This window comes from Amblyomma americanum, chromosome 1 (genome assembly GCF_052857255.1).
Source record: "Amblyomma americanum isolate KBUSLIRL-KWMA chromosome 1, ASM5285725v1, whole genome shotgun sequence".
NCBI classification, from domain to species: domain Eukaryota; kingdom Metazoa; phylum Arthropoda; class Arachnida; order Ixodida; family Ixodidae; genus Amblyomma; species Amblyomma americanum.
Window position 1 is genome coordinate 513,333,134 of NC_135497.1, and position 69,170 is coordinate 513,402,303.

Here is a 69,170-nt window from a genome sequence, read left to right on the forward strand (position 1 = left end):
ATTTCATCTTCGCAGATGAACCTGCAGTACAAGATCGAATGGTTTTCAGCAGCCAGCAGTTGCAATCTCCAGAAACACGTGAAGAAATTAAGGGAACACAACACTCATCACATAAACGAAAATTTCCTTGGAACTAGGACTGTCCCGAGTGCATGTCCTCGACATAAATAAACAAAGATGTGAAGGAACAAGTTCCAACGTGTTAAATAGGCCAGGAGGAAACTCTGCAACCACAACCAACACCAACTCAGCCACTGGAAAGAATTGGCATCAACCTAATGAAGTTTCAAGGAAAGCACTTTCTTGTTACAGTTACCAGCTACAGCAGATTTTGGCACTCAACATACACAACACCTGCATCAGCTAACAACAACAACATCAGCTGACAGTAGCTGACACCCACAACTGCAAATGTCACGAATAAATTAAAAACTCAATTTTCTAGGTACAGCATTTCTTTAGCTGCTATTAGTGACAATGGAGCACAGATGAGCTCAGGAAGCCCAATTGGCAGTGTCAGAGGTAAAAACTGCTAAAGGAGTACATTGTCAAGGAATAAGAGCTAGCCAATCACACCCCTAATATTAAAGAAAGCATCTCTCCCAACGACGTATTTATACTTGCGCTGCAGCTGAAAAGTCAACAGGTAAATTAAATGAAGCAATGTCTTCTGAACCTCAACCAACACACTAATGACCTTTCGCCTCTGAAAAACGAAGGGTGTTACGTAGTCCTGCCATTCAGACCGCAGGCGTCGTGGAATAAAAAACACTGCGACCAAGCAGGTTGGTCCGCGGTCTTATAAGATCGAAACAGGAGGCAGACTGCGACGAAAGGGCGCCTGAGATGAATTCTGCGAGGCTACATTGACGCAAACACAACACTGCGACCAGTCCAAGTATCCAAGTGCAAACAGCAACAAACAGCTGTAATCTCCAGGGTGAACGGCGCCACAAGTGAACGGCGGCGCGTTCGTTTCCGGCATAACAAGGCAGAACACGCGCTCCAGGTTGACCTTGTGCTGACGCGGCATATCGAATCCCCTGTAAACAAGTTGCTTAAGCTCGTCTACGGTTTCCACAGCCAACCAGTGCACGCGTCTCTCCAAATGTTATGAGGCCACCGGTCGCCAGCGAATCCTAAGTGGAACGTTCCACCGCGAACCATGCCGCGCACATTTTGCTCTCGGCACAGCGGCCTGCACTGTGACACAAGCGAGCCAGTTGCTCATCGACACCGACTGACAGAGAACTCACGGGAGCAGATCGCGAACGTTCAGCATGCCGCGCACAGTTTGTCTGAGCTCTCGGCACGGCGGCCTGCACTATGCCACAACGAGCCAGCTGCTCATCGACACCGATTGATACAGAGCGCACGGGAGCAAATTGCGAACGTTCAGAAACAAAACAATCGAGCCTTCATAAAAAAAACACACATAAGGTGCAAAGTATGAACATTCACCGCTTCTCATTTTCGTCCATTCTGTTTCTTGTCACCTTTAAATCAGCATTACTAAAAAAAACGCGAAACCACTGACCTAGATTCTGATCCATGTTTAAGCTCTGACGCCTTATTTTCACCGCCCTAATTTTTTCAGCCTACAGTTTCGGAATCAAAGCCGCCTCAATGGATTGGATTAGATAGCTGCGTGTCTATGATGATGCCGAGTGTCGTTACAATTGTTAAGCCAACTAGCACATGTGGGGGAAAAGGCAATTACAACTTTTTAAAATAATTTCGAAACAGTTGCAGTTGAGGGCGACGGCGGTCAAGAAGCAGATAGTGATCCTTCTTCGGAGTCGCAAGCGAAGAAAGCACCATAGAAGGGAGTGGGGAGAGAAAAGGCGCGGCTGGGCGCCTCGTCCGTCTGCTTCCCACGGCTGGGGGGTGTCTAGAAAAGAAGGTGTGAAGAACGCGGCGCGCGGCCCATAGAGAGGGGTGGCCTCCTGCGCGTTACGGCCGCCAGGGCCAAATCGAGCGCTGCGGTCTGGGGCGCTGTCAGAATTCCGGAGGAGACGGCAGTGTGGTGGTTGTTACGGCGTGGTTTGGGCAGTCGTCATTGCGTATTTCGGTGCGATATTCAGCGTGTGCTGTGTGAATACCGGTGCTGCGTGCTGGCAGAAACGTCGGTGACGTCAAAGAAAAAAACTCGGAGGTGGTGTTTTGTTCCCCGGTGCGATTCGGGTTACAAATCGTGTTCGGAAAAAGTGTCTCTTTTCCGAGCGCCTTCTTGCCCAGATCAGCTCTCTAAGTATGCAAAGAGTGGGACTTGGGTGGTCTTCTGTACCCAGCGGCCACGCTATATGATTTGATTAATGCTATTGAATGCCGGCTAACCAAGGAATTCTGCAGAACCCGTCTTCATTAATTCTAGATTTGCTTTCACCATATTTAACAAAGTGAGCACAAACGTGCCACAGATTGGTTGTGTGGAGCACTGTTCTGAGCTCACAAAATCTGTAGTAAGGTTTTTCTGCATCACCAGGATTCATTTTCTTTTGAAGGGCCTCAGCCAAGAAATTATCGACTGAAAAAATAAAAGTAAAAAGAACAAAGCCTTGTGTGATGTGACCCAAGCAGCAAAATTTATCTGCTGGCTGGCAATAAAGCTTGCTTGTCTAGGAACATATTGTATGCGTTTACTGGGCTCTTGTAACATATGAAAAGTGCACGAATCGTGGTCGCAGCAGCCGACCTTGTAGCTGTACGGGTGACGCTTAATTTCGTTTATGTAGGCAGCATATGACGCCCCCCACAGCAGAAGCAGCGAATTTTCGAGGAAGAAGTTGTTTAAATGACCCTGAAACCTCTCAACAGCGTGCTTGCGATGGTTTAGTGCTGCTTTGGCAGGGAGAAACAGTCAACTTCTTTCGAACGTGATAACACCACCGCAAAAGGTAACCAACGAAAAAATCCGGTGTTCCTGGCGATTACTGCGTTCACCCAGGAGAAACAAAAAAATTGCTTATACAGTTTTGCAGAATACATTCAACCCTAGATAAGCACCACAAAAATTAACTGCCTTTAGCAGAGATTTTTAAAATATGTGCCTTCGGCCAACGCCTTCGGCAGCAGAAAACTCGCGCAAAGTTCGCATAGATTCCCAAAGATACTGTTGTGTTTCTCCACGTTTATGTGTCAACAGCAGCGTCGTTTAAACTTTATAATGTCTAAAAAACTGCGGTGGCTGACAAAACCTCGAAAATTCAATAAAGCTCGTTTCCTCTACAGCCTTCTCCATGCTAGCGCAAGCAGACGCCCTGCGCGCGCTGACGGCGCCGCTTGCGGAAGGGGCCGTCTTGCGGAAGGGGCCAGCTTTTCCTGACCGGTTTTCCCACCATTTCTTGTAGACACCCTACCACGGTGCCATGCTCCATGAGGATGTTTTTTACGGGCGTTCGGGGCGCGTCTAAATGGAGCAGGAACCGATAGGGACACCAGCCCTCTAGCGCAGGAACCTAGCGCCTTATGGCCCCTAGGCATTTTAGACGTTTCAGAAATCCTTAGGCGCCTTAGGTTGCGATATTTACGTGTCAAAAAGTACCTGGTCATCTCGCTTTCCTTTCACGCGAGTTAACCCCGCGAGCTTCGACCGTGCGACCAAATTGGCGGTTCTTTTCCTCACGCTGTGCTAGCTGTCGCTTCCAGCGTTTCTTAGTGCCGATTTGCAGCGGCGTTGCGCGGGGCACGCGTCAGCGACATCCAACTGAAGCGATTGTGCAGGTGCTGTCTGCGGTGTTTCCCGTCGGTGGAGACGTGCAGATTCAGCTTTGGTGGCTACGATGTCGTGCGCATCAGCCTGCACCCTACAGATTTCGCGATTTTGTATATGGGGGGCAACGACCTGTCGAGGTCCAATGCGAGTGCGCAGTTTACCAGCGACAGCATCAAGGTACGTGGGTACAATGCGCTGAACCTCGGCAAATTTCTGTAATGAATTGTTATTTATAATTTTTCATCACAGGCCGCCGTCTTGCATCTGCTGCGTGGCCCCCCTGCGGTGCTTGTCTTCAGGATCTTGCCAACTTTCTCGGTGGTTTGCCACGGCAGACGTTGAGGCGAGCCGTCGCTGGCTCGGCCGCTGTCGCTTGTTCAACCTCAAGTTGACGGCTACGATCCGGACGTAAGTACCCGACCCATGCTTGTCTTTCTGTACGCCTTTCGAGTGAACAGAGCACAAAAAGGCAAGTCCCAACTAGCCCAACAGCAAGCACTTCTAAAAAGAAGGCCAGAAGAACACAGCACTGGCTTACAACAATTTGGGAATCGACATTTGTGCATGGCAATCAATTAACAGTCAAGGAAGAGTAGATTATAAGACCTGTTGGCGCGAACTGGCGTGCTCTCGGCCACCTCGGCGTCTTGCCCAGCGGAACCGAACGTCTTTTGTTTGAACGGCTGGTCGCCGCGCGATACTTTTCCGTTATGAATTTTGCTGACCAGACGGGTTTTCGTTGATAGTCTTCGCCTTCTTCTGCAGACACCTCAGCTTCCTTACTTCCCTGCGTCTGGTCATCTTTGTTTCGGAGGGCGGAACAACCCACGAATTCAAGTGTGCGTCCACAGGTAATACAATGCAGTTGCCCTTAGAGGCCAGTTTTCACCATGACGGCACTCACACTCAACACTTCATAACAGAGTGGCTACTCTTGCAAGCATGCTAACTGCTTAATTGCTGCACGAGGAAGGACTGTAGTATACCACATAGTCTACACACGAGAAACTTCAACTCATGATAGCACTCAGCAACATAGCTACTATGGGCCAGAAACATAGAGGCTAACAAGAAGGGTTCAACTTAAATTCAGCACAACTCAGTGAACTATGCAAATGAAAGTGATAAATGTTACATTAAGAGACAGGAAGAAAGTAGAGTGGGTCAGGGAGCAAACACAGGGTAACAGCATACTAGTTGAAAACAAGAAGAAATGGTCTTGGGCAGGGCATGTAATGTGAAGGCAAGATAACCACTGGTCCTTAAGGGTAAAAGATAGGATCCAAGGGAAGGGAAGCACAGCAAGGAGTGGCAGAAAGTTAGGTACGCTGATGAGATTCGGTAGTCTGCGGGGAAACGGTGGCCACAGCTGGCACAGGAGAGGGTTAATTGGAGAGGTGTGGGAGAAGCCCTTGTCTTGAAGTGGACATAGTCATGCTGATGACGTTGATAGCCATATCATTAGAAGAGTTAACTGCTGGGCTAGTTGGTGATCATACATACTAAAAAGATTTTTGCGCCAAAACAACACACACAGGAAAGACGACGACACCATAGGCCAAATCATATTTGGCATGTTCCCTGAATTTGGCCTATTTCTGAGCAAAATTCTATTTTCTTTTCAGCTTCGTTTCTTGGGTGCAGCAAAAGCGCAGAAGAGGCAATTTTTTGCTGGTGACGGGTACGACCTATCGGCAGGCAAAGGAATTGAGGAGCCAGCCAAGACCCTCATCAGAGGCCTGGCAAAGGTGTGCATAACAGGCATTCTTGCACCTTCGCCAGCCAGGCAGTCCTTTTAGCAGTGCCATCACTGTGTTGCCAAGGGCTCTTTAACATGCAGTGGCATCACACAGCACACAGGCATTTTTGCATTCGGCGTACCTGCCGGCATTTGTGGCCAAAATCAATCCAGAGCTCCCCACTCAGTATCGCATGTAGCCCATGTGAACCTTTGGGACGTAGCAGCCCATGTTACAAGGATTATTCACATTGACTGATAATGTGCTGTCCTCCGTCAGAATTTCTACCAATGGCAAGTTAGAAACATTGGGTGGGAAGAAAAATTGTGAAGGACATGCAGTGTGTGGACCTTTACTCCTCTGTAAGCTGCGTCCCTGCAAATAGCAGACATAGCCATGTACCTCTGCTGCACTTCTCTAGTCCACCAAATCACCTCAGCACAGTGAATGTACCTCGCGCTATGAAATAAGCTTGCTGCTTAGCCATTTCCCAGTGTATGGTGCACATGCATTTTGTCCAGGCCAGTCTTGATTGACTGAGACTGTTTGCATTAGGTGCCATGGAGAGGTTTGCCTAGCATCTTGGTGCCTAGTGAAACATTGCACAACGACAGACTGGTCCCGGAAAACATGTTCTACTGTGTTGGCCATGTGGATGCTCTGAACATACAAAGACATTCTGAAGTAGAGGCCTGCTGCTTGCATTGTGAACGCTGATGTACTCAGTCATTTACTGGTGACGTCGTCTCCAACTCTGGAGTCTGTCCTGCAAAAGGGTTCATGCTAGAGGAGTCCTACCCAAGGGTGTTGCCTGCCTGTGCTCTGGTTGAGAGAACTTTAAACATGCAAACCCTAGTGAAGCTTTGGGATGATTTGTGCCTATGCAGTGACTCATTTGAATCAGCTTTGAAACAGCATGCAAGGACAAGGTAGCTGTGTTCATGAGAACTGCATATTACTGTGTGCTAGAGTCAAAATTGCTCCGTTTGTACAGCATGCCATCCTGCAGTTGAGTCGCAAAAGACAATGTAGTGTCATTAAAATTAATCTTACAGCCAAAGGCATATTGAGTGCTCTTCTGTTGATGAACATACCACAGTCACAGTCTATCACTGGCTAATATCTCAGGACCATCGCCGGCCGACGTGCCCTTAGCCATTTCCGTAGTAGCTGCACTTGTGCCTTCTTGTAGAATTTGCAGCACTTCTTACAGGTTGATATCACATTGTCATAGTGCATGGTTTTGCGAAAAGGTTTAAATATTTTCAAGCACACATTTGCTCATCAGAAGCCATAATTTTGAGTCTATTTCATGTTCTCTAGTCATGGCTTGCCTGAATTCATTGCCTCTCACTGTGGTGCAGCATTTACTGCTGGTTTGAAGATATTTCTGCACCACAATGGACCACTGCACCATGTCTTCCTGCATAATGGTGTTGCTGCAGATTTGGTCCAAACACCTCAGTCCACACTCAGGAAAGTCACTGATAAAAATCAGCTAGCTCAGTCAGATACCGGTGAAATATGCGGCAAGTCTTCGACGCAACAAGGTCTTTATGTGCACAGCTGCTGGTGGACTAGAAATTGAAGGTAGCATTCATTGTGCTGCACCCGGATCTCGTTTCGTTTGTCCTGCAGAAACAAGTGATGACATGTGACATGTCTGGTTCCTCCTTCATGGCCACATGAGGCAGTTTTTGTCTGAAACCTCCACCCAGGACCTTCCAGGTACATCATCGTCATCAGCCTGACTATACCCACTGCATGGCAAAGGCCTCTCTCTAATTTCTCCTATTAACCCAGTCCTGCACTAGTCGCGGTCATGTTATCCCTGCAAACTTCCTAATCTCATCTGCCCACCTTACTCTCTGTCACCTCCTGCTATGCTTACCTTCTCTTAGAATCCATTCCGTTACCCTTAATGACCATCGGTTACCTTGCTTTGTTATTATATTCCCAGCCCATGCCCATTTCTTCTTCATTTCGACTAGGATGACATTAACTCGCATTGTTCCGTGACCCACTTTCTTCTTATCTCTCAGTGTCACACCTATCACTTTCCTTTGAATAGCTCTCTGCATCACCCTCAATTTAAGTTGAACCCCTTTCATCGGCCTCCAAGTTTCTGCCCCATACGTTAGTACCGCTGGAATACAACTGTTGTATATTTTTCTTTTGAGGTATACTGGCAAACTGCCCTTCATGATCTGAAAATGCTTGCCAAATGCACTCCATCCCATTCTTATTCCTCTAGTTACTTCAGTTTCGTAGTCCGGATTTGTGGTTACTACCTGCTCCGGGCACATAACTGACAGTAATTGGTGCACATAATATTTTAGGTGTCAAGCTGCCGGATAGTCAGTACTGTTACCTTGGTACCCAGCTGTGTTGGGAAACTAGGGGTCTGTGTCTGTAAAACCTGGGCCACCTTCGGATGGGGAGACGAGATAGGAGAATTTCTAGAGCTCAAAATGAATCAAGTTCAAAAGCATTGTCACGTGCACATTCTGCTGTAGTGACTCGCATGTCACTGCCTGGATGAAGCTGGAGCTGCTCTTATAGGAGGCTGGTTGTGCAGCTGTTGATTGCACTTTGTTGAAAGGAGAGGTGGATCACTTCACTCATTCTGACGTGCTGATGTGACATATTATGATATGTGTACTGAGTGCATTTGTGTGCTAATTGAATTTTCTCTTTGACAGCTCCTAGTGTTGTGCGTGCGTTGTAAATTTGGATAAGGCTTAAAGAGTACAAGTGCTGTGGTATGCAGCTGTTATCATTTGTACAAAACATTTCAGCTCTGCACATTTGTTTCCCTATCCTCCGCTCGTGTCTTTTTTTGTAGTGCAGAGATAGGAACAGTAAATTAGCTCGGTACAAGTGGTGCTTACGGAATGGCAATATGGGTAGTGTTGGTTTAATGGTCCTACCTGTTGTGGCTACATGCTCGTGTCTGTTCACCGAAAGAAGCGACTGTAATTGGTTACTGCTTATATTGGTTCTGTCTCTGTTCTGCTTCCGTTCCTTGCAGAGTGCAATCACAAGATAGTGCTGAGGAAGGTTGTTATCACATGCAACCATTCTTTGTCCAGTGGACAGCCTTGTCACATTCCTAGCTCTGCCTGTGCATTCTTAAAGGGAAACTGCATTGGAATGTCTACATACTTAACTGCTGTACATTAGCAGCAGATCTGTGCACAAAGAGGTAGTATGCACCCCCAAGTGGCATGATGGAGAGGGCACAAATTTTGTCCCCCCATATGGAGAGAGCTGAGCATGCTTATGGTTAGCATTTAGAGTAACTGCATGACTCACAGAGGTGTTTCTTGATGCCTTACCTCCTTGCATCTCTGGATTACAAAATTCTGCTTACAATGTAAACAGTCTAGTAAGCTTCTATGCTGTTAACTTTGGTGTGCCTCTTGTGCCATCCTCTATTCTGGTTGTGCTGACTTCTGGGAAATGTCATTGGTTACTGGGGGACAAGGGACTGAAGCATGGCATCATCTGCTAATCACTGTCACACTTTCATACACTTATTTATTTCTGCAGGCTTCTTTCAGCTTTGCAGTGAATCACCTTTTAAGTGGCTGGTATTGCATCGCAATTTCTTTTGCAATTATACTTATACTGCAATCATGACTAATTATGCCATGGAAATGACTGCTCTTGTTTTTACCTGCCCACATTCTGACATGCTCTCATTGCAGTCATTTTCAAATCACATGGTGCCTGTCAGTGCAACTGCAGCAGAACGGCCCTGGGCACTGCCCGTGCTTTCTGGAGGTACCGTATTTACACATAAATAAAGCGACTGTAATTATAATGAGAGTGTGAAGTTTGAGACCTAACGAAAATGAAAAAAAAAATTCTAATTATAACGCGATCCCAGCCTGCTCATGCCAACTACAACCGAGAGCTTGGACAAATGGAGACGGCACGCAAAAATACGAAAGCGATGTATTGTCTTCACATGAATATTACATAAACATTATTTCAGAGGCAACACTCCAGAAGAGCGTACAATGTTGTCGAGCGCAGCAATGTCTCCTATGAGTTAAATGCAGTCCCCCACACAGTAGCAGCCGCCATCAACACCGTGCCACCATTGCAGCATGTTTTATGCCGCCCAGTCCTGTGTCCTTTCGCCCTTCTTTCTTTTCACTACTCCACCCATCTATTTCAGTGCCCTCTCTTTCTTGGCGGCCTGCCCAGCTTTATTTCTACCTTAAATTTTCACCCTATGCGCTCAGCATGGCCCCAAGGTCGTTGCAAAGCTCGCTTTATCTAGGAGCTTGGTAGTCTTGCGGTGAAGCTTGCTGTAGCTAGCTTCAGGAGCAGTGAGGAAAAGAAAATCACGTTATATTTGTCCTTGCTTTCGAATATAACGCGATATGCATTCTGAAACCACTGAAGTGAGGAACAAACTCTGGCTGTATTTGTGCAATTGCGGTACTTTTTGCGAGACTGCTCTCTGAATCTGTTTTGCCAAGAGAGTTCTAAACAGGTCCAGAGGCCATTGTGGCACTAACAGTCAATGTTTAAATTCCATCTGTTGTCGCTCCACGGCATGAACATGAATTCTGTGTTACATGCTATATGTACTCTGAAATATTCATAAGTGAACATTTCTTTGGACTGCAGAATTGTATCGGTGTTGTGTGAATGAGGTATTGATGGCCTGGCATCATAGAAAGCAGATCTATCGAGCTCTGTTAGGTCCTTCCTTATGTAGCTAGGACAGCATAACCGGGAAGTGGAAAAGAGAAAGAGGGCATGCCTATGCAGAGTGGAAAAGATGCAGCTCACATTGCAGATTGTCGTATCACAGAACATGTCAGAATGAGTCAGCACTTTTATTGTGTAGTTGACGTATTCACAGTAGGTGCCGTAAGGAAGTCAGAAATTTATTACAGGAAAACTCCTCCTCTTTAACTGCAATTTCGCACTTCTCAGCTCTGAATTTTGCATTTATCAGGCTAGCTTCAGAGCGTTCAATGCACATTAGGGCATTGATTGCGTTGCTCTATTAACGCTTCCTGCACCAAATGTGGCATCCGCATACACATGAATGCCAGAAAGGCTGGGCCAGTCTTCTGTTCCCAGTAGATATGCTAGAGGGTATGGTAGGCATCGCAAAAGAGACATTTATTTGAATATTGGGTAATGCAGTACCAGCTGTGCATTCGGGTAAGGACGTGGTCATATGTGCTCGTTGGTAGCTGCCACCACATGATGGCCTCCTCTCATGAGAGGCACTTATGCAGTGGTAGTAACCTCTGGGTAGCAAGGTGGTAATGTTGCACTATGTCTGACTTCTAGGCGAGGGCCCAGCCTGGAGACGGGCATCGCGTTCTATCTTCTGTCCAGCTGCCTGTTTGCCCCAGGGCTCAGAAAATGCTTGCTCGAGTCCAGCATGGGCACGCTGGTTGCTCACATCTACATCACTTCAACAGGGAGTATATGACGTGGCTGAGTGGTGAGTAGCTGGTGGGCTATGGGGAAATATGTCTGCCGTGGCAGGAACGGCAGGCTGATCAGGGAGCAGTTATCTTGTCTTCGCTGTGACGAAGACAAGATCCAGGATGGAGCACTCTCTAGTGGTGCAATCAACAACCTGAATGAAATCAAATCAGACGGCCAAGTCATTCAGTGTATTACAGAGAGCCTTGTCGCGGCCAGTTGCTATTGAGGAATTCCAGTCGACTTGAGGTCTGTTCAGATCCCCACAGACAATCAGTTTACTGTCATGAAGTTTGTGCTTTACGGTATAATCAGTGAGAGCCAAAATGGAGTTGCCACCGTCATCTGGAAGTCGATATACAGCATCAATTCCTACAAATACATTCCATATCCTAATTCTGCGCCAGGCAGACTCTGTTTCAGAGAGATCAGGCAGCATCACGTATTCGGTATAATTTTTATAAAAAGTGCTACACCACCACCCCGACCAGAGAGGCTATCTTTCCTAATAACTGAGTAATCTGGTGGCAAGAATTCTTTATCGGAAATCGATCTATTCAACCAAGTTTCAGTGACACATATTACTGATGGCTTGTGGCATTCTACAAGGCAGTTGAAGTTAACATAGTCATTTACTAAACTGCAGGCATTCACGATCAAAAGTGTTAGGTTGTGTTTCAGGGGAGGCAAGGATCGTTTTGTGCAATTGTACTGGCGGGCGCTTTAACAAAGAACTTGTTGACATCGTCCCACGATTACCGAACATTGTCTATGAATAGGTGGTCAAACTGTAGATGAGATTTGGTGGCGTTCTTCCTATGGAATTATTCCTTAGCAATTTACGCACAGAATGCACGTGCACCGAAAAATCCTCAGTTATGTATTCCTTGGATCCCTTTAATTTGCTAACGTTGCGCATATAGCGGACTTAGTTTGAAAGTCTAACACCTTAAAAATCACAGGCCTTATTTTTTCCATCTCTTTTAACGCCTAATCGTTGCCGACGCTGGATGCTATTGCATGCCACACCTACCATTGTGGTTAGCTGATTTGGGTAGCGTGCCAGGGGTCTCATCTGGAAGTTCCGCAAAGCCGTGTATGATTAAGTTGTTCTTGCGGGACCGACTGTCAAGATTATCGTTTTGGTCAAAGCTATGCATAATGCCCTTTATGCCAGTGAGAGTTTCTTCCAATTCTTCAACACGCAAGGCGGTGTCATTTGTAGCAGCAGAAGCCGCTTCTAGTTTTGTGAAACGATCGTCAAACAAGGCAATCTTAGCAGTGAGGGCAGCGACTTCTTGGCTAATGTGGGCTTGACTTGCCAGTAATTCACCCAACATATTTTCTGATCCCGACTCAACATCATGTTCAAGGGTGGTCCAGGGTTAGCCTCAGCATCACCAGAAAGGAGCAAACTTTTTGCAATCCCTGATAACAAACAACTGCTAGTTTCAGCAAGCACAACAAACACAGTGGGGACTGCCAACAGCACTAGAAATCTATAATCGCTTCTATAGCACCTAGTTTTGAAATTCACCCACCTGTAAAGCGAAGCAAAAAAACCTCAGGAAGCTGTCTATGCTACCGCGAGATCCTGAAGCAGTTCATGGAGGGCGATGGCCTTTGAAAGGTGTGTCAGCATCAAACCGCACGTGCAAGCTAACAAATTGTCCATAAAAAGGCTGCATGCAGGTCCTTGCTTGAGGCAGGATAAATTTTCCGCATATTTTATGCACTGCTCGGCAAGGCAAGTAATGCGCGGCGATAACAGTTTTGTGCACAAAATTGGCATGGAAGCATGGGGATGTGAAAAAGCATTACACTTAGCGTCAAATGTCCAATGCGGTTCATTGGATGTTCGTTATATGCCACTGCACAAAAATTTTACTTTATAACAACGAGGTGTCAGTTATATGGGAGCTTCCAAGGGGAATAGCCAACTCCTTCATTATAACCATTATTTCATCGCAAACCATTTTGTTATAGTCAGGTTTGACTGCACCTGTCTTTTTTGCAGTCAAGGTATCTCCAGTGTGTCACTGTGCATTTGGAAGGGCCCTTATTTTCAACATGTATCTTGCACTTCATGTTGCAGATCTCTGCTCCAGTCAAGTAGTGTCCAATCCACCACTACAGGGGGAATGTGCGTTTCCAACAAGAAATTTGTACTTTATGTTGCATATGTCTTTTCCACTCAGAGCATGTCCAGTCCATCTCCACAGGTGGATATGCATCTGCAATGATCCTCTTAACAGAGACTCATACACTCAGCTTTGCTTCTATGGCTTCCATCTGAGTGGCTGACAAGCGCTGGTGCTTCATACTCTTCTTGTGGTCACAGTGCTTAGCCTGGTAGTCCATAGTTATCTTGCTCACTTTATTTTGTGATGACCATAGTTGCAAAACAATGCGTGGTCCTTAAACACTTGTTCTCAAACTACATTTATATTGGAACCAGTCTTTATGCTGGAATACCATTTCCTTTCCTTTCGTAGTTGCTCTCTGGCTGCAGTCTGTCAGGTTGGCATTGACAGCGCACACATTCAAGCTGTCCTAGGCCGCCGCAGTGGCAGTGGTTATGACGCTCGGCTGCTGACCCGAAAGACTCGGATTCAATCCCGGTCGCGGCGGTCGAATATCGATGGAGGCGAAATTCTAGAGGCCCGTCTACTGTGTGGTATCAGTGCATGTTAAAGAACCCCAGGTGGTTGAAATTTTTGGAGCCCTTCACTGCGGCGTCCCTCATAGCCTGAGTCGCTTTGGGACGTGAAACCCCCATAAACCGCATTCAAGCTGCTCAAGTACACTTCGCCCTGAGAAATATTGTTACATGCAAAATGTTTTCATACGCATAAAATGTATTGCATTGGGTTATGTATCTACTGTATCTTAGTGTTCAGTTTCGCTTTGTTATACTGAGATGACTTGGGAGTCAATGTACTACTCATAGGCGGCAAGTTTTCAATCTGCCGAAAGGAGGGGGGTGGGCTCCAATTAGCACCCTCTCTCTTTTTAATTGTTTCCCCTCTTTCTCTGTCCCTACCCCCCCCCCCCATGCATGCTCCTTGGCAAGCGATATATATGCGGATATACAGTAAACATCAGTTTTGGCTTGAGTTGAGCGAAAATGCTATACAGAATGACCCCATGGTTCTTAAAATACTAAATAAATTAATTAACAAAAATATCTGAAAAATACTAACCTCTAGGTAGACGTCCATAATGTCCATAGTCGAATTGAAAGGAGACACTGGGCAACACAAGCATTTCCACAACATGCTAACAATTCATATATCACAGACTCATTACAAATTATTCATTTCTAAAAACCACTGGGTAATGCAAACATTTCCACAATAAGATAACAATACAAATACTAAAAAGATTTGAAACTTTTCATGTCCAAGGAACACTGGGCTCTACAAACATTGCCATAGTATGGCAACAATCCAAAATGTAAACATGGATTAAAAAACTGCTTGTCTATCAAAACTGTAAACCAACTGCCAAACTCTATACAAAACAAAAGACAGAAATTGGAATCAAAGAGCAAAGGTTGTAATGGGGAAGCGGAAACACGAGGAATTGAATGCTGATTTTATGGGAAGGGGTAATTTGAACTGTCACAGTTTGAAGAAAGCTGGCATACTTTGATGAAGTTCACTGTCGTTTGTTTCATACAAAGGCTAGCATGAAATCAAGATTGTTTCTTTGCACAGTTGATCTCCAAATAAAGTTGTCTGCGATGCCACTGAGATTTATTTTGCAAGTCAACTCTGTGTGCCCATGGAAAAGTGCTATGTGAATGTGATTTAAGGAAATCCACAACACACTCTCAGGTTTCTGTTGCCTCTGAATTCCATCACTTCTTGGAAGCACCCGCTTGTTATCTTGTTGCGTAGAAAGGTTATCCATGCCCATATATTAAATCTAGTGTTGCGCGCTTTCTATGCGAAAAGGGAAAAGCAGAGTTAAAGAAGAGCTATTTTGAAAGGTGCGCTCATAGTTGATATTTCGGATCAAAACATGATCCTAATGCTTGGGGACAGTTCGAAGTCTTCAAAAAGACTATGTTCAAGCACAAAAAACTGCACTTATCAAGTGGCCAGTCATTTGATTCCGCATAGAGACTTGGAACAGGAGACGTTTGGTGAGCTCCTGTTGCCAGTCAGATCCTTGATGATGAACTGGAATATAACTTTCTATTGTCGCCCTTCGTAAGTGGGAAACAAGTCTATATGTATCCGTGGCAGTTTAAGGTCATGCTGTTCTTGCAGTGTGATTAGGCAGCTGTAATTCTTTTAGAGAATTTGTTGCTGGGCTAGTTGGTTTTGGTCCATTCTGAATTATTTAGGGTGCAAGGACGTCCTGTGTTTTTCGACCTTCGTCCTGTCCTTGCGCCCTAAATAATTCAGAATGTAATTCTTTAATTAAATTGTCCAGAACCGTACGAAACAAGATATGCTTCCCCCTAACCACATCATTCAACCTTCGAGGGGAACAGAGGAAAAAAAAGGAGGGGGGCTTCAGCCCTTAAGCCCCCTCGCAGTCGGCGCTTATGGTACTACTTGCAGAAGCAAAGCTGCACAACAGTTTTGCTGGGCTAAGACCTTTGCAACTTGTGTATACTGCGTAGACCTTTTGCACGACTTTCAACAAAACCTTTTTCGTGACAGCGTATGCAGCTCGTTCGGTCGGAAAGCTACATGTCCGCACCGTGCGCCGTAAATAATCGGGGGTTGAGTACAAAAAAAAATGTAACATTGCCACACAGTGCTTTGGATGGTGTCATGCAATTCAGCGTTTCGTGCAGCATAAACTTTCTAGGTATATAAGTTAGATCCTAGCTTGCGGCAGGGGTTCGAACAGACGACCTATTACCGGGGGCCTGCGTAAAAAAAGTTTATCATGGTAATTTGTGGTTCTAGTGAGCGATCAGTGTGTGACAGGTGATGAGTTGATGAAATCATTATAATTGATTAATTAAAGAAAGGAAAAATTGGAAAAGGGGGTTCATAGGTGTCAGATTGCCCTGAATGAAAAGGCACTGCTTGATGATGATCATTAAGAAAATGTAGAATGTGTAGCTGTTCATTTACAGAATTGAAACAGTTTAAACAAAGAAAAATGCTTGCAAACCTGTCTAACCGCTCAGAATGGGAAGCCTAACCCACAATGCTATTGCGTCATACCCGTAAGGCGCAGCTTAAGTGGCCTCTCCATGTTTTTGTTGTTGTTTTTTTTGGGGGGGGGGGGGGGCAGTTGTGGAGTGGGCATGGGTAGAGTTTAATCCTCATTAACCTCATCTCTTTCTTGCGCTACCACCACACCCCAGTGTTGACTATGGCAGCGCCTTTGGACTTATCTGGAAAGGGGCTGTGCAGAAGAAATTTAGTCCTCGCTGTGCGAGTAAGAACGCGCAGTTTGTCTTAATTTGTGTTGTTAATTAATATAAGGCTGCTTCTGTATCATTTTGTAAGCAAAAATACATTTCCGCGTCAGTTCCTACTTCACGAGTCCGTATCCATTGCAAGTCAAAACGAGCCTGTAGCCTAGCACAAATCCGAGAAACAAACAAATATGGCGGAGTGCGTGCATGAAACGCGGAGTGTACTTCGACCTGCTGCTTAACAGGCAAAGCCATCGCTAACGTGTAGAATAGTAAGTGAGAGCGATAAATGACATTTAGCTACCGATTCGAGAGAATTAGGGTGCCAAGAGGATCTAATGCGAGTGATTGATGGCAGCGGCGTTTCTGAAGTGAGTTATTTAGAACGCAAATAACTCTTCTTAATTAGCATGCCGGTACTCAATGTGCGGTGTTTGTTTTCATTGCTTACCTGAGGCGGGCTATGCTTTCGTACAGGTGCGGTCATAATATGGAGCATGCGTTATACACAGTCCAGCTATTGCTTGTGGTGCGATCGCCTAAATACAAGCACAAGAAAAAGCTTATCTTCTCTACAGTCGCCGCTAGAAAAGTTACACTTTGAAGCGTGGACCTTATTCTTTCGGCCGCTCCTGTGCATGAGCCTTAAAAGTTTTCGGAACACTAAAAACACGAAAAACGTGCAATTCCACATCGCCCAGAGGCCCAGCCAGGTATTGATAGTACTGCCTGCAAGCTAGATGGGCACAAGCACCTTTCCCGGAAACCTTGGGCTGCTTTCCAACTTGTTTTTATTGCACGGTGCACATTGCTCGAGTGCTCTGTACAGGGGTGACGCAGACTGTGCATTTTGCAGGTGGCACAGGGAAGTACAAATCATATCCTTGAGTTTGTGACCGCTTACTTGTACTGCATAGCCGTCGGGCTTTATCGTATTTCTGTGTTCCGAAAACCTTTGCGCTATGCTGTTCACCAGTGAGGAGTCTGCCTTCTAAAATGGAGCAAGATGACGCATCTTTTGTCCTTGGCGTTGGTCTTCCGTGTATCTGTTCCTCGCGTGCTGCGGTCGGTTGTCGCTGTGCGCGCTATCGTTGCTTGTGTGTAAAAATTGTGACAATTGTGTGCATGACTTGTTGGATTGGTTGGGGAAAAAACTATAGCTGTGCTTTTGTCTGTAGAGTGTCATTTGCACGTGTTGGTAACTATATTTCGTCGACAGAACGGATTTTGTTGATTCTAGTGGGCTTCCAGAGTACATGAGGTGGCTGTTCAATCAGGCCCTCCGGTGCATGCTCTAGTTGTGGGGTCCGGTCTTTCCATTCCCAGTTCCAAAGCCCAGTTGACGGCCTGCAGTTGAGACGGTGAGTCCAGGCTGGACACGGCATCCTCCCACTCTTGCTCGTTTAAGAGTTACCGACCTTTCTTCAGTCTCAAATTGTTGCATTCGAATGAAATGTGCTTTAAATCTGCTTTTGTGGCTCCGCAGAGCTTACAATAGGGGGTGTTGACCCCTGGGGAAGCCCTGGAATATGGTGGTTTGGAAATGTGTCTATTTGCAGTTTCCGCCATGCCACCTGTTGATGTATGCTAAGGCTTTTTTCAGTCGGTGGGAGCATCCGTCTGTTGTTTCTATAATGTGTAATTTCGTGGTAGGTGGTCAGGGTGTCTCAAGCCGACCGCAGGACCGGCTCTTGCATTGCCAGGTTAGCGAAACGTCGGGCTAAGTTGCAGGCCACCTCATTCCCGGGGTACAACGTGTGGGCTCGAACCCATATGTTTCTAATGGGTTTTGTGTTAAGATATTGCTCTTTTAAGAGTTGTCTGACGGGCTGTCCAGAGGCCAATGTTGCCGCGTAGAGTGGCAACGATGGGTTTGGTATGGCGACAAGAAGCTTAGCCGTGGGTATGAGGTTTGTGTTGCCTTTGTTCCTTTGATTCTTAGCTGTAGTCTATCTGACTTGATGCTTACAGAAATGATTTCTGCCTTTAGGGCATTCGTGATGGCAGTGTGGGTGACATTATCAGTCTTTCGTGAGGTCGAGTGCCAGTATAGCTTTAGTGTTGGCGTTAGTCAGTGTGTGTATTACATGTTCAGAAAGCTTGAGCATTATAGCTTGCATACATAGGTTGGCTTGGAAGCCTGTCATCATGTGCGGGAAGAGATTGTGCTTGTCCATGTGGTCCTGTAAACTAGATAGTGCCACACGCTCCAAAACCTTCTGTAAGCATGAGGTTAGGAACATGGGCGTGAGGTTGGTTAGTGAGTCTCTTGCCAGGCTTGGGTATGACTAAGAGAAGTACCTCGGTGTGTTTCCGGGTGTCTGGCAGCCATCCATCTTTCCAGCAGTTGTACTCTGTGATCTCCTAAATAGAGTCCTTGTCTAGGTTTCGGAGTATTTTGTTGGTAAGCTCATCTGCTCCTGGTGCAGAGGATGTTGTAGTTTTCTGCATGGATGCTATTACCTATGGTATTGTTTTGTCTTTTGTCATTTTTATGTTTGGGATTGCTGCTGTAGTTGCGAAGAGTTTTTTTTTAATTTTGCATAGGTGTCGTTTCTGCATTTCCTTGATTATCTCTTCGTCGTTGGGTGGGCTTCCATGCACTGTTTGTGTTACTGTTATCTGGGTCTAAAATGTATCTTGATTTGTTGTCATTATTGTTTCTCGAGCATGGCTTTTGATTTGCCTCTCTAGTTTGGCTGTTCTAACCGTTAGTTCTTGTTGTGCTTGTTTCAGCCATCTCTTTTGTAAGCTGTTATGTGTCTGGCACGTGTAATAACATACTATCAGTGGCTTTGTTTTCTGCTTCTATCCCTATAGTCTTTGTGGTGTACTCTGCATCCTTCAAGAGTCAGTGCACTCTTTTTATTCAATCTTCACGCCATCTGCATTGCCTTGCCTTCTTTCTTATCCCAGTTTACCACTCGTGTCTCCCTTCTTGAGTGTGCTGCTAGGTAATGGTCGCTTCCTAGGTTCTCATTTATGTTTCTGCATTGTGCATGTATGATGTTTTAGCATAGGGTCAAGTCTGGGCATGTGTTGGCTTGCGCACTATTTCCTATCCTAGTTGGCACTAGCAGATCCATCACATGTGTAGCCATTGCCTCGAATGTGTTGCCAGAGGCTCATTCCTTTATTTAAAATTGTTCTGTAACTCCATGCCATGCGTTTTGCGTTGATACTATCAGGGGATTCGTTTTGATTATTTTTCTGGCTTCATTCATGGCTTTCAATAATATAGGACTCCGCTTTTGGGGTTGCTCTATATATCTAGAATGGAGTATGGGGCCTCGCTTCTTTTTTTGTGCAATGAGCTCAATCAGGGGGTAGCGTGCACCGTTTCATTCTGTGTCGTGCTGTATTGTCGTCATATTTCTGTGGATCAAGACAGCCGTGGGTGGTCTTCGTTCCTTAGCATTTTCACGTTTTACGGTCGTGAACTTTTACTTTTTAACGTGGAAGCACTGCTGCACGAGCAATCCCAAAAAACCCGGGGGCACTATAAAGCCACAACTTATTTCCCTCGAGGGATACTGGTAACTGCCATTTATTATCAGAGTTGCCGTGAGGTGAAAATTTGCTTGCCCCATACCCAAAATCGGATTAGGGCATTATGTACATTGACTTGGAGTTAAGTATTAGGCAAATTCTATTTCTACATTTTTAGAGACGTCGGTATCCCTTACAGGCTGCCACGTGCTGTGGTTGACCCTTGGTCTAGGATGCCACACCTGGTTGCTGCCGTATTGGCTTGACGTACGAGAAACCTCTGTACATCTCCTTCCTCGCTGGGCAGCGGGTGTTCCCACTGTGTCACGCTTGAGTTGTCTTTTTTCAGATCCAACTCTGCATGCGGGCAGGTCCATATTACATGTATGACTGTCGGTTAGCTTGCACCACGGGCATTTGTCAGTGTATTGTGCAGGGCACATCTTTTGGAGCTCATGCAGGTGTGAGCAGGTGCCTGTCTGCAGCCTTCTCTAATCTACCACCTCTTTTGGTTAGCTTTTTGTGCAGGGCTGAGTAGCACTTCCATCAGCCCCTGTAATAATCTAGGATGTCTCAGTATGTCGGAATGGCAGGTTATATGCTTGGCCCACCCCTCAAAATTAACTTCGCCCAAATCGAGAATTGAGTCGACCCGCTTTCGCACGTCTTGATCGGTTTCACTGTTATATCCTAATCATTTTTTACCTTTGTTTCTTGTAGGCTTTTTTTCTTTTGAGAGGGTTTCAATGTGGAGCTGTAGGTTCTCCCGTTTTCTGCAAAGTTCCTACAGTTCCATTGCCATATCTCCACCAAGCCCTGCTCCATAATTGGTTTTAAGGAAGAATATGGGCTGTGCTGTGGGATGACATAAGGCTAATTGAGTAGCTGATGGGCAACTTCAATACCAGGGCAGGCAAGAAGTAGGCAGGAGACCAATTGGGGGAGTGGTTAATATGTACAGTACACAGGCCTCTACCATTTCACCTGCGTTGAAATGTGACCACTGCAGCCAGGGTCGAATTAGTGTCCAGCTGAGCTACTGTGGCTCCATGTTGTTGTAGTAGCTTGTTGGTTGCATTTGCAAGGACTTTTACTTTTCTGCTAATGTGTTGCCCTGATCTTGTTTTTTATGTTTGCTTCTATTTCCTCAAATCTGCTCGTTGCAAGCACGGTGCTGCCTTTGCTATTAATGTAGTATGGTGCAGTTGTACATGTGTAAATCTAGTCCATGGAAATAAATGGAGCCATCCCCAAAGTCCTGGAGTTATGCCTAATGCTTTTTTTTTCTTTTGGTAGACTGCAATTTTGCAAGGTTGCATGCTACAGGAAGGCCCCAGTCAATAAGACGGCGAGACCACAATTGCAGGTTTATTAAGCACACTCAAGCGCTGTGGTAAGTTTTCACACTCCAGGCACACAGGTCTACTTTGTCAATATTCAGGCTTTCGTAATGCAGTCATTTAAGGAGCACACGAAGGCACTCTCTCCCCAACAGTATAGGTCGACACATAAAACTGCAATAAAAGTGACAAAAGAAACGTACTAGGGAACAGCAATTTATTCTGTGGGCCAGTGCCCTCCAGTACCATGAACTCTCATAATGAAGCAGTTCACCCACAGGAATTTGTAGGCTGTTTTCATACACAGTTGGACAGCAGCTTTCACGTATTGCACTTGCAACACATTGAATGCTGAATATTAAAGAAGTTGCTTCTTTGCAGCAGACGAACCACTGCTGATGCCATGCTGCAGGTCTTTGGTGCGCACATGTAAGAGAGAGCCAAACAAACACGCACAATTAGTTTAGCTGTAAGAGAGGTTCCTTTCCTTGCAAAACCACAGTGCAAAGACGAATGCACTGGTTATGTATGTGCCCTTTCTATCTCTGTCTTCAAAGCTGGCCTGTATTGCTAACTGCATTTTAATGACAGAGTCACTATTTTCACCTGACTCAGCTTAAAGGGACACCGAGAACAACTCTATTGTTAGCAAAATCCAATATGTGGGCATTTCAAAGAGTTGTTTGTCCAGCAGCAAAAGACTAATTTATTGCAGAGAGATTTGGATTCTGAGTTCAGAACGATTTTTCCACCTCTCTGACTCAAACTCTGGACTCTCTGATGATGTCACCTCCAAAAAGTGACGTGAACCATGACGTAAATGCGGACTCTGTGGTTGTTGACTACAAGCGGGGCTAGCAGCAGCCAAAGTAAAAGCAACCGCCGGCCAGACGTTGAAGGCATCTTTTGTCTCTTCGTTGACACCAGCAGCTGGTATGGATCCCGTTCCCGGTCACAAAGTTTTCGCAATAAACTCTGTTAGCTTCGTCCTGCATTTCCCCAAACTTAGCCCCAGAGAGTGCACAATGCTTTTGAGGACTTAGAAAACTGGACTGCCTGGATACCAAGAGTATTGGGCACTGACGAGTTGGCAGCAAACGAGCTATTGCCTCGACCTGCAGAGTGCGGTCGTATGTTACTGCCGAGTCTCTCTCTCGACAGTGTCGCTCGAACCTTGGAACCCTCGTGTTCAGTAGATAGATGGATGTCGTTGCATGTGCCGTCCCTAGTGCCGCTAACCATGCGCTCCGTGGAAAGAATCTGAAGGGAGACTTCTTGTGAGCACTGCGCAGGTGCGTTAAGTGGCGGCTGTGATGTGTCTGCACTGTTGATTGACAGGAATACAGTAAAACCTCACTTGCAAGAAGGAACATTATTCAAACCACCTCATTTTGAGAAATGTAACTGCTGAATTGAGGGAAAAAAACATTTATTGACAATTTCACTTTATAAAAATGCCAATTGGCATTTCTTGGCACAAGTGCTGAACAGATCCTATTTCATAGCTCGCTGAATTCAGTCTGCGATCGCGCTTTCTTTAACGCGGAAGGAAATTCGTAATGCGTACGGTCCGTCAATAGCAGTGACGAAAGTAACCAAATTCTCTGCCTTGCAATTTTTGGATGCTTCACCCTTTTGCTCCGCAGTACTGTGAGAAAGCCACTGCAGCAGCTAATTGTCGCAGTGCTGCTTTTTAAGCTGCATGTCCCAGACCCGGCCAATTCATATACAAGTTCATCGCTGTAGTTGATAGAAGCTTCGCCTCGTTTCCCTTATGCACCGCAAAGAAACCTCAGCGTTTCTCCTCTTCATATTGGGACCCTGCAGAAATATCCATTGCGAACGCTAGCACGCAGTTTTTATTTTTTGTTCTTGATGGCGGCGGTGGTGCTCTGCCTCGTCGCATTGTGACACCGCAAAGAAGCCACCACAGTGTGTGACTGCCGCAAAAACACGTCATGTGCCCTCTCATTCGGCCCACTTGTAAGTTTGCACATGTGCGCTTGGTCAATAAACGTATTATACGAGCACAATTTGTCAAAATATTTAAGCGTAGTAGCCGGGAAATGGCGTTTCTGGGAACATATTAACCGGAAAAAATAAGACAATTATGTCCATGATTTTGAGTGTACGAACCGGGAATGTATCAACAAGGTTCTACTGTACTGACAAACTTCGTCCGAGGAACACTTGGAAAGCGTTTGGGTTAACTGCTGCTCCATACTTGTAAATCATGGCACATCAAAAATGAAACCACACAGACACGAATCGCCAGACCAAGGATACTGAAACGATCTGCCTGCCTCTGGCGCCACCAAGTAAAAGCTGTCTTTAACTTGCAAAATTCAGATGCTGCCTTTTCCACTCTTCGTTGTGTGATGAAAGTGCACTAGCATTTGGAAATGACGCTTGCTTCAATACTCAGATGCGTAACCTTCATGGGCATTTGTCAGCTTCATAGATAGTGTTATTTTTTGCGATGTCATCTCACCTGCACTTGCGAAGTTGGTCTGTAGCAACGATACCTATATTTTAGTTCTAGCTTTTTTCTACGTTCCAAGAGGTGTTTTTCAGCGAGACTGGTCTTTTTGTGATTAGGAGCTGGCATTCTATCAATACTAGCCAACTTAAAATTCTCCTCTGCATCCCACGAGACAACTTTTCCAGAAAAAACAGCAGATAAGAATACAATATTACAGCACGATAAAACTTTAAAAAATCGCACTTAGTAACAATGGGCCATGCTCTGCAGCATCTTGCATTGCTCCGCTGACGAATCAACAGTCAAGAAAATTAGCTATTTAGAGTCTCACTATCTCAAACAAACCACAGGCAGCAAAATTCGTGACATTGTAATTTCGGCTTGCAATTTAGCCTTTTATTGCTCGAAGAACGAACTACTTTTTCATCGAGTACGAATTCCGTGTGACGGCCCTGAAAGTGGGCCCTAATGAAAGTGTTAAAACAGATTGAATTTTTAATTTTGCTAAATATACATGCAAGGCCAGCAGTGAAACTTTAAAATAGTTCACTAAGAGGGAAATAACTGTTCATGTACATAAAGGTGAGGAGTGTAATTACCAATTGTCAAGTATGTTGGAATGACTAAAAAAAAACTGTCTTTATGCAGGCATCTTTTTGGAACTGCAGCATAAAAAAGTTACTTATTCTAGTTCATTGCACAGGTAAATATATAGGAAAAATAAGTAGCAAAAAATGTTTTTCAAGAAAAACAGCTAAAATGATTTGAAACATCTATGAATGCATAAAGCAGTCGAGAGGGTTACTATCTGCCAAATCCATACGCGGACAGGAAGATTTCCAGTTATAGTCCCATGTGAGGCAAGCCTTCAATGTTTACACATATAACTTGATCCCATTGTGGTTCAAGAATTCTAGCATCCTTCCCTTGCTATTGTTGAGATGACACATGGCACCATAGAAACCAAACCTCAGTGTTGGTAGGATGTAAACTGAAAAAGTAAATGTCACAAAAATCTTCCATTTATTTTTCTGTGTATCAAACTGAAACAGTTAGCTTTGGTTTCGCGAGACACTTTTAATGCTCCAACTTTGCCTTCATGTTTGGAACGGTGTAATGGGAACATGATTTCTGAATGATTTGCAAGAAAAATTAATATTTCAATAAAGTTTGAAAAATTCTTTTCCAAAAATGTGATGGGGCGCTTCTACCCTTGGGTGTACAATACAATAGCATTAGAGATCCCTCCCGTGCTTTTTGTTTTCCTAGGTTTTTGCTCACAAGCCCAAATGGCCTTTTTGTTACTGTGTGACATGCAGGAGTGTTGCAGAAGCAGTTCCGTAGTGCCACCTGGCATGGTAGGCAGGTTACGAGGACGCCGCATGATCATGTGACCTCTAATGACCAATTAATTTTCACCCCCCACAGTAGGCAAGTTGCGATAACCAATTCACGCGATCTCACTCGACCAATCAGTAATTAGATTGCGATGTCACAAGGTCACATGACCTGTCTCTACCAACCAGGGATTTTTATGACACAGAGAGATGCCACTTTTTCTGAAGAAATTGCACCTTTAAGGCTATTGCATTAATATGCAGTTTTCAAAGCAACCTCATAACATAAGCTTTTAAGGCCAAAAATGAAATGCACATGTTCCTATCACCAGCTGATTTCTGCAAGTAAACTACAGGGTTTGAAAAGTTTCTTGAGATTAGACTATACCGCCATTCACTTTCAACTGGGTTCTTTATGTGTGTGCGAATTATGAGCTTGAATAGAGTGGCTGGGAAAACTTTGAAATGCAAATTTTGCAGCAGTGGATGAGTCTGTTGCAGAACCATCACCAACAAAGCCATAATGGTCCATAAATTAAATTTTTACCATGAATGAAAAAATCGACAATGAGCAAAACTTGTCAAGACTATGGTAGAAATGAAAACATCTTGGGTCCAATTTCAATTCCGCATTAAAAATCGCATGAAATAAAATAAGCTGTAGTGAAACCTTGTCAATAGTGTATCAGACTTTGTGACCGCTTAGCAAAACACTGGCATAGAGGCAACAAATTTTTGGCCGCATGTTTTTTTTCATTTGGAACGATGCTATGTAAATAAAATTGTATATACAAGGACATGGCATTCGCTTAAGCCTGCTGATAATTTACGATTTTTTCCTCATGCCGTTTCGATGTGAACGCTGCATGGCAGCAGTGACATACGCACATACATGATGTGTCCAATTCACAGAAGGCATGCAAAAAATAATCGTTCAACTATTGGGTAGGCTTGCATAACAGTTGATGTGAGGTGAAACGAATAAAGCAGTGACCATACTGCAGTTTTTTTCATGCCTTGCGCAACCTGATCGCCTTGTGTACATCACAGCGGTCGTTTAGCACTTGAAACCAGAAAAGCGAAAAAAAGGCAGTTATAAATTATGCACCATTTGTTGGCGCAGTCCGTCTGCATGGCCATTTTTCAGTGTGCTGCGCATCATTCGAAAGTGAGAAAACAACTCAAATTTGGTTCTGTACTCTTTCAACACCATGTGTTTTCAGTTGGAACTCTGTTCTAGCAGATTTCTCAGAAATCGGGTTAAGCCTCATTTCTTCCCAAAACTGCAGCTTCTGGAAAATATAACTTGCCACAACACAATGCCAAGAGTACTGCATGGGTATTAGTGGATGCCTTGTACTTGTTATAGAACTGCATTTTTAGCACATGGTGTAACCTGAAGGTAAGTTCGAACAGTACATTTTCAAAGCGAGAGGCCTAGACAAGGCAGTGTCCAGCGTCATTGTATGACCACTACCCATGCTAATGACATGTTGAGCCAAAAGCTGGAACAAAGGAGCCAAAGGAAGAGGAAAGGCCAGCAGGATCTCCATGGCTGCTGCATTTCCTGCGGCATTGAATAAAGGTTTAACAAAAAAAAAGCAAGCAGTGTCCTCTGCATCCTGTCGTTTGTTGGTAGGAAAGAAAAACATGCACTAGATAGAGGTAATTTATCATTGTTGGTAACAACACAACTTTCCTAGCTACAAAACTTGAATAGCCTGCTCTGTACCTAAGTTTGAACATTAAGTTTGAACATTCCATGTTTATACGAAAACAAAGGGCCACCATTTTGCTGGATGTCCAAGGGACAGGGTGGACACGGGTGGATGAACTGCGACGTGTCGCTGGCATTGCGTCGAAGGAATCGGTCTAAGGGAGGCAAGTGGTAGTAGGAACAGAGAGGACCACAGGAAGACACCGGTGCACTCCTGTCAACAGCCCCAGGAACTTGGCAGCAGCAGGAAAAGCCATAGCCAGGACCCGTCGACGACATCCTGAAACGCCGTAGGCTTAAAGGGGCTCCGAATAAAGTTTTGGCATGCCTACGATGTTAAAGGGCGCTGGTCACAAATATCCTCCGGCTAGAATTTTTTAATGCGTTTTATGGAAGCTGAGTTATCTGTAGACAAAATTTGAATTTACGCATCTTTGCACCTTTCTCTCGTCACTTTTTTGCGCGCTGAAATGTTGGCACGCCTCTGTCGGTCCCACCCACTCGGTGGGAGAGGGGGCGGAGATTCCGGCCGCGGCCATGGGAGGGGCGTGACGTCATGGCAAACCAATAAAAGACCTTTGCTGCTGACGTAACGAGCTTGGGTTTCGGGCGAACACGCGGCACCGCAGGTCGCCGCGAATTTTAAATATATTGTAAATGATTGGTCCGCTTTTGAAGTACTGTACGCGGCATGAACACTCGGTGGCCTGTACTCCACATAATGAAAGGCGCTATTATAAGCAAGCTCAAATACGCTTTCCAGGAACCTTTTAATGCAGCCAATCCAAGGGAGCCTCTCGGCAGCACGATCCCTCTGCCCATCGGTCCACAGGCAGAGGCTCTTTCATTTTTATTCTTTTTCATTCCTCACCATAATTTATGTCCATCGGCTGCCACCTCCACGATTGAATGGGGCGCAGTAGGCTTGCATCGGTGGTTCAAGGGAGGTCTACGACAGCACGGACCTAGTGTCCGATGGCTGCCACCTCCATGATGGGATCACCCGACCTCCGCTGCGCTGTCTCCCTTCACAGCTCGGCGACACCACGGGTTCCCGAGAATCCGCAGGGACATTCCCGCAGGGAGATGATGGTGAACAGTGCTTCACCACGGACCCGAGCACCCGCGCTTCGCCGTGCGTGGCATCGCCGTGTCCGGGGAAAAGGGGTTCCTGGTGGTTGAGCCGATGCCGAGTGTTTGGACCTGTAAGGCCCCTCGGCGAAGGCAATACACCATTTTGGCCCCAGATTCCTGTAGACGGCACCTCCGACCTGACCCGACTGGGGGAAATCTGTATGCCTTTTCCTATCCTCTCCTCTATCTTTTACTTTCCTACCCCTTTCGCACAACTATCCTTCCTCCTACTCACTTCTTCGTTTTTCCTGGCAGCGAGGGTTAAACCTTGTGTGACCAACCACCGTGAGTTGCGCCATATTTGATTATAGTTAAGGTGTACAGGTGGCGTGGGCAGGCCTTCCTTGCAAATTCCTGTCTCGTCGCTTAGTTGGGCTCCATGGTGGGTGACTGGCACCATGACCGAAAAACTTAATTTTTTGTGGCTCCCCCACTTTAAAAACAAGATCGCTTTCTCAAAAGAGGGCAGAACGAGGAAGACGACTTCTTTCAAAAAAGAAGAGTAACTTTTCCAAAATATCACGTGATCCACAGTGAAGAAGAACATAAGCAGGCAAGAATAATATCCCCCTTCCTTGTGTCAATCTGCTTGACAGAAACATTAGGCATTGACTATAAGCTCTCAAAAATGGCCAGCGGCGATTTATTGCTTGAACTGTGCGACAATGTCCAACACTTTAAGTTCTCCAACCTAACGTCCATAGCGGAAATCCCTGTCTCCGTGACTTCTCATCACTCACTTAAAACTGCCCGAGGCGTAATATCCGAAAATGATTTTGTTCACATCACCGAAAAAGAAATGCTCGAAGGGCCCACCGACCAAGACGTCATAGATGTCCACCGAATCAAAATCCAGGACAATAAGGAAATAGACACCAAACACTTGACCCTTACGTTCAACACCAGCACATTGCCCGACACAATTGATGTCGGATATTTGAAAGTTAATGTAAGACCATACATATCCAACCCTCGCAGATGTTTCAATTGTCAAAGGTTCGGCCATGGCTCACAGAGTTGCCACGGTCGCAAAACTTGTGCAAAATGTGCTTCGAATGATCACCAGTCTGATGGATGTGACGCAGCCCCGCACTGTGCAAACTGTGAAGGAGACCATGCTGCATACTCCAGGGCGTGTCCGTCCTGGAAGAAAGAAAAAGAGATAATCACCATAAAAACAAAGGAAAACATTTCATTTAAAGAAGCGAGAAGGCGTTTTGCGCTTACAAACACATTCTTTTTCACAGCAAAACAAAACTTCGCTGATGTGGTGCGCAGGGGCGTAGCACCACACAGCAATCCGGCACCTGCCAAGGCCGCTTTCACAGAGCCTATGGCAGGGCCATCGACGCCCCAGGCAGGGTCAGCGAATGCTGCCCTGTCATTGCCAAAGCAGGGAGAGCCGGTCCATTGGTCGGCATCCCGCAGGACTTCCCCTGTCAGGGGAGGCCTGAAACTAACACAACCGCAGCTGCGTGGTCCTGCAGCAGTTCTGGCAAGGTGATGGATATAACTCCCAGTCCGCCTGCTTTGCAGCGGCGGAACTGCTCTCTTGAGCGAAAAAAAGACAGGCCCCTCATAACGGGCCCATACCTAAGTAAATCCCCTTTCATTTCCTCTCAAAAACACAAACATGCCTTTTTTGAATTCAGTGGAATTGTAGGGGAATGCGGAATCACAGTGACATAACACATATTTTAGGGTGAAAGTTACCCATAGTTTTATGTTTTCAGGAGACCAATCTTGGTCCACAACATGTGCATATCTTGAAACATTATCAAACTTTTAGACGCGATCGAGAGCAGGCAAATCGACTCTTGGGAGGCGTCGCGATTGTCGTTCAAAGCGGCGTCCCTGCTCAAGAGATCAAGCTCATTACAAAACTTGAAGCAGTTGCAGTCAGCATCATCACCTATAAAACACTAACAATCTGTTCAGTATACATTCCTCCACAATTTGCATTAATAGCCCATGATCTACAAGAGGTGGTAGATGAACTTCCAGAGCCATATCTGGTAGTTGGGGATTTTAACGCCTACTCCCCTTTTTGGGGAAGCGAGCGCTGCGACTCTAGGGGGCAAACCATCCAAGATTTTACTCTCAGAAACAATATATGTCTTTTAAAGACGGAAAAGGCCACATACTGCTCTCCAACCTCGGGCAATATGAGCTGTTTATATTTGTCTTTTAGTTCACCATCTGTTTTTAACGATTTTAAATGGAACGTTATCAACAAGCCATATGGCAGCGATCACCTTCCTGTATTAATAGTTTGACATCAGCACTATAAATCATCCCAACTAAACCGCGACATTGGAAGCTGCATTTAGCAGACTGGGAAATTTGAGCACAGGCCAATTTAGAAAATATAGCTTTAGAAAACCTCAGCATCAACGAAATGTTCCCGAATTGCATAATTACTGCCGTACACTTAGCTGTTCCTCAGTCTTCAGGAGTGGTGCGGCAAAAACACAGTGTGGTGGACAAAGGAATGCAAGGAAGCAAAAAACAACAAAATAGAGCTTGGGGCAAATTTCGCAGATACCCTACACATAGAACCTCAAGCTCAGTACGTCAGTCACAGTGCTGAGAAAGCCTCATGGCAGAGTTACATTTCATCTGTAAGCTGTCAAATAACAAAAAAAATAAGATTAACATTTGTCCTTGAACCCCGCGAACTTGATGCCCATCAATGCGGTTAAAAAAGGGATGCTCAACAGACCATTTAGTTCGCCTCGAAAACAATAAGAGAAGCTTTTATACACAAACAGCACTGTCTTGCCGTTTTCTTTGATATGGAGGAAGCGTATGATACAACCTGGAAGTTTGGTATCGTCCGCGACCTTGGCGACCTAGGTATTCGCGGTAGGATGTTAAACTGACTTCCTTTCCGACCGCTCATTTCAAGTACGCCTGGGATCAACTCTGTCCAGGAGCTTCGTTCAAGAGAATGGGGTTCCTCAGGGATGTATTTTAAGCACGACATTGTTTAGCATAAAAATGAATGCCATAAGTAAAATAATCCCAAAGTCCATCCTGTATTCAGTGTACCTTGATGATCTTCAAATAGCTTGCACGTCCTCAAACGTAGCAACATGCGAGAGACAAATACAGTTGACAATGAATAAACTAGTGACATGGGCAGATCACTACGGTTTCCAGTTTTGCACACAGAAAACAGTAGCCATCCTTTTCTTGCTTAAACGAAGCATACAAGCTGACCCTTTTATACACCTGAACGGATCACGGATACCTGTCAAAAAAGAGCACAACTTTCTGGGTACAACTTTTGACAAAAAACTCAATTTCCTGCCTCATATAAACGCACTGAAAAAGAAAGCCTCCGGATCCCTAAATATACTCAAAGTACTGTCATGTAAACGTTGGGGTGCTGACAGGACGTCTTTTACAAATTTATCGCTACATGGTACGCTCCACCTTAGACTACGGATGTATAGTTTATGGGTCAACGAGGCCTTCATACCTGAAACGACTAGATCCAATACATAATTTAGGTTGGCGTCTTTACTCTGGTGCTTACAGAACGTCAAACATAACTAGTCTTCATGTAGAAATCAACAAGCCATTGCTTACAGATAGAAGCACCATGCTCACATGCTCATACATTTTAAACATCCGTTCACTTCCCAAACACCTATGTTGCCCAATAGCCGCAAAGTGCCCATCTAGAACACTGTTTCACAACAAACCGCTCGCTATCAGGCTACTCATTCTGCGTATTGAAGAGATGTGCCAAAACAATTGCGTACTAGATACATTACCTAACATTGCTCAAAGACGAGATCCACTGCCTGCATGGTACCATTTTCCTGCAATCTGTGATCTCACTCTTACACAGTTTCATAAGAAACAAACTCCGCAACAACATATAGTACAAGAATTCCTTGCACTGGAAGAAAAGTACAGTAGTTTTATACAGATGGTTCAAAAACGGACGTTTACTTAGGAAGCGCAGTGGTCCGAGGGAAGTCGGAGAAAACAGTACGACTTCCACAGTGCTCATCCATCTTCACTGCAGAATGTTACACAGTCTGTGTGGCCATATAAAAAATAGAAAACGAAAACCTTACCAACAGTATTATTTACACAGACTTCCTCAGTATACTTACAGCTTTTCACTCTAGAAATGCAGTCACTCCGATTCTTGGTGACATCATGCACAAGATAGCAACAGCCCCAGCTCGTGGACAAAACAAAGTTCTGCTGGGTTCCCAGTCATGTCGAAATAAGAGGCAACGAGAGGGCAATTACTGCACTGCTAAAGCTCGTGGGAAGGAAATAAAAAAAGTAAATATACCTTTTAGCATTGCATAAACTTGGCACAGCGTAAATTAAGAGAAAAATGGTAGTCGGAATGGAACGGCGAAGTGAATTATAGACTACACTTGGTGAAGCCAGTTTTAGGTGAATTTAAATCGTGTGCACCAGGAACGTTTTAAGGAAGTGATTTTATGCCGTCTCCGGATAGGTCACACGCACCTTACGCATAACTTCCTGCTAACAAAGCAAGGCAAACCTATTTGCGAATGCAGAGATGATCTTACGGTCAATCGCAATTTATTTTCATGTGTGCAACTGGAAACACTGAAAAAAAAAGTATTTAACTCAATTTTATAATGAATGCATTCCTTTTCATCCAGCACTGCTCTTAGATGATAATGCCATTGTTAACATACATTCTGTTTTTAGCGTTTTAAAAGAAGCAGCGGTGCTTGAAAAACTAAATCTTGAACCACTGGTTTGCTTTAATACATGATGCACCTCAGCCGCTTTCTCATTCCTGAGAAGGCTGAGGCTTTTTATTTCAGATTCAGACCATTTTATTTCCTTTCAGTTGAAAGTGGAAGACGAGGCAAAAGGCATGGAGCCTGACAAGGCCTCGACTCCCATCTTTAGTTCGGAGCAGTCAAAACTTCAATACATTTGCAGGGATTTCTCCTGATGAAACGGTGTACACATAGGCATAAAATAAAAAGTACATATGAACACAAAATGTTGGAAACTGTGTGCTCGCAGAGGTGTGCTGCCTTTTGGGCTAATAATCTGGCTGCTTTTCCAGATTTTTGTTTGTAGCAGTGCGCTTTGCTGCAGATGGCTGCTTATCTGGAAATTGCTTTAGCGCTTGTCTTATCTCATGGACTTTCTTTATCACGAACTCTTCTTAAGCTGCATCGCCTGATTCCTTGTTCGCTAAGTCTTGTAAAGCAGCTCCAAGCAAAGTACGGATGTTTTCAATACCACGACTTTGCGGCTCAGGGATTGCATCAGCCTGGATGCTGTCGAGAAGTGCCTGGGGCTCATCTAGAGCGAATGAATCATTTTCTGTTGAAGTCGAAGGAAGAGCTGCGCCTTTTTCAGTCGATCCCTGAGCGCTTGAATTGTCTTTTTCACGCTCCCATTGAGCAACTGCATTCATATGCTTACACAAACTCAAGTGCTGCTTGTAATCCAAGAATACACATTGCAAGGTGTGGATACATATGTTGCATTGTTTGCAACTGTAGCTGCACCCTTATCATGGTATGCTGCCCTTTACTACAGTGTGTTTAAACTCTTGCAAAGATTGCGACTGCACCAGCCACCATCCATCAGGTGATTCACTCGCGCCAGATTGAGCGAGCTCGACACCTGCGCAGTGCTTCTTATAGCAGTCTGCTGTCCGGTGGCTTGCCATGGGCCTCACATGTGAAATGAGCTGCTTGATGAGCCGATCATTCGTAAATTCTAGTGAAGTATGCAGCAATTTGTCCAGGCGCTGGCATTGCTTTCTTCGCAAATAAACAGCCTTTAGCTCATTGTGCATAGACTCTATGTGATTGTTTGTCGTGAGGCCAGTACCTTGCCTATAGCAATGCGCCCACTGCTCATGACGCTTCGCATAAGACTTTTCGAAATACTCCACAAAGTCTTTGCACTCCCCCACAGACTTAGCCGCCAGAAATTTTTGAAGAAGAGCCTGAAATTCTGGTACGCTTGGGCAAGCCATCGAAGTGCGCAGAGTGTCTGACCAGTTTTTTATTTTCATCGCCACTAACTTTGCTAAGTTTGGAGGTCCAACTTCGTCTTATGTGCCAGGTGCAGAGCAAGCGTCTCTGAGGGATCCTCATTACCTTTTGTCAAGCATTGCAATATGCTGCTGCATCGTCAGACATGAAGGCCTCACAGCAAAGTGCCTGACCAATACTATCTTTTATTGCCTGAAAAAACCGAACCATAGTTTCCTCCGATGTGCTTTGAGAGAGGAGATAAGCACAAGGTATGCCTGACCAGTCAGCCGCAATTACGAGCACTGTCATGAGCAGAAGCCCATAAGAATTCGTAACATGCGTCGTGTCAACACATACAGCCTTGGTGCCATAGTGCAAAAACATTTCCCTTTGAGTGCAAGTCATAAGGGCCATGTTAAACTCCTTGACGTCTTTTCGTGAGAGCAACTCGTTATCAGCATACAACAGAGCCGAATCTGTGCTTTCCTTTAGATCATGGATCCACATCTGCATACTGATAGTCATCGGGATCTCTTTGCTCCTCATTTCCAATTTGGTACTTTATGTTATATATATCTTTCGTAGTCAAAGTATGGAGCCTGTCCAATGCAACTTCAGCAAATGAGTGTGCATCTGCAAGAATCCTTCTAATGGGGACTCCTATACCGAGCTTTTGTGCTATGGCAGCCACTTCAGTGGCGGACAAGCGCAGGTGTGTCACACTCTTCTCATGGCCATAGTGCTCGGCCTGGTACTCAACGGTTACCTTTTCACCATCCTGAGTGACAACCATACCAGCAAAACAATGTTTGTTGCATTTCACACTGCCCACTGCCTTTGGCTGCCGTTTACCTTGTCTAGACTGCACAGCTACTCCGGTACGGTGGCACTCTAGGTACCTCTTTGTCGCTCTAGAGGACAAACGCGTCACCCCTCTCTTTGCGATGAAGTGCGCTTGCTCCTTCCTTTCAGTGTTTTCCTTCCAGGCTTGAAATTCTGCAAAAAGAAAAAAATATATATATTTATGCAGAGACCACACAATGAGTGCATTTGATCTGCTATGTTCACAACCATTTACATGACATTCTTCAAGCCTTAAGGCAGCCAGCTGTAGGCTTTGACCAAAAAGCGGAAGTTAATCACTCTCTACACGACACAGCTACTAAACGACTGCTCAGACTACTTTGAAGACAGCACATCGCCACGATGGCTCGATAGTTATGGCGCTTGGCTGCTGACCCGAAGGACGCGGGTTCAATCCCAGCCGCGGCTGTCGCATTTTCTAGAGGCCAGTCTACTGTGTCCGACGTCAGTGCACGTCAAAGGACCCCAGAGTGTCCCTAATAGTCCGAGTCACTTTGAGATGGTAAACCTCCATGAACGTAAAACCCAAAACACTACCAACACTTACACTTCACTACTGTTGCCAGCCTAAGCTTTAAAAACGGTTCAGTGCACTTTTTAAAGCAGGCGTTAGGCATTTTACAAATCCAGCAACCTGTAAATAGCCTACGAAAGATCCAACACTAATCCTGAAAGGGCACATTATTACGGTATACCACCTACCGCTGTTTAAAAATCTTGAAGATTACCATGCCCAGTCTTCAATGTGTTTACACTGCATGCATTTATTTCAATTTCACTTGTCTTTCATTTCAAGCACCAGAAAGACCACTTCCGATATAAGGTGAACAGTGGGGCTAGTTGATGCACGATATACTGGTGACAACAGCATCTAGAGGATGGAGGATAAGGGACACAGCACGCGCTCTGCACAACACAGCACGAGGGCTTCAGACAAACCTTCCCTGTACACAAGCTAACATATTCCTTCATGCGTGCATACACAAACAAAACCTAAGAACATGTGATTCTTTCTCACCTGCAATGGAAGAGAACTGAACCGTGCTGCGTCTCGCCATAAAGCCATGCTCCTGCTCGTGGTGCTGCAACAGTTCACGACGGTGGAGAAAAGCATTACAACAGAGGTCACATGCGAAAGTTTTCTCACGAGCTGATGAGCTCGCAGCTTCGGGGTGCTTATTTCGCACATGGCTACTTTGGGATTTCAGAAAAGCAAATTCAGCTTTGCGCACAGGGCACAGATACTTATCTCGCGCTGGTGACTCAGCAGGTGGTTAATTTGGTCCTTCCATTCCAATGAGGCCACGAGGCGGCAGGCACAATGCTCACAGCACTGAAAAGAAAACTTTAAACAAAGGACGCGCAACTGCACTGACAACAAAACGTAAAACAAAAAGGCGCAACTTCACTGAAAACAAAGCGTAAAACAAAAGACGCGCTAATGCGCGCGCGCTACTGCGCGAACTCGCGAGTGGACAAGAGCACTGAAAACAAGACAACAAAGTACGCGCAACTGCGCAAACTGGCGAGTATAGAACGAGAGAATGTGACCCAAACGCAATTGGCGTAACAAGTATCAAAGAATCCCGGTGCACCTCAAGCGCAATTAACGGCGATGCCCTAGCCCATTGTCCTAACCTAGGCGAGGTAAGTAACCTGACCGCGTAACTACAGTGTACTAGAATACTTTCCAGTGGCGCGACCACGCCTCTCCACCTGACGCGTGCGGTGTCTCCTGCAGCGGCGGCGCTGCCATCGACCACTCTTGAAAGCTCGCCCCTGCAGCGTACACGGCACACCAGAATGGAAGGCTTGTTTCGTCACATACCAACGCTGTTTCAACGTAATTCAACTGTTGTTTCGCCATTTATTTAAATTCTTTTTTCAGACAACCTTTTCAGCGTCAACTTTTATTGACTCACCCTACGATTTCGGACTTTTCATTGTAAACAAAACTAGAAGCAGACGAAAGCCAGTCAATCTATTTTTCGCGACCTCAGCATTTCGCTAACACGGGTAAGAATATTGCGAGAGTACGAAATTTCGCGAAGCAGAGGTTCTTTCTGGGACCAATTCTGCGATTTTCGAGAAAAATCGTTTACAGTATCTGCCATTTTGTACAGATGCAAAATAACTGGTAGATTTAATTTGCACGTTATTTCATACGCGCAAAAGCACGGTAATTTTTTAGTGCTCGCGGTAAGCAAGGTTTAATACGCGACGCCAACAAGAAAAAGAAAGTGCGAAACTGAGCCCACTGGTCGACAAATTTTATTCCACATGCTTTTCATCTTATTCAAAGTAACACAAGGAGAGCAAGCGGTCTCAATACACGGTTGCAAGGGCGGCACAAATGTAGCTATTTAAGCCTGCTCAGCTTGAGGTGTTCCGCTGCCTTTCGCTTTGACAGCATATTGGACTTGTTCAAGCCCTTGACAAAAAATGCAGCCGTGTGGTTACATAAAAGCTGACTACGCAAGGAGTCAAACTTTCTGCATGCACTCTGCATCCCACCTTTAAGGGGGAAGCGCAATGTATCATGTGCAAGATGTCCATCACACTTTCACGGTGTACCTTTCGTGCACTGAAACAACTTGTGAAAATGTCCTCTAGCCTGGTTATAAGACGAAACAGTTCAAGCGAGGGGTAGAGCAAGCCTCCTTCATCATTGTGCTGCACAAATGCTGCAGCATACAAGCGGCGTCCTAGCTCTGCTGGAAGTAATAGGCTGTCGATACAAACAGAACACTTGCTTGGAAGTACACATTTCTTTGCCACATAGCCAGAGATATAATATATTAGCCTAGAGTCACTTTGCTGCACATGGTAATCATGTCCCACTGTTTCAGCACTGTCACATGAACCCGAAGGTCCCGCTTGCTCTTCTGTGCAAAGTTTCACTGTGTCAATCAGCTGTTGCTTTGCGGTTTCCTCCTCGTCCCCAGTGTCAAGAAGAGAACTGATGACATCGCTGTCCGCATTCCCACCTGCAACACTGTGAGCCAAATTATAAAAAGACAGACAGTGAACTGTAGGCACGAACTGTTGCGGCGTCGGGTGAGAGTTGCAGCCAGATGACAGTCTAACAATCCCGAAGAAGTTCTCCACTTTATCTTGACTAAGCCGGGACGTCAACAAGTAGCTATAGCCAACTTGCTCGTGCAAATAGTGAAGGAGCTGAAGAGTACTAGTCAGGGTAACTCTTAAGCCCTCCGCTGCTGACTCTTCTTATGAGTATGCTGCTCCCAGATGTCCAAGAAACTAAGCATCTCCTTTATTTTCTCAACACCTGCAGAGGTATGTCTCAGTGCTTCCGCTGGGTACCTTGCAGTCATTACACCAATCAGGGACTTCATTCTCATGAAGAACTTTTCCGTGGCTTCAATATTACCGCAGCTCCTCTCCAGCTGAGTCCGGTACAGAAAAAATGTCGCAAAGGACCACGGCCAAACAGTTGGTAAGCATAACTTGCGCGCATTTTTTCAAAATTGTTGGGGCTGATATGCACGCCTGTTATTCCTGGCATTGCCTTCATTGTAACAGCATTACTGTCGAGTTTGAAAGCCTCTCGAGCAAACTGCATGGAAACCAAACCCTCAGGGGTGTCAAAATTTTTGACGAGGAGCCGGTTTCTGACATTTTTGACCAGGTGCGGGAAATCGGAAAAAAAATGCAAAAAACGGCTGCTGTCGACAGGATGTGGCTTCTTACAGACCACTTCTTTCGATGTTGCTCGAATGTTGAACATGCGCCACATTTTCCTGTTCCAGGATGCTGCGTCGCACGTTATGTAGTCCACAAAGAGACCAGCTCTTTCTGTCAGAACTGTGGACTCGAGCACAATTTTGGCCAACAGGTCACCTTTCACGTTCTCATTGCTCCCAAAAACACCAATAACTTGAGACCAGCTTCCAACAAGCGGCACGAACATTACAACGAGGCCATGATTACATGGTAATGTTTTTTCATTTTCTGGAGTATATGGTCCCAAGTCAACAAAGCCTTCAATCATTGCACCTGTTGTCACTGTCAGATGTTCAGCAAGCTTCATCTCATCTATGATTATTCCACAGTGGCGGTGGAACACGTTCAGTTGAGCAACTTTCTTTTTCAAAACATCCAGCATCTTTTCATTAATCCCGTAGCCGCTCCTGTACTGGGCAGTGTACTTGCGTAGGGTTTTTTCACTTGGCAAAACCAAGATTTTCTGCTTCGGGCTTCTCATTTTCAGAAGAATGCACTCCAGAATCCAGTCTTTCGCATATTTCGTGCCCCGTGGACTCTTCCTTCTGGCTGCCTCAAAACACTGCCTGACAGCGAGCTGCTGCTTTGGAGACAAAGCGCTTATTTTTTCAGCGAGTACTTCCTCAGCTGTTCTAGCACACTCACTTTTCATTTTTTTGAGGTTCAGCGCGAGATTCTGTAGCTTTGATACAAGTCGCTGGTTTTTTCGTGCACTTGCTTGCAGCTTCCTCGTAACGCTGCCGCGGTTAGTGTTACTATTCTTCGTTCCTTCACGCCTATTGAGACGTGACTGGCGCGTAACTAAGGCTTTTCGCAAATATTTGCAAACGACGCAAGCCGTTCCCTCTTTCACTGCCTTTCCTTGGCAGTTAGTGCTATAGGCTGTACCCGACTTGTGCGCAATTTGGCTTTTCAAGTGTACAGTAAGGCTGGTCAGCAGGCAGCTTTCATTCTGCAACGCTGCGCTTTTGCAGATATGCATTTCGTGTGCTTCCTGCAGGATGTTAACGGCGTCTTGAATTGTTGCCACTGGCGCACCAGCCACCTGCTTACCCAGCACGAACGTCTTCGACTGCAAAGCGCCACCGCTGTCGGCAGTCATGAACACGGCCTTTTCCACTGTCACCTCACCTGAAGTCGAGTCGAGGGTACATGAAGTGAAACATACTCCGTATGCGTCATAAAGTTCATGTAGCGTCCAACGCTTCCCAGGCACCTTCATATCCATCAGCGCGGCGACAGTCGCGGCCGCACCAACTTCGTTGCCCGCCGCAGGTTCGTCTACCTCGGTCTCCTCTGCAACCTGTCTTCGTGCTTTTTTCTCAGGCGCGACTTCGTCACTGCCCTTCCTTTTCCTTCCATTTCTCTGGGGAGTGGGCTTTTTGCTTAGGTAAGCTGGCAGGTTCGGCAGAATTGTGGGGACTGCGTCCGGTGCAAGTGTAGGCGTCCCTCGTGGAATGCGAACTTCTCCATTTATGCGGTGCACGCAGTCTCTGATAATCAGGTGTTGCTCAAAATGCAGTTTACATACCGCGCAATCTTCGGTTAGCGGCTTGTCGGCTCTGTGTAGATGTCTTTCCCACGTGGACCTCCGCTCAGGATCTGCAGGCACCTTGAACAGCGACAGCTTCTTTGCACTTTTTGTTCGGGCGTATACTGTACTACACCCTGGGGCGTAGCAGTGGTTGAGGCGTTGCTTTTCACTCATCGATGCATTGAGTGGGCGCATTCACATGAGAAGAGTATGTAAAACACAACCGCACGGAACGAAAAGGCACACCCGAAACACCGCACTGAAATGCACTGGCCGTGCACGCCGAGACCAGCCGCCTTCAAGAGTGGTCGACGAGAGCGCCACCGCTTCGGGCTACACTTCTGGTGACGCGGTAGGAAGGCGATCCTCCCTCCGTTCGTTCCACTGCCCTCTTCTAGTACACTGTAGCGTAACGGCAGTCGGCGTGTCTCTGCGGTCCGACAGATTCAAATCTGTGGCTTCTGTGCCTGCGAAAGGAAAGTAGTCACGTGATTTGACACACCAAATAACAATGTACCAACAAATTCAATTCACATAGAAACAGAACATAAAAAATGTGTTTATAAAATTCATAAGCTTTGTACTGCAATCATATCCAAAATTTTTATTTAAATGCGAAACAAAAACAAACAAATGTTGCTAGGGACAGAGAATTCTAGGGAGGAACCAGAGCTAGGAACTGCTGGGGACGGACTGAAGTAAGCACAAAGAAAAAGGCCGGTTCCGGGCTCTGTCTAGACGCTTCGGTTTTTTACAACAAATACGACTAGGGTGGGGCCTAGACTTTTGTCATGTGACTAAACGTCAGCAACCCTGATCATGGCGTCACGGTCGGCCTGCACGGCGTGAACCAGTTCACTTCAGTTCAGAAAAAGTTCCGCGTTCATGCAGCGCCAGTTCAGCAGTGCAGACCTAGCGCGACACTAGCGACGATCAGAAACGAACGTCAAAGTGCAGATGTCGTGCAAGCCTTCTGCTTTTGCCGCGCTGGCTGCGCTTGGATGTTGCGTCGTCCCACAGTTTTTCGTTGTTTACCTCTCCCGTTTACTGCGTGGACGAAAAAAAAAATGAACCGTGGCTTACTGCCTACCATCATGCAAGCGGCTATGGACCTGGTGGACTCCGATAGCGAAGAAGAGGAGTTCGACGACTTAGTTGTGATGATTGCAGAGAAGCTGGTAAGGCTGGACAGGAACCGTGTGCCGCGGTACTGCGAGGACGTTGCGAGTCGATATTTTGACTTCGAGTTCAAGCGTCTTTTACGCCTATCACGAAGCACGTTTGACGCTCTTGTGGCGTAGTTTAGACAATCGCCGTTTTTCCCGCACCCCATAGGAGGCCGTCCGCAAATGAGCCCAGAAAAAACATGCCTCGTCGTTCTCGGTTACCTGGGCACACAGTGTAGCATGTATTCATTAGCCGACCGCTTTAATGTTTCAGTGTCATCGGTGCATGCCTGCGTCAAAAGAGTGCTGGATTTTTTAAACAGCATCAGCTCCTCCGTCATCGTTTGGCCGAACCGTCAACAGCAAGAACGCAGCAAGGCTGGCTTCTTGGCGAAATCTTGTGGCAAGGGACCACGTAACACAATCGGCTGCGTGGACGGCTGCCACGTTGAGATCAACAAGCCTGATGTGCCACCGCAGTCTTACTACAATCGGAAGAAGTGGCCATCAGTGATTCTTCAGGGCATTTGTGATGACAGAAATAGGTTAATTGATGTCTTCATCGGGTTTCCGGGCTCGGCCCACGACGCCAGGGTGCTTCGAGAGAGTCCATTTTTCGAAGATGCCGACGACAAATTCACCGATGGACACTACATCCTTGGGGATTCGGCGTACCCGCTGTTGTCATGGTTGTTGACACCATACCGCGACAACGGGAGCAGCTTTGCAGCGTGGAAGAAAAAGTTCAACAAGTTTCACTCGCAACAGCGTGTTGCAATTGAGAACACGTTTGGCTTGCTGAAGCAACGTTTTAGGAGGCTCTATCTGGTCGACGCTGCAAGCATTAAACAATGCTGCCTAACAATAATGGCCGCATGCGTATTTCACAACATGTGCAACGATGAGCGTGATTTTTTCGATGAACTGGGCCAGCTGCCCGAGCTGGAAGAAGTGGAAAACGACGAGGACAATGATCTGGATTTTGACTGCAGCGCTACCAAACAGTGCGGAATGCTATCGCCCAAAAGCAGTGCTGAGTGTGTACTAGCTTTGTATGTGCACTTTAAGCATGTGACACATTTTTAGTGATTGCCTTTTTGACATACAGAGTGTGTCATATTATTAAGTGGTGCATGCAAGTAATTATGATGTAATACTGATGGAAAGTCTTCAAAAGGTGATTTAGGATTCAGCATGGTCGTTTATTTGCTGTGGACCCTGTGCCTCTACAGCCTTTACAAGGCACTCAAGGAGAGCTATTTTCCGCTCAAAGCGTTCGGCCCGCTCTATCTTGGCTTCCTGAAATGTATCGAGCAGTGCCTGCAGTGAAGCTACTTCCTTGCGCTTTCTTCTTTGTTGAGGCTCAGGTGTCCTTGATGGCCCTGGCTCGTCGAGGGTTTGAGATGGCAACTCAGCATCATTTTGCTGCCCGCTGCAGCTGCCTGTGTCGGCAGGCGTGCTGTCAGGAATGAAAGATTAGGTTATAAGAATCATCAAAATGCATAATTCAAATACATACCCTACGTCTTTCTGGTCTATGACTGCCGCAGCCTTTAAATGGCTGCCGCAGCCTTTAAATCATATATCCGTTAACCAATTGCGCGACGTTCGCGCGTCCTGATGATTATTTCGCTCTTCCTATTGTTGCGGGTTATTTAATACAAATAATGTATTTCCTTTTTCTCTTTTTTTTTCAGCACGATTCATCTTTTCAATGATTCACCGCGGGCACAAAATTGGTCTTGACGTACCGTTTAGAGTGCTTGCTTGGAAAATAATTCTGGAAAAGTGAAAACCCAGTACGTACTAACTTTTTATTTTGGTATTGCCTGTATTATTATTGTACTAGCATGTTAGAAATATACTAGTAGTGCATGAAGTGGTTCACTGATGGTGCGTCTTCGTCCTGATGTGCTCATTCGCCGCTCTGCGGCGAAGCCACATAACCGGGGTGCAAGGATATGCTATGGTGCATGAAAATATGCGATATACTACATTATTATTTCTAAGATATATGCTATATAGTATTGCTACAAGGGAAGCTTCACAGGGCAAAAAAAGAAAAAACGGCGCTGAAAAATATGAAAAGGCCAACGTGCTCCGAGAACTAAAAGTGGCTCCATCACAGAACAGCAGTGTTCAGACCGAATACTCCTATCTTTACACTCAGTGGGATATTTTTTTATCAAATTAACGCGCTACACTCGTAGTTGGCGAGACAAAACGGTGTATACACAGCACTGACAACTGCGTTTATTGCGAAAGGGGTGCATGCATTCCATGCATGTTCAGTTATTACGTGCATTCAAGCAAACTCGATCATCAGCAGTTGTCACTTCCGTGCGCCCCTTCGCTTCGCGCGTTATGAGGGCCAGTTGGTCATATATATATTTTTGATATCAAACATGTACAACCAACTGGCCCCCACTGCTGCCTAGTGAAACATATATATGTGCCGCTTAATTTTATTTCACACGTATACGGACGTAAGACAGGCCGGACTGGTCCCATCATGCGATTACTTTCTGCGGGGAAAAATTTTCAGTTCCGCGAACTGAGAACAAAGAATATGCAGTATTCTGCAGGAAATATTAAAGAATACTTCAAAATGCATCTCGTGCTATCTTTGTTAGCTGCCTGTAAATGTTAGCTGTTAGAAGGTAGTTAAGGTGACCTTCGCCATTAAGCTTTTAAGCCGCCATGAGAAGCCAAACAAACAATTGCCTTAGGGGCCACGGTGGCTCAGTGGTTAGGCCGGGCGCTCGGCTACTGATCCGGAGTACCCGCATTCGAACCCGACCGTGGCGGCCGCGTTTCAATGGAACTGAAACGCAAAGGCGCCCGTGTGCTGTGCGATGTCAATGTACATTAAAGACCCCCGGGAGTGGTGGAAATTATTCTGGAGCCCTCCACTACGGCACCTCTTTCTTCCCTTCTTCTGTCAGTCCCTCCTTTATCCCTTCCCTTAGGGCGCGGTTCAGATGTCCCCCGAGATAAGTGAGACAATTACTGCGCCATTTCTTTTCCCCAAAAACCATTTTTTTTTCATGATGTACTTGCAGCAAAGCTACGCAGGGTGGTGACAGATGGAAAGCACGAGGTACGACTATTAAGAAGGCGTAGGCATCGAGCAGGGAAAGCAAAGAAGGGCAATATGAACACATTTGTTCATATTGCATGCATTTCTTTAAGGGGAAAACCCCCTTAATTGCATCATATATAGAGAGAGTGCAATACAAAACGACACATTAAAAATATCAAGTATGAAGTTCTGTAATTTGCAGGCTGCTTTTGATATCATTCAGCCCCATTGATCCTAGTATATGAAATTTAATTCCCCTTATGTAATACGCCAAAGAATCGAGCCCGGTCTTTAAAATAATAAAACAAATATAATTAACTTTCCACTGTTTAAAACTTGATTGAGCGCATGTACATTTTGGACTGTGCCATGCATGTCATATATTACAGTAAGCTGCACTTTGTAAAATATCCACCAAGCAAATGCGCTTCTGTCATAGCCCTTTGGTAATTAATATGGCTGCACGCGGAAGGGTGCAGCCATGTAACTGATGAAAAGGTCTTTAAAATGAGCCAGCACAGTAACATCTATCTCATGCAGCTTGCATGCACCTGTGTTTTATTGTTAATTATCTTAATCATTTTGCCTACATACGACAATTGTGATAGTATGGTGAATGAACCAGTGCTTCCTAAAGTGTGTTTTGTTGGTCATCATTTGGAACAGTCAATCTCAGTTCATCGCAGGGTGAAGGCCAATCACAAACCTCTAATCACTGTTTTCTGTCAGTCTTGGCTGCACCATTCAAGCTAATTTCTAAGTCTGATTTTTTAATTGCTGTTAATCACTTGGCAGCTCACAACAGTGCTGAAACAGTCAAGGACACACAATATCTCTGCTTTCTTTCAGTATAAGTTATACATTTACATGATATGTGGCACTGGTCTCCTCTAGGTGCATGTACTGCACAGTCTTTGCCAAAAAATGTACAGCATCAGGGGTTTGCTTCCGAACCATGTAGCGTGGCTCCTAAGCATATCTGACAGTTGTAAGCTTGGGAGGGTCGAGGTTTTAAGTTCCTCCCGCCTCCATGAGATTACGGTCCCTGAGCGTACAAGAGGAGCTGCACTGCAGGGCTCAGAAGCCTTGGGCTGTATAATTTTGACAAAGGCCGTTTGGGACCCAATACTAATTTCAGTAAATTATTCTTATATTTAGGCTCCAGCTACTGCAACTGACTGGTCGCAGGAGAACTTTGAAAAAAAAAAAGAGGCTGAATGTCAAAGGCACCAAAAAGAAAGGGTGCCATGCGACCTTGAGCCTGAAGCGGATTGAACTGTTTCCAGATTTTAAGGTATGTTCATATGCATAACAAGCACGGAAATTTTAGCAGCTCAGCTGTGTTCTTCTGCCTTAATAATACATTCTCACATTAGTGTGTGGCCCAAGCAGCTCTGTAACCATTAGTTGTGAAAGCATATATTCCTTTTTTTGCACAGAAACTCTGTTGCTACTTTCTGAAAATCAAGCTGTCAAAAAATAGGTACTATTCTTGAGCTGAAATTCAAGTACAAATAAGCTTGCTTTTGACTATTCACTCCACAACTAGATTTTTTTTCCTCTTGAGTTATGTATAGTAGTGAGAATGAAAGTTCCTCCACCAGTCTTCAAAGTCATGGTGCAGTGTTTCTAAGTAAAGCCAAGTGCCCATGTGGCAAATAAATGGCCTTTACAATTTGACAAAGGGTATATGCGCTGCGACAATGCCTTTGCACCCCTTCTCCATTCTTCTTTTCAGTCCCCTCAACCCTCCTCTCCAGTGCAGGGTAGCCAACCGGAACACCCTTCTGGTTAACATCCCTGCCTTTCCTCTTCATCTTGGGTGCTTCCCTATATCGTTTTCAACATCTCGTTGGTCATCGTAAACATATGCCAGCCTTGTTGAAGGATTCTGTCAATGTGCATATCATGTGATACATTGCTGCAAATAAGACCAGGTCAGTTCCAGGGTTTGGTGGCTTGAGTCTCTGAGGCACTTTTCAAAGCCTCATCCTGGATTAATAACGAGCATTAAAAGAGGATTGAAAATCATCAAGAAATAAATGAAAGCACTCGCTGAGGATCCTTTGAATATCTATCCACAACTTTCTGTGCCTCCAGCTTTTTACTCTCATTTTTCATCATCAGCAGAGCAGCAGCAGCCCGATTATGCCCACTGCATGACAAAGGCCTCTCCAGTATCTCTCTAATTAACCCTGTCCTTTGCCGGCTGCGGCCACCTTATCCCAAAAGCATTTCGACCTCATCCACACACCTAACCCTCTGCCGCCCCCTGTTAGCCTGGCTTACCTTCTCTTGGTATCCAGTCTGTTACCCTTACCACCCATCGGTTAATCATCTTGTCTTCATATTACGTGAACCGCCCAAGCCCATTTATGCTTCTTGATGTCAACGTGGATGTCGTTAACACGGATTTGTTCCCTGGCCCACTCTGCCCTCTTCCGGTCTCTTAACATTATACCCATCATATTTCTTTCCGCACTGCATTGTCCTCAATTCAAGTTGAACCCTTTTCATTAGCCTCCTTGTTTCAGCCCCATCGGCAAGTACCGGTAAGACGCTTTCTTCTTCAGTGATATTGGTAATCTGCCATTCACGATCTGAGAGAAGCTGCTAAATGTGCTCCACCCCCAGTCTTATACTTCTAGTTACTTCTCTCTCGTAATCTGGATTTGCAGTCGCTACCTGCCCTATGTACAAATATTTCCTTACCACTTCCAGCACCTCACTACCAATTGCAAACTGCTGTTCCCTTCAGAGACTGCAAACTGCTGTTCCTTTCAGTGACTGTTCAACATATTACTTTGGTGTTCCACAAATTAACCTTTAGACCAACTGTTCTGCTCTGCCTGTCCAAGTCATTGATCATGCCTTGCAGTTCATCCCCTGAGTGACTTGGCAAGGCAATGTTTTCAGTGAATTGCAGATTACCAAGGTATTGTTCAAGAACTCTTATCCCCAAATATTCTTAGTATAGGCCTCTGAATACCTCCTGTAAACAGGCGGTGAATAGCATTGGCAAGATCAATCTCCCTGCCTGACACCCTTCCTTATTTGAATTTTATTGCTGACTATACGGAGGACTATGGTAGCTGGGCAGTCATTATAGATATCTTCCAGTATTTTCACATGAGACTCTTCTACACCCTGATTCCACAATGCATGCATGACTGCTGAGGTTTCCAGCTGAGTCACATGCTTTCACGTGATCAATGAAGGCTATACCAGGTGTTTCAGCGAACACTTTCAGAAATTTTCAAATATAGGCTTTTTGGGGTAAAAATATGGCTTTTGTGTTATAGTTTTGTCGGTGTTGGCGGACACCACAAAACCAGTGAATTGCCTTAAGTAGTGAGCTGGTTAACTAATTTTTAATAATTAACTTTTGAACTAGTAGAGTTAGCCATCTAGTTACAATTAGAGATTTGTAGCCGGTCCTTAGTAATAGCCATATCAGTTTTTAGAATTTTGAAAATGCGATTACCCTCGCCACTGTGGCTTGACAAAATATGGCTGCATCATGCAAAAATGCATGTGCTTTCAAAAGCATGCAGGCAAAGCAAACCCTCCAATGCACGCAACTAGTTAAAAAACAAATTTTGTCGAGCCACAGCGCCAGGGTTAATCGCGTTTTCGAAATTCTAAAAACTGATATGGCTATTACTAGTGAATGGCTAAAATTCTCTAATTGCAAACAGTTGCCAAGCGGTGATAGTTAGAAAGTTAACTACAAGAGATTAGTTAACCAGCTCACTACTTAAGATGATTCACCGGGTTTTTTTGGTGTCCACCAACACTGGTAATACTATGCTGCAAAAGCCACATTTTTACCAAAAAAAAGCCTACTTTTGAAAATCTTTAAAAGTGTCCGTTGAAACACCCGGTATATAGCGGGCATATAGAGTAGACATTCAGACACTCAGGCTGTCGTGTGTGTGCACGCACCACATTCCATCGAAAATTGCAGGTCTGCGCGCGAAGAGAATTATATTCTGCACATTTCTCTATCACCTGATTAGAAGTGTGAATATGGTCTATTGTTGAGTACCCTTTACAAAAGCCTGCTGGTCATTTTGTTGATTCAAGTCGGAGGTTGTCCTAGCTGATTCTATTTGCGATTACCTCAGTAAATACCTTGTAGACAATGGACAGTATAAGCTGATCGGTCTGTAAATTTTCAAGTCCTTGACGTCTCCTTTCTTATCAGTTACTAATAGATAATATGTTAGCGTTCTTCCAAGCTTCCAGTACGCTCGAGGTCATAAGGTATTGAGTATACAAAATGGCCAGTTTTTCTCGCACAATCTCCCCGCCATCCTTCGACAGATTTGCTGTTACCTGATCCTCACCAGCTGCTTTTCCCCTTTGCATTGCTCCTAAGGCTTTCTTTTCATTAAATTACTTTCTCTCCCCCTTTGCATTGCTTTTAAGGCTTTCTTCCTCTTTCGTCACATGCAGGATGTCCCTTTCCTGTGCGCTCCTGCCTCTCATAAAATTCTTGATTATCTTTACTGTGTACATTTGTGTAGAACTCTTTTGCTACTTTAACTATCTTATCCATATTGCTAATGACATTGCCCTCATTGTCTCTTAATGCACACATCTGATTTTTGCCTATACATAGCTTTCTCTTGACTGCTTTCAGGCTATCTCCGTTCTTTAGAGCATGCTTGATTTTTCTCATATTAAGAATTCATGATGTCAGTTACTTGCACATATTGCCCAGCGCTTCTTAATTAGATCTTTCATCTTCTGAGACAGTTTGCAGGTATCCTAGCTGTCTAACCATCCTCTCGCCTGCTTCTACTGTGCACTCTACATGTAATCATAGCTGTGAGATTATTGTCCATTTCTTGAACATTAATGTCATCTTCCTGAAGTGTTCTTCGGTCGGAGTCAGAGGTAAAACTGTTTATTAGAGCAGAAGCATACAATCAGGGTAGATAGTAACGTGAGAAAGAGGACAGGGAGTTAAAAGAGTTTAGTGTCCTCATGTAGCTGCATACACGCTGAGACCGGGGGGCCCTGAGCCGCGGAAATGCGCAGGGATGAGGTGTTGAGCGAAATACGGTGCTCGGGCCAGACAGTAGGCATTATATGTGAAGCGGCACTCGGAGCAGCAGTAGAGTGGTATACTGTGCGGAGCGGCAGTAACACAATACACAATACATCCTCACTTAAACCCGAATGTCTGTTTTGCAGCGAGATCCTGAACTGAATTCCTCTACTTTCCTTACCACCAACTCATATACGGCCTTCTTCCTTAATACATTCTTCTATTACTTCTTCAAGACTAGGCTAATTTGAGATTTTACCATCCTATTGTCGCTACAACGCACCTTTCTATGAACCTCCACATCCTGCACGATGCCAGGGAAAGCGCACATTGTGAAGTCTATTTCATTTTTAGTCTCACCACTGGGGCTGTTCCAAGTCGACTTCCTGTTCCTGTGACTTCCATTTGTGAAAGAAGGTATTCGCGGTCTGCATATTATTTTTCTCTGCAAACTCTACTAATAACTCCCCACTGCGATTGCTACAGCCTATGCCATAGCCTCCCATTGCCTTGTTTCCAGCATGCTTCTTGCCTTCCTTGGCACTGATGTCGCACATCGATACAGTGTACTGTGTTCTTACTTTGCTCGTAGCTGGTTCTATGCCTTTATTGAAGCTTTTGATAATAGGGTCATTATGGCTGGATGCAGGTGCATAGGCCTGTGCCACCTTCACTTTTTTCCTCTTATTAAGCTTAATTGCTCTACCTGCCACCCTCTCATTAATCAATAATATAGAATTCCACTACGTTGTTAGCTATATCCTGATTAATGAGGAATCCACACTTAGTTCTCGCCTGTCCACTGATTCATGGTAGCATATTATGTACCCGCCCTTTAGCACTGTGCGAAGGAAAGATAACCGCTGGTTCTTAAGGGTAACGGAGTGGATTACAAGAGAAGGCAAGCATAGCAGGGGGCGGTAGAAAGTTAGGAGAGCGGATGAGATTAATAAGTTAGCGGGCATATGATGGGCGCAGCCGGCAAAAAGCAGGATTAATTGGAGAGACATAGGAGAGGCCTTTGCCCTGCAGTGGGTGCAGTCAGGCTGATGATGATGATGATGATGGTGATGCTTCATCTGTCCTCTAACCTCACTAAGTCCTATGATATCCTATTTAATACCCACTAGTTCCTCGAAAAGCACTGCCAGCTAGTCGCACTAAATAAACTTCTAACATTAAATGTTGCCAGGTTCAGTGTCCAGTGGTGGCCTGTTTGGAGCCAGAGATTCGTTTCCACCCTTCGCTGCATCACAGGTTGAACTGCCTCCTCGGTCAATTGCTCTGCAGCGGCTCAGGACTGAGGCCCAAGGGTTATTTGGTGTATTCGTATAAGAGGTTGTGGCCAAGTACTTCACCAGGGTGGCCAAATCCTGTTCTGGCGAGGGTTGTTGGTTCTGGTCACCGAGATCAAGCCGCATCTGCCTGGTTATGCACTTACAGATTTATATGCAGATGTAATTAGAGATAGATAGATGTATAAATGTAGAGGGAACAAATTAGACTCCAACAATTTTTGCATTCGTACACTGTTTGAAAGTACTGACTCCTCTACCAACCCTGGGTATCTCATTTGGGAGAGAGACCGGTACTGGACTCATTTTTTAAGGCACCTTTTTTAGTACAAACTGCCAGCTACTTAAGTTTGCTTACCAGATTGTAAAATCGGGTAATCTGATTCTGTGAATATATGTACGCAAGTGTAAATGCAGGAAATTTTTATGCACGAACAATTTCATCTCATTTTAACCGCACCGCTTATCACATCTGTGAGAAAACATTTTTTTTGCACATAGCTAATAGTATTTGCAGCCAAAAAGACAGCCAGTTCATTTGTTTTGCAGCCAAAACAACCCGCTGCTCATTTATTAAGTCATTATGCAACTGTATGCAAAGCATGGTGGTTGACATGCACAAATATATCATCGCAATTTTTTTCATTTCATTCCGTTTCATCCTATTCAAGCCAACCTGGCAATCTGTGAAATTAAGCCGGCGTCTGTTGTGAATGCTATTAGGGAAAGGCAAATTGGTGCTTTCATTAATATGTACACATTTTAAATTGTGGTGCTTTGTTTCTAGGTGGACATGCCTCAGCCATGTGGGTGGATAAAAGAGCAGAAATTAAAATCTGCCAAGATTACCCAGCTGCAAGGAAGTGAATCAGCAGTCTTTGAGAAGAGAATTTACATTGCCATTGCTGCCAGGACTAGCCACACGAACCATGGATTTGGCGACATTGAAAGGTTCAGCGAAACCATGGATAAGTGCTTAGCTGAACACATATCCCTGTTAGTCAGAGAAGGGATCATATCCTTGTCGGATGAAACTGTTCGCATATGCATGTACACTATGTGCAATTTTCTAGTGGTGGAAAACCTGACAGCAGCTGCAGAGCATTTTTCCCTACTGCTAAGGACATCACCAACCACATCCAAGCTGCTCTTAGAAGAGACTGGTTTAGCACTGTCGACCAAACAAATGCAGTTAATCTGATAAAAAAAATCCAGTCTGAGCAGCCTGAAAGTTGAATAGTGTATCGGCCATATTCAGCTAGGAAGAATGCAGGTTGTAGCATGTCTGATGACATGGAAGAGAATGTTGCCAGTGAGTGTGAGGAGACATTGCTTTTTTTGTTTCCAATCAAAGTTTATGAAAAACATGCTCCTAAAGTATGGAACTGCAGTCGTTTGTTTGGACTCTACCCATAAGACCAGTGACTATGCATTGCCACTTTTTCTTATAGTCAAAACACCAGTAAGCTATGCAACTGCTAGCATGTTCATTGTGCAGTTTGAAACTGCATGTTGCATAGCTGAGGCTTTAAGTGTGTTGTGTTCAAACAATGGTGTGAAAATCTGTCTCCACAATACTGGATGGTGGATTACAGTCAGGCAGAGATGGGTGCCATCCACCAAGTTTTTCAAAGTAAGATATCCATCTGTGATTTCCACAGGGGCCAGGCTTGGCAGAGATGGCTCCGCAGAAAAAAAATGGTGTGTCAAATCGTGACGATGCCCTTAATTTTATGAAGCGCATAGTCAGCGCTTCTAATCAAGATGAAGTTGAGAATTCACTGGAAGCTCTCATGACATCACAGAGTACTAGAGAAATGAAAAGTTCCAAACTTATTTTCAAACAGTGTGGCAGTCTGTGAAAGAGCTGTGGGTTTTATACTACCGGCTTGAATTTGATGTGCTTACCACGAACAACGGGATTGAAGCTCAGAACAGAGTGCTCAAGGCACATTATGTAAAGAACGCGAGCAGGAAGTGTTCCCTTACCTCTCTTATTACAGCCCTTGTTTACTCTTACTTGCCAGATGGTGAAAAAAAATTGATGGAGTCAGAGATGAGGCAGTCAGCGCTATACAGACAGTACAATGAAAATATCCCTACATATTTTCATGGACGCTCTCGCAACTTTATTAAGCACATGTTGAGGACGCTTGTAAATGCTGAAGAATACACACGTGCTGATGTAGCTGAGCTGCCCATCAATGGGACATTTTCTGTTCACTCCGAGAGGACTGATGCATCGCACATTGTTGACTTCAACAAGCCCTCATGCACATGCCTCGATTTTTGCAAGCACTAGTGCCCCTGCAAACATTTCTGCGCAGTTTTTAAATTTGTTGACGGCAGGACTTTCCTGTCACTGCCTCATGAATATCTCAATGGGCCACACATAACATTGGACCAGTGCACACAACAAACAGAAACAGACTTTAGTGATGCCAGTACAGAACAAACCAATGTTACGGAGCTGACCTCGGGGACTACCGTGTTTGAACTTGGTATAAACAGGATGCCCTCGGCACTGCACCGAAAAGTTCTTGAACAGTGGGAGAAGTGTAATTGTATTCTTTTTCAGTGCCATGATAATGAAGTGATGTCTGAAGTGAGTGAATTGCTAGGCAATTATTTTGCTAGGTTAGCAAGCAGTGCGCCAGAATGTTCTGATGTCAATGTTCGAAGTTCACCAACAAAGGGGTGCTCTTCCTTGAAACTCCTTACAAAATGAAGGCGCCTGCAGCATGATTGACATTTTGGACTGTTGGATTAGGCAAGCTAGCTGACATAAGGAAGTTTAATATGGAGAGAATCGAGCATGTGCTAAAGAACGGAGGTAGACTGAAAGCAGTGAAGAGAAAACTAGACACAGGCAAAAACCATATGTATGTGTTAAAAGACAAGGAGGGCAATGCCATTAGCAATATGGATAAGATAGTTAACATAGCCGAAGAGTTCTACACAAATCTGCACAGTAGCCAATGTAATCAGAGCATTAATAATAGAGACAGCAGCGCACAGCAATACGTCATCCTGCCAGTAACGAAAGAGGAAGTAAAGGCAGCCTTAGGAGCAATGGAAGGGGAAAAGCAGCTGGGGAGGATCAGGTAACAGCAGATCTGTTGAAGGTTGGAGGGGAGATCGTGCTAGAAAAACTAGCCACCCTGTATATGCAATGCCTAATGACCTCAACCGTACCAGAATCTTGGAAGAATGCAAACATTATCTTAATTCATAAGAAGGGAGACACCAAGGACTTGAAAAGTTACAGACCGATCAGCTTACTGTCTGTTGCCGACAAGGTATTTACTAACGTAATCGCTAATAGAGTCAGGGCAACCTTACACTTTAACCAACCAAATGATCAGGCTGGCTTTCGTAAAGGATATTCCACAATAGGTCATATTCACACTATCAATCAGTTTATAGAGAAATTCGTACAGTATAACCAACGTCTGTATATAGCCTTCATTGATTACGAGAAAGCTTTCAACTCAGTGGAAACCTCAGCAGTCATACAGGCATTGCGTAATTAGGGTGTAGAACAGTCTTATGTCAAAATACTGGAAGATATGTATAGCAACTGCACAGCTACTATAGTCCTCCATAAAGTCAGCAATAAAATTCCGATAAGGAAGGGAGTCAGGCAAAGAGACACGATCTCGCCAATGCTGTTCACCGCATGTTTACAGGAGGTATTCCGAGGACTGAATTGGGAACTGTTGGGAATAAGAATAAATGAAGAATACCTAAATAATCTGAGATTCGCTGATGACATTGCCTTGCTGAGTCACTCAGGAGGTGAACTGCAAAGCAAAAGTATGATCAATGTGTTAGACAGGCAGAGCAGAATAGTGGGTCTAAAAATTGACATGCATAAAATCAAAATAATGTTCAACAGTCTAGCAACGGAACAGAAGTTCAAAATTGGCAGTGAAGTGCTGGAAGTGGTAAAGGAATACGTCTACTTAGGGCAGGTAGTGTCAGCTGATCCGTATAATGAGAGGGAAGTAACTAGAAGAATAAGAATGGGGTGAAGTGCATATGGCAGGTTCTCTCAGATCATGAATAGCAGGTTACCAATATCCCTCGAGAGAAAAGTATAGAACAGCTGCATCTTGCCGGCTCTCACCTACGGGGTAGAAAGGTGGAGACTAAAGAAAAGGGTTCAGCTTAAGTTAAGGACAACGCAACGAGCCTTGGAAAGAAGAATGATAGGTGTAACATTAAGAGACCGGAAGCGGGCAGAGTGGGTGAGGGAACAAACGCGTGTTGACGACAACCCAGTCGAAATCAAGAGGAAGAAATGGGCTTGGGCAGGCATATACTGCGAAGGCAAGATAACCGCTTGTCCTTAAGGGCAACGGAGTGGATTCCAAAAGAAGGCAAGCGTAGAAGGGGGCGGCAGAAGGTTAGGTGGGCAGATGAGATTAGGAAGTTTGCAGGCATAGGGCAGGCGCAGCTGGCAAAGGATAGGGTTAATTGGAGAGACATGGGAAGAGGCCTTTGCCCTACAGTGGGTGTATTCAGGCTGATGATGTTGATGGCTTAGGGTGATACATTTGCACTCCCTCTCTCACCAAAGAAATAATACAGCACTGTAAAACTTGAACATTAAGTACACTTTCTGAAAAAAACTCTTTGGTGCTGAATTCTTGGTTGCGGTTTTATTGTACATTAGCAGTAAAGTTATCTTTACTGGCATTAAATGTTGCCCGAGGCCGCCGCGGTGGCTGAGTGGTTATGGTGCTCGGTTGCTGGCCCGAAAGACGTGGGTTCGATCCCGGCCTCGGCGGCCAAATTTCAATGGAGGCAAAATTCTAGAGGCCCATGTGCTGTGCGATGTCAGTGCACATTAAAGAACCCCAGGTGGTCGAAATTTCCAGAGCCCTTTACTACGGCATCTCTCATTGCCTGAGTCGCTTTGGGATGTTAAACCCCCATAAACCATAAAAGTTGTCCGAGTTAGTATAATTTCTTGTATAGAATCTACAATCGATTCATGTTAAGAGTTAATATTTTGTGCTTCTTGGATGATCAACAGGCGTAGACTATGCATTATTCTTGTTTCCAAAGTGACCATAGCATGTACTGTCCTCCTGTCCAACATGATTCTCATTATGATAGTTTTTCTATGGTCAAACTTGCACTGTACAGTTCTGTCACCATTGCACAACTGACTGGTTTTTATGCTTGCTTAGTGGCACTAGTTGGAATCTTGATTTTGTGGAATATCATTCCCTGATTTGTCTTTCAAGTGAAAATAACACATGTGGCTAATCATAGGCATCTGACTTCCACACTGTATGTACTGCTGGGGGTCTTGTGCCACAGTAAGGAAGATAGTGAAGCATATGTGAGTAACAGTTGTGATGCATCCGAAAAGAGGCATGTTTGCCACAATATGTACACTTCTGGGGATGAATGCAATGAACATATCCCTATATACCAGGCACAGACAATCTAGTAAAAATGCACTGCATGTCGACTGTAGTCCATAAATCATGGCACATTTTTACACAATTGCTATGTGTGTTGTGCATCTCTGCTTGCTTTTAATGTTTGTAATATTTTTGCATGCCTGTGTTTTTATGTACTATTGCGCTTGATATGACCTGCAATGTGTCCGCAGTGAACGAACCAAGGTTCCCACTTCATACCAAATTTATGTACCTTAAAACAAAGCACCCAATATTGCCACACATTCATTAAAGTCTCTTACCTGTATTGTCCATTAGATGCAAAAATTTTCAACATGGTGGGCTCGTACTGCTTTGTGAATTGAGGTCTTATCACTAATTGTGAGTTGCAGCTCATATTGAGTGCAGTATAGCACATGCAGCAGGCATGTTTGTGCAAAATTAATATGTGACATTGTCCGCAAAGAGCTGTAGTTGGTATGTGTACATGAAATAAACATAAAAGTAGATAGCAACTTCGTCACATTTGAAGACAGTCGTCTTACTCAACAAACATCAATAAAATTCTTAGGCGTCATGTTTGAAGAGCACATTCTTTGCACAACTCACATGCAATATATATTTGCCCAAAGACAACCCGATCTGTAGGCATACTAAACAAATTTAAAAACCTGTTACCAGGGAAGGTAAAATTACAAATTTATTATTCCTTTTTTCATTCGTACATGTACTATGGTTTACTTGCATGGGGTACAACGACCACTACAAACCTGAAAAAATTTTCACTTGCAGAGGCGAGCCGTTCATGCCATAGCAAACTTACCCTTCTCTAAGTGCACATCCGATCTTTTTTCCAGGTATAACTTGTTAACCATACAGTAAACTTACAAGAAGAAACTAGCAGTGTATATCAAGAGTCTTGTTACAGTAAATAAACATGATTTCGAGCAACAATTTCTCATATTACGCTCAGCTTATAATTTCCGGCAGCACAATTAATATTTCTATAAGCCCCGTACAAATTATGGTTTTCAGAAGCTAAACTATCAGATACCTAATTTATTAAACACCTACCTTGGAATTCTAGATTTAGCACTTGAAAACCACACACAAAACACTTTTAAAAACAAAGTTCATGCCATGCTGGCTTCCTAAGTGAACGACACAAATTCCACCCTTGTGTTTTCTAATACATTTTCATTCTTATGTCTTATACTTCTTTCCTTTATGCAAGTGTATTCTACTTTTAAGTTGCCACCTAGGCTTTGACTTTGTTTTGGTTGTAGATGGCTTCTGTGCAAAATTTCTGAAACTTGCTGTTTGCCGCTGATTGTCAATGTCCAAGACTACAGGACCTTGTCAGGTGTTTGCAACACCTTTAGCCTGTATGTCCTCGGTTTTTGTATTTCATGAACCGAAATAAAGAAGTTATTATTATTATTATTATTATTATTATTATTTTTTAAACAGTGTATACAAAGTTGAAATTGCAATCTTACCTCCTACTGTTTTCAGTGCAGTCTGGCCTTTTGCAACGAAATCTCAGCTTACTCTTTCCAAATATGGTCATAGAAAAGTTGACACATGAGACGAAGCTATAGCTATGATGTGCTCACTTTATTTTAGGGCTGGGGCCACAAATAGGTTGCACACAAAGGATATGTCATTCTTAGCAAGGAAAATTTGTAACAGTACTGAGAGTAAGGAATAAAATATTGCCTTGATGAAGGCTCCTGTAAGACAGACAAATGAACTTTAGCTGTGTAGCTAGCTCAGCTCGGCGAGTTCTTTATTTTCAGCCTAAAAGAAGACGCACATAAAAATGTGTCAGAATCAGAGCAAGATAATGGTGCACTAAATTCAAGAGGGCCCTCCAACTAAGGTTGCATGAGGAGTACTATACAGCTGTCTTAAAAAATTGGCACACTAATTCTCAGATAATTCATATACATGGCTGTTTTATGTAATGCTGAAGCAAAGCACATAGTTCCAACAGCTCCTGAAATGGCCTTGGACATGGAACTTGGACGTCGTGCAGAGCTTGTTGCAGAACATCGTGCAGAATATTGGGAGAGGCCTTTGCTCTGCAGTGGGCATAGTCAGGCTGGTGATGATGTACATTTTCTGCAGAGCTGTGTTCGGGCATTGGTAGGCACACATCAAAGTTCGTTTGCTGAGGCAGGTTGTTTAGAGCAGTGTCACTTGCAAGTGCTCGTGGCAAAGCTGAAGAAAGGCATTTTTGAATAAAAATAGGAGCTGTCTGCTTTAAACTCACTTTTCTTAGATAGTAGACGGTGCAGTGGCATGCAGTTGGGCAGAATCAAAGGGCAACAAGGTCAACTTCAAACTACTACAATTTTTAACAGTGCCTACTTGGTTGGTTGGTTGGCAACAACTTTATTGGACCCATTTCGGCAAATCTGGTGACGTTGGGTGAAGGGGGAGGGGGGTGAACAGGACAGCGACAGGTCCTCGGGCTGCTGTAGATGACCAGGCAGGCTCCTATCGCTCCTGTGATTTCATCCCTTGGAAGGGAGGTTTCGGTTTGTTTGGGCAGATTTTATAGGTGTGTTTGTAATCTGCTCTGATGCTTGTGCATAACTGACATGTTGGAGATTTTTCCCCTCTGTGTATAAAGTAGGAAAGTGGATGTCATGGTGGTGGTTTGTTATCGTCGCCACACCATCTGCTCAGTTTTGGTCAGCGGAGGGTGAGGAGGGGGGTAGATTTAGCAGAATATACTACAATGCATAGTGATGTTGTGATAGGTGAGGAGGTTGTCCCTTGCACTTCAGTATGAGGGCAAGCCATCCACTGCCTGGTTGACAAGAGCTTGGGCTTGCTCATGGGTGGCCGTGTTGCCCGAGTGTCCGCAGTGCACTGGACCCCACCGGAGGGTGATGTGGCGTTTGGAAGGGGGAGCAGATTGGGGAGTGGTTACAGCTGGGGCATGAATTTTTTGTTTTGCAACATTGCAGATGGCTGTCCCTGAATCAGAGAAAAAAACTTCTGTGGAGGAGTGGGCAACCACAAGGGCTATTGCTGCCTCTTCTGGTTTGATGGACTGAGTCAGGCTTCGAATGGTGGCAGAGGTAACTAACTTATGAGCATTGTCCGTCACTGCAATCACGAATGCAGACTGCTGAGGATATTCAGCGGCGCCCACATAGACGGCAGAAGTGGACGGAGGGTATTTCTTGTGAAGGACTTTAGTTCTGGCAATGCATCCCTCATGATTGTACTCTGGGTTCGTGTTTTTCGAGAGTGGCAGGATGTAAATATTTCTGGTAATGGTCTTGGGAAGGGAATACAATGTGGTGATTTGAGCAGGGAGGTGAATTTTTAGTTGATTTAAGAGTTGCTAGCCAGTTATCGTCCGAGAGAGTCGGTGGCATTCGCCCATTAGGTGTGCCTTGACTAGGTCTTGTTGGGTAAAATGGCCCTCAGCTGAAGAAGTTTGGCGGTAGCTGTGGTTTGGGGAAGGAGAAGGGCCATTTTGTAAGCCATTCATATGAGACTGCTCACCAGCTCAGTATCTGAGAGGAAGAGGTAGAGATAGGGGAGGGGAAGGTGATTCAACATGGACAGAAGGCCTAAGTCGGCAGCCTCTTCCTCTCTCATGCCCTGGTGGTGGTTAGAGATTAATTTCATGAGGGTGTCAATGTTCTGCATAGATTCGGAAATAACCTTTATGGCATTCGTGTTAGTCCCATTTTTCGAAATGCAGAGGCCTAGAATTTCGATGTTTTCGACTGTTTCAATGGGGGCTCCATCCAGGGTGATGTTAATTGCAGGAGGGGGTGACATTCTTTAAGATATACTACTAAAAGTTACATTTGGATACCGAGCAGCTGAGGCCTGTACTTGGGTGTGTATGGACACAAGTTTTAATTTCACCATGCACACTTGTCTCCCCTGGTCTGCTTTGTCTTTTTTTTCATCACATGTGGCATTGATATTGATGCAAAGCTTTGTAATGGTCAAATGTTTAGGGGATTCCTCGAAGGTTGAGTAGATTTGCAATAAGGGAGTAATTACTCATTGCATATTCCCACTTCGAGTTGTTGATCAATTCGGTCTCTCCCTACTATAAGCTTGCCGTCCCAGTTAGCTTAGTTGGTAGAGCGACTGCACTGGTGAAGCGGTGGTCCCGGGTTCAAACCCCGGACCAGGACTTCTTTAACTACGAAGTTTCTGAAAATGCTGTATAGCTTTCCTTTACAGCCGTATGACTGCGCTTGGGTGGATGGCAATGGGTAATTACTCCCTTATTACAAATCTTTGTAATGTATGTCTATTCATTCTTCAAAGCTGCTGGCATGCAGCTTTACCACCTCCTATGTGATGCAAGACGCCACCAGATTTTATCTCATCGCACGCAGGCAGAGCTGATTCTACATTGTTCCAGATTGCTGTGATTACTTTGCTTGGCTTATCTCGAAGGTTCATTGTCAGCTTTAAATTGAGCGCGCCGAGAGCAGCGGGCATTCTTTTCGACGACCAGCAAGCATGCTTGTTGTCTTCGCTGCCACCAAGTCTTCAGTTCATTGTAGGCGCAGGTCAGCCCAATAAACAATTTCTTTTGGAAGCCTTCTTTTGCTTTCTTACTCACTGTCTTGACTGCTGTCACCACTACGTAACAATATATAAGAGGGATACATTCTTCATAATGCTTTCTTGCGAAGTAATATTCTCATTAGGGCATTACAAATGCAATCTTTAAAACAGTTTGTGTTTACCTCTGCAGTTGCTGTCTGCAATTGCTATTGGCTCCAGTGTTAAGGTATAAATGTGTAGCGATGGTGGTGGTTTACTTCCTGGGATGGGGAAAAAATGAAGACCACGGGAAGGCACATGAGATGCAACTTTTTTGTTTCTACATGAAAGGGGCACTTAAAACAACTTCATACAACTTTTGTTCTGAGAAAAATGAATGTTATGGCTCTTACTAGCTATTCTAATATTTGTCAAGCAACAGAAGATGCATTTGTCATGGAGAAAATTGGATTTGAAAATATCTTGACTGTATTCAAACTCATGACATCCATACTGAATAGGAAATGCTTAGAAAAGGGGCCTTTGACCTCAACTTGTGTAGACAAAAAATACCTGGTGCCATCATGCTCTTTGGCAAAGCTGCCTTTGCACCATTAAAATTCATCGTCATCATCATTCTCTCAGCCTTTTGCCTTCATTGGTACTACCCATAAATTAAATCATTTTTTATGTGCTTGCCCTAATTAATAATCGCATTAGGCACAAATTCATGCTTGCCTACGTTGAGCGACATCTGTATTTCAATCCTATAGGCACGAAGTTGACCGAAAACAGCTTTTATGAGCTAGAAAAGGCCAAAAGATGGAAGACAGATGTTGCTACCAAAGGCTGTTTTCACAAGTTAACTGTGCTCACATCAAGTGTGAGTTTAGCTTGGATATCTGGAATTACTCATTGCCTACATTTTCCTGGCCACAATCAAGGGATCTAAAAGAGTTTGAATCAGAGTGATGGGAAAAGTATTTTAACTCGAAGTTTCTCAGCAATAAATGTGTCATTTGCTTTCGAGGAGACATCAGCACAGCCATAAAAACTGAATATCAGATTTTAGTAAAACTGAAATCTGGTGGAGTTCTCTGGGTCTTTTTGAGACCTCGTATCTGTATATAAAGCTTTCTTTTCAGGATTTTTCTGGTAGATGCAATGCACAGCATTTTCGAAACCCTGCACGTAAGCATTGCAGGCATCACAAAAAGGTGGCTGATGTTCGCTGCTGATCAGGGTGGGGGCCATACCAAAAGGAGGCATGCAAACATTATAATTGCCGCCATGGTAGCTAGCTGCTCATACCACAGTGCCTCCGAAATTCTTGTATTTGTGTAAGGAGAAGGCACTTTCTGCGAACTTGCCCCCGTTTTCTCTCTTTTTCCTTCAAGTTTTTTTCTTTTTGCCCCCCCCCCCCCCCGCCTGATTTTTTGTTCTGCCATGCTGCTTAATTTCTTTCTGTCAGCCATGGACTAAATGCATTATAGTGTGCTGTAGTAGTCTTCACAATTTCATTCCGTGTGTTTGAATGTGTTTTGTAAATTGTCTCTCTTCCGAACACATTTCTCTGACAAATTCAGCACTTGGCTACTCAGTCAAGTTATGCTCCATTCATAGGGATGGCATACCGTTTCTGCACTGCATGCTTTTACCTACAGTTTATAGCTCCTTTTCACTTATCCTATGGTTTTAGTCATTGCATGCTTGGTTAGTTTGGAAAATCAGTGGCAATGTGAAAGCAGAACGTTCAGTTGGGCGAGTTGGTATATATGCATCTTTTGTAAAACAGCATGAACAATGACGGACAAAAACAAGAAGGACACAGGACGAAAGCTTCATACAGTTCTCGTTTTTGTTTGTTCTCATTATACAAAAACGAGAACTGTACAAAGCTTTCGTCATCCACATGAGAGGTGACAAGTGCTTGAGCGTGCTGTCTCTTCGCTTATCAAAAAAAGAGATAGCCTTTTTAGATATTGACCTACAATAGTATCACTCTTATATCATGGTGTTCTTTTAGTTTTTATGTGTACTTCCTTTATTTATTGCGCTTTCGCATGAAATACACTCAGTTGTAAGTTCGGTGCTGTGTGTGTTGCTTCTCTCTATTTTGTCCCATTTTTCGCGCCGTTTTCAGTTTTGAATCATGAACCAACTGGCCCAACAATCCTCCCTTTTGCAGTAAATATCTCTTGTTGCGCCGTCTATATGTAACAGTAAACATCTTTCCTCCAAAGGTTTTTACATTAAGCGCAAGCACTTTTCATGTGGAAAGGAAGAAGTGTCAAGAGCGGTTACCACATGCGTGGAGGTGCCTATTCATTCGACAAAGAAGAAATGGCATTCATTACTCAAACTCAACACTTTAGCACATTGAACCTCTACGGAATATTGCCCATGGCAGCAATTAGAAAACTGCAGGACGATTCAGAACTGAGTTGTAGTGCAACTATGCCGAAGGTTGAAAGCCATCAGCCTTCTATCTTCGAAAAGCCAACAAACGCACCAAACGATTCAAGCTGTGCATCCAAAAAGTCATTGTAGGAAAATCCATATTGTTTATGCTGCATGATACTGTTGAACAAGGCAGAATTCAATGATACAAGCGCCCACTTACAAAAAGTACCTTCACTATATTAATATTTCAAAACTTTCTGCACTGACTCAATCTGAGAATTCACATTACTAATTTGTAGGCAGTGCAGAAAGATGCTGGGGAGCTCGAGGCTGTTAATATGGTTACTGGGAACATAGTGGTGCAGCTTTTTACACGCCACTTTTCAAAAGAACCAGCGCTTGTCTCCTAATCGAATTTCAATAATTCCCAGTGATTCCATTTGGAATCGATCATTAACCGACAGAGCTCATTTTATGATCTTGTTCCACTATCCTCCTCAAAAAATACATGCTGGCCTCTGGATATCAGTATCATATTGGACAAATTTAATTTGCACCGGGAAGGGTTAACTGTATGCGAGACGTCCATAGATATCTCTGTGCACTGTGCAAGCCATGCTTTTGAGCGAGGAAACGTTTTTGAACCGAAACTAGATTGCGTCATGTGCGGGAAGCGCTGGGCTCACACCAAGCAAAAAAAGAAAGCAAACACTATGCAGTCCACACTTGTCCAGACCGCTCGAACGGCACGCTCTGTAGTGAGGTTAAAAACGACCCATGGGAATGTGGATGCACGATTACGGTCTTGTTTCGAGCCCTAGGCCAGTCGTAGATGACGCAAGTCGACTCCTCAGTGCGCCGTTCGAGCGCTCTAGAAAGGCGTATACATACGTGAGCAACCTGCCGTACAAACAATTCCAAATGAACGGGATATCATCTCTAGGACCTGTACTAGGTACGTGCGCACGATTCGCCGTAGCTGCTGGTCCACACAACCGTCGCAACGTAGTCCAACCGGCGTTGCTGCTCGCACCCGACGACCGACACCACAGAAAACCACGCAGCAAGAAGGAGCGCTGCCGCTACCGCTCAGCTAGCCCAGCCAAGACGAGGAGCCACGATCGTTGGTGACGTTGCTGACGTTTAGTCACGTGGGTATGTGCCAACTTTTGATAAGCTAATAACAACAACAACATATAAAAAGAGCCTCACCGCGGTGCTCTGCAATGTGACGTCACGCATAAATGACTGCGCTTTCGCGTCATATTTAGGGCTGTGGTAGAGAAGCTTCGTCCGTTACCAACACTGCGTTTCGCCATGGCGGACGTCGTGTGAACGGCGGCAGCGCGTCGCGTGAACGCCATCTGAAGAAGAAGAAATCCTTAGATGTGACATTTGTTGGCTTTAAACAAGCTAGGAAGCGTGCGGACAATATATGCACCATCTCGCAAGCCGTTTGTGGACCTTTAACGGGCCTCGCCTTCAGCGGAGCTCGCCACTGCATAACTTTCTGAACTGAGCACTCCTAAAGGTTCGTGCGTGCGAATCATTACGGCTGCATGCTTCTTCACATTGAGCTTGCGCGGTCGATTCAGCTTATAATGTGCACCCCGAACTTCTTTGACGGTGTCAAGTGGCTATGAAGCAAGTATACTAACGCGATGAAAAGGAATAGCAACACGGAACGCGTATCTTCAGCGCAGCAGTAGTCGAACCACTAGTCCGAGAATGCGCGCCTCGCAGAGCACGGGTATATGCATGCAGTATAATTCGTGCGCAGTGAGTGCCCGCAGTCACTGTGGCATCGCCGGCAGCGAGGAGCTAGGTCGAAGATCTCGCCACCGCAGCACTTGAGATCCTCTGACATTCAGGACGGCCGTGAGGTGATCCAGGGTCACTTTCGGCCGTCAGCCACACGTACCTGGATCCACGCGCATCTCCGTCGTTCGCGCGGGAATTTCGCGTGAGGCTCCCGAAGGGGCGAGTCGAGGTGTCACAACAGAGCAAGAGATCATATAAAAATCCCGCCTTTGCATGGTGTACTGTAACCTCTTAAGTGGCCATAACGGCAGGCGTGACAACGTTCGGAGGGCCCCTGTCACTAGGTCAAAAGAATAACCTGGCCGCGTAGTTTTGGTTTCTGAGCTTCGGCACTCGTCCGTGGCATTGGCAACTGTCGTGCCACTTTCAGACGCTGACTGACGCGTCGCTTGTCATTTTTTTTCTTTTTTAGGAGCAGTCTCGCCATTCCGACGTCAATGTGTGTTCCCATCTCGCTTACGTTAGCGATGTCTTCCAGCACGCCGAAACTGGGTGCTCGTCACGGGATTACAGGGGCCAGATTACGGATCTGTCAATGAGGAAAATTGTCAAAAACTTGTCACAAACGTGTCAATGGTCGGTCGTGGCCGGCGGCCATATTGCTTTTTTGCGTCATGGTTGGCTGCAGATGACGTCATGGATGTGGCAGAAGTGATGACGTTGCACACCTAATTATGCAGCCGCTATTTTACAGTTTTTTGTAGCAGTTTTGAGGCCGTCAATTTGACCGATGCCTTTGTGAAAGAAAATGGCGACGGTGTACGCAGCGATACGACTGAGGCGGCTGCGCTGGCGTGATCAACGGCGAAGGAGGGCGCACGAAGACGCGTTTGACTTGCCGGACGAGCTGTTTCGACGCCTTTTTCGACTGGAGAAGAAGGCTGTGGAGTGGCTATGCGCCGAACTAACCGATGAACTGGGAGGTTTGCGTGCGAGCGCGCTGTCGGTGCGGCGGCAAGTGTTGTATGCACTGCGGTTATTTGCTACCGGCGGCTTTCAAGCTGCCGTTGGTGAGGCGTACGTCTGCATCGCACAACCGGCGGTGAGCAAAGGCGTGCAGTGGGTGTTGGAGGCAGTTTGTAAAGTTAGTGCGCAGAAGGGGTGGGTGCCGTCGTCACCTCTGTGACACACAGCTACATATAAATAAGACACGCTTATGCTGGCAAAGCACTTTCTTTTTCCCAGCAAATGGCACTTCTTGGTCGTCTTCTGTTCCCCAAGGGGAAAGAAACAAACAACCACTCGTCACATACTGCAACATCTCACCTTTTGGTATTTTTGTAACCGATCGAAAGAGTCGAAAAACACAGACTTCAACGAGTTATTTTCGTCGATTTCGTACCAAGCGCTTCTTGCAAGTTCGGTCGTTAGGCACGTAGTCTTCACTGCATTCGTTCAAATTTTTCTGCGCACTTAGGTCAACCGCACAGTAGCTCGATTCCAGACGCCGCGCAAAAAACCAATAACACGGCGTGAAACAGCTGCTTTCGTGCAAAGCGGCCTTTTTATAGAGTCACTGGATAATTTTAGAGTACCGCGATCCTTTTCCCCGCGCCGCTGCGCCACCGATTGGTCAACGCAGGTCACGTAGTTTGCCGCCGCCCGCGTCCTCTCACAAGCTTCCAAACAGACGAAGCATGGACGCCTCTCGCATCAGTGGCAGTGTGGGGATTGCTACGTTTCGCGCTCGTCGCTCGGGTTTGGAAGAAAAACTAGCTTCGAGGCAACATGCGAGGTTGCTGCGTTTTCGGGTGCAGCAGCCGAACAGAGTGAGCAAACAGCAATGAACATTTAAATTTGCTGCACCTGAAAGAATATTCTAACAAGGTGTCACTGTGTAGACCTTCCAAAGCCGCTGCAGTTTTGCTTGAGACAGCTGAGAGTTATTTTAGGTCAAATGAGAACTCACTTTTAATGGGAACCCTTAAAATAGAGAAAGTTGAAAAACTGATAGCATCAATCGAGCGAAGATTTTGTGAGCTTCCAGCATGCCACCATGTGGCCGAAAAAACCGTGCATGAATTCCTGTTGTGCAGGCTGCATGCGATTTGCACTGCGCAAGAAAAACGAGGAATTTTCACGAAAATTGCCCCAGCAGCCAAAATGTGGATCCAAAAGCATTGGCATGCGTGCAACAGGTGCTGGTGTGAAATGATTCGTTTTTTTTCATTTTATGTCATGTAGATGTTTGTAGATGGTTTTGTGTATGTCTGCGATAAGAGAGTAGCAATGAATATGTTTATATATTGTCTCCGGCTTCTGCACAATGAAAGAATAAAGTGCCGTCGTGTAACTCTTTCTTTGGGTTTGGCTACATTTACACTGTGTTCTTCCTGGGCGTTTCTTTAAGCACCCAAGTTGCAGGATTTTCTGCTGGAAAGTCTAAAAATAAATCTTGCGTGCGTGCGCGAGCGTGTGTGTGTTTGTGTGTGTGCGCGCGCGTGTGTTTGTGTATGTGTACGTGTGTGTACGTGTGTGTGTGTGTGTGTGTGTGTGTGTGTGTGTGTGTGTGTGTGTGTGTGTGTGTGTGTGTGTGTGTGTGTGTGCGTGCGTGCGTGCGTGCGTGCGTGCGTGCGTGCGTGCGTGCGTGCGTGTGTGTGTGTGTGTGTGTGTGTGTGTGTGTGTGTGTGTGTGTGTGTGTGTGTGTGTGTGTGTGTGTGTGTGTGTGTGTGTGTGTGCGCGCGCGCGCGTTTGTGTGCGGGCATGTGTGGCGAGTTCGTCAGTAGCTACGCTCCCATCGGGAATTGCTCAATATGCATATTTTTATGGCAACTGAGGTAAGAAAGAACGCCGTAGAGACAAAAAAGCACCAAAATAACATAATAGTGCGGTGCAGGGTTAATCGAAAGAGCTCGTTGCTGGCAGGGCTGGAAATGTCCTCACGAAAGCTGCCGCGCAACGCTCCAATACAAGCTTACCTCATACAGTTAGCAACGTCTACTGTTTTATGAGAAGTTGAACCCCTTAAGGCAGTAGCAGATGCAAATGTCGTTGCTGCATTCAAATTTCCGTCTACTTTCTGCTCGCATGTAGCCGCGCCAGACGCGCGCTTAAGCAGTTTGGAAGCTTCTGGGCGCGCCGATCACTGTTGCCAGCACAAGGTGGGACCTTCGCGGTACTCTGAAATTATCCAGTGACTCTACCTTTTTACTGCCGTCAGAACACCCACGCGGCACGGAAAGTTGCCCACCAGCCAATTTAACAGCACAACTTCGAACGCTTTTTGTTTTGCTTAATATTTTCGAATTTAAACACAATGTTTTGGCAAAATAAAATATTAGTTATTTTCATCGTTGCTCTCATTTCTTATTTCTTTTTACAAAAAATTAAGCAGACGGTCCCTCGAATACTCTTGAGGCGCCGCCCTGCTGTAATTGGCTGATTCATCGTTGCATCACGTGGTGACGTCTCATCGTGTCGTCATTTTGACGTCACTGTCAATAACTTGTGACATAATTTGTCACAGTTCCGTAATCTGGCCCCTGGTGTTTGCACAATAGAGCTGCCTCATAATACTACCGCATTTTCGGTAGTTTTTTTTTTCGGGGCCGCGGGGCACTTCATAAGTCGACGTTCGAATAACCCGGGCATTTCTGTCGGTTCTTTGAACTCCAAATTAATGAGGTTTTACTAGCCATCGTGTTATTTTTGTTTCCAGCCTTCTCATGTTACCGATTTCCTTTTGCCTGACCACATTACAGGTTGGACACTGTTATCTGTTCAATTAAGTAGTATACATTTCTGCGCACTTCCTGTTTTTTTATGCGGTGCTCAGGCAGTCTAGTTTTGTTTATCTCAGTTGCAAATTGTCATACACTATTTTGAAAAAAAAATATGAGCAACGATGCTTGCGTGTTTATCTTTTTTGAATTTATTTTTGTGTTGACCAGATATTCGATTCAACATTCGAAGCCATTTTTTCTTCATATTCGTATTCGAAATTCTCAATATTCGCACACCCCTAATATTTGCGTTTTATTTGAAGTGTGCTGTGACTGGTCATGAGAACCCCTTTTTGGTGCAGCGTTTAGCTGTATGCATAGGGTCCAGGAGAGCACCTACTCTTGGCAACATTTCGATATAACCGTAGCTAAAAGTTCAAGTTGTTGTTGCCTCAGAAGCGATGGCACATACCCTCGGTGGTGGGGGATTGGCCAAGGATTGGTGCAGATTCCAAACAAGAGAAGTCATCCAAGTGGCTTGTTTCCGAGGGCATTCCAATACGTGGATATCATAGTCGACGACTGTGAAAACTTCGCTCGTATTCTGATCGACGTTGTGAAGTTATAACGCCAGTTTTTCTCTCTTGATGCTCATTTTGTGCAGCCGTTTTTTTTTTTCATGTGACAATTACGTTTATTTTGACCCGTCTGTTTCGTTTCACTCTAGGTCAGACTAGGGTGCCTTAATTGATGCGCGCCCGCTCTGCGCATCGAGGA

General features: G+C 45.0%; 2 protein-coding genes across 7 annotated transcripts; one reads left to right on the top strand and one right to left on the bottom strand.

Annotated features, from left to right (window-relative positions):
• The first annotated feature begins 3,514 nt into the window (after positions 1-3,514).
• Positions 3,515-32,790, top strand: LOC144116183 (uncharacterized). 2 transcript variants are annotated; one of them, XM_077650900.1, is made up of 6 exons: positions 3,515-3,892; positions 3,965-4,123; positions 5,341-5,463; positions 10,777-10,933; positions 13,013-21,188; positions 32,661-32,790. In XM_077650900.1, the coding sequence occupies exons 1-4, from the start codon at positions 3,783-3,785 to the stop codon at positions 10,919-10,921; spliced, it is 537 nt and encodes a 178-aa protein (XP_077507026.1). In that variant the 5' UTR covers positions 3,515-3,782; the 3' UTR covers positions 10,922-10,933; positions 13,013-21,188; positions 32,661-32,790. The 2 variants fall into 2 exon arrangements, with proteins under 2 accessions (XP_077507026.1, XP_077507027.1); XM_077650901.1 differs by having other exon boundaries at positions 32,593-32,730.
• Positions 21,336-40,403, bottom strand: LOC144116184 (uncharacterized). Of its 5 annotated transcripts, none has more exons than XR_013311773.1 (3): positions 35,696-40,403; positions 31,769-34,809; positions 21,336-28,948 (listed from the first exon to the last, which is right to left on the bottom strand). XR_013311773.1 is itself a non-coding variant. In XM_077650902.1 (3 exons), the coding sequence occupies exons 1-3, from the start codon at positions 35,733-35,735 to the stop codon at positions 28,815-28,817; spliced, it is 318 nt and encodes a 105-aa protein (XP_077507028.1). In that variant the 5' UTR covers positions 35,736-40,403; the 3' UTR covers positions 21,336-28,814. The 5 variants fall into 5 exon arrangements, 1 of the variants encoding a protein (XP_077507028.1); XR_013311772.1 differs by having other exon boundaries at positions 29,033-34,809; XR_013311774.1 differs by having other exon boundaries at positions 21,336-26,951; positions 27,543-34,809.
• Between the last annotated feature and the right edge of the window lie 28,767 nt (positions 40,404-69,170).

Bases quoted from the DNA above. Each gene is read 5' to 3' on its own strand.
- LOC144116183 (XM_077650900.1), top strand. From the start codon at position 3,783: ATGTCGTGCGCATCAGCCTGCACCCTACAGATTTCGCGATTTTGTATA. The intron at 4,124-5,340 runs GTAAGTACCCGA...TTTTCTTTTCAG, and splicing joins TTGACGGCTACGATCCGGAC to CTTCGTTTCTTGGGTGCAGC. The intron at 5,464-10,776 runs GTGTGCATAACA...TCTGACTTCTAG, and splicing joins TCATCAGAGGCCTGGCAAAG to GCGAGGGCCCAGCCTGGAGA.
- LOC144116184 (XM_077650902.1), bottom strand. From the start codon at position 35,735: ATGGCGAGACGCAGCACGGTTCAGTTCTCTTCCATTGCAG. The intron at 34,810-35,695 runs GTGAGAAAGAAT...TTCTTTTTGCAG, and splicing joins TCAGTTCTCTTCCATTGCAG to AATTTCAAGCCTGGAAGGAA. The intron at 28,949-34,665 runs GTAAACGGCAGC...TCTTTCTTCCAG, and splicing joins AGCTGTGCAGTCTAGACAAG to GACGGACACGCCCTGGAGTA.